Here is a 72,089-nt window from a genome sequence, read left to right as displayed (position 1 = left end):
TGGTCCAGAGTACACCTGGGAACGCGAAGACAGGATGACAGAAAAGTACCCCCAGTTATTCGGAACCAATGCAACCACTACTGAGGCTGAAGCTACTACTTCGGAATTTCGGGACGAAATTCCAGATCAACGGGGGGAGGATGTGACACCCCAGGAAAATCAGTGAACGATACAACTTACCTAGCTTCCTCAGTGAGTGCGTACCAAATTTCGGGACGAAATTTCTTTTAAGTTGGGGATAATGTGACAACCCGTACTTTAGACTTATCTTGTGTAGCGTTATATGCTCACGTGAACTATATTACTTGATTGAATACATGATATGCTATATGAATGCTATGTGTAATTTGTGTGCATGATACGTGAACCGAACCGCACAACACGAATTGATCGCACAAGCCCATTTGGGCCACACCTTGTAATCGGACACCATAGGGCAACCGAGTGGGCTCGGCCCACTCCCCCTATACGCAAACAAACACTCCTTAGGGACTTGTTTTTCTCATTTGTTGCAAATCATAACACACACACAAGTCACAAAACCCTAGCTCTCCTCTCTCTCTTTTGCGAACCGAAGGCAGCCAAGCATTCCTCCTCACCGAAGCTTTCTTGTATCGGATCACCCTCTATCTTTTGGTTAGTGTCTTGCTTTATGATTTCGTGTTGATTGATGTTATGATTTCCATGTTAGAATGTAATTGAGATGATAAACTAGAACCGATTGATGATGCTTGTTAAACTATTGTTATCGTTCATGTGTATGAAAACCAAATGGATACATGTAATCGGTTCATATGTGTGCCTTGTAATATGCTCTTTGGATGTTATTTTATAGATCCGAATGGTAGTATCGATCGGTTAGGAAGACATTATGTTTAATCCGAATGAATATTATCAAGTTGTGTTCTTGAACTAAGATTAGAGTTTGTATGTTATTGTTCATGTTGATCGGATTAGGGTTCATACGAATTAGTAATATAATTGCTTGTTTGATCGATATTAGGTTAACCGTATGTTTGGATATTGTGTTGATTGATCTGTTTTAGAAACTGCCAAACTTGTTAACTGATATCACGGTAATCATGAGCATGAAATCAGGAAATCTGTTACAAATTGATAGACTCGACACGGTTGCGAGTCGAGACCATGTGATCTCGACCTGAGCATGATAACCCGAGACCGGCATTTCGAGTCCCGTTGCGACTCGAGACCTCACACCGACGCACAAACCGCACAAGCCGAGACCGAGGTTGCGAGTCCCGTTGCGACTCGAGACCGGACCATGACAACTCGAGATCATCATTGTTGCGACTCGAGACTTCGGAACCAACCCAACTCGAGACCGCTTGGTCTCGACTCGAGACTGTGAGCACGGGCACCTTATTGGACTGTTTAATCTTATTGGGTCGAGATTTGTATTATTGATTTGTTATAATATTTGGGTCGGAGGTTATTGGACCGACTTCTAGTTTTACAAGTTGGATATGTTATGACAGTTAACTTATGTTACGTGTTTGCCATGATTATTACGTGCACGTTATCTGCTAGCTTACGTGATACATACGTGCAATACTTGAGTCAAAACCTGACTTGTGTGGTAACCCTGTTAGGACGAGATTGACCACTTTAGCCCAAGAAACCTTTTTGTGTATCTGCCGAGCAAATCACTAGACTATAGACCATCGTCCTCAGGATAGTCAGGACACTTACGTAAAACCTACCTAAACTAGTATCTACCGTTGTCTCCCGGGTCGGGAGGACACTTACGTAAATCCTACGTAACCTAATACCCACTACTGTCTTCCGGGTCGGAAGGACACTTACGTAAATCCTACGTAAACCCCACGCGTACCACTGTCCTCGGGGAAGGGCACTCACGTAAATCCTGCGTGACCTTGTACGTATTCCTGTTCTCGGATTAAGAAGAACACATGGTTGCAAATAGTCTAGTAAGTACCATAATGGGAAACCCCCATTAGTAAAGATAAACGTGGGAATCCCCCACTAGTAATATATAATTACAAGGCATGGGAAACCCCCACCATTAGTACATACATGCGTGGGAAGCCCCCATTAGATGAACTTACGCATTACTGTTATGAACTTACTTTCTGTGAACTCGCTCAACTAGTTGTTGATTATCTGCTGCATGCCTTGCAGGACCTTAGGTACATTATGGAGCTTGCACAGGGAGGAGCAGGTCGTTGTGGGATACGGATCGTGAACGATATTTGAACTTATAACTTATTTTGGGTTTTCATTATTATGCTTCCGCTACTTAAACAGTGTTTGGTTTTGAACATCAGTCATGTCACGGTGAAATACATTTTCTACTTTTACACTTAAATGCTATGTTTGATATGATTGATGGCTTGATCCTGGTCATGTCACGCCTCCAAGCGGTGGTACTCCGCGTGTGGGATTTTAGGGGTGTGACACAAACGCCCAAGTCACCACCCCGGGTGGGCTTAATGAACAGTGAATTTAGGGTATATTAGAATGTGGGGTATGGGGCGGGGGTTGTGGCGTGGGTTGGGTACAAACGCCCAAGTCACCACCCCGGGTGGGCTTAGGTTTCGGCGTGGCCCCTTGGGCGGGGGTTTCAGCCCGGGGGCGGGGGTTGGGTACAAACGCCCAAGTCACCACCCCGCCCCATACCCCATATTCTAATATACCCTAAATTCACTGTTCATTAAGCCCACCCGGGGTGGTGATTTGGGCGTTTGTACCCAACCCACGCCACAACCCCTGCCCCCGGGCTGAAACCCCCGCCCAAAGGGCCACGCTGAAACCCAAGCCCACCCGGAGTGGTGACTTAGGCGTTTGTACCCAACCCACGCCACCCCTTGGGCGGGGGTTTCAGCCCGGGTGTTGGACGGGGCTATCAAGATGACATGCCGGGATCTCATTGGTCAAGACAAGTAGCCGTTTGGGCTAGCCGTTGGCCAACGGCTATGTGTTTAAAAAAAAATATTCACTATAAATACTCACACTTCTATTCATTTTTTTACCACAACTACTCCACCTCTTCTATAATCATCTCTATCTTATTTTTAAAAAAAAATTCTCATCCAACCACAATACGAAAAATGAATCCTCATAATCGTGGTTTTGACCCGAACAATCTGTGGGCATTCCAAGAAACACCTAGCGCAGCATCCAATTGTCCAATTGCTCCCTTTTTAATACACTCCACGATGCCGGATATGGCTGGTTACGTATCGTTTATCTTGAATCGTTTGAAGAATGATGTCGGTAAAAAACACCAATGCCTTTCGCGCAACGCACGTCATTGAAAAACACTAGTTTACATACAAAGGAAAACAACAATCAAATATATTGCCGAAATTGAAAAGCTAGAAAATTATAATTTGGAAATGCACTCTGTAAATACAAAGGAAAACAACATTCAAATATCTTGTGGAAATTGAAAAGCTAAGATTCAATAGTGAAACATACAAAGATGTCCTATTTACTTGTTTGGGGGCAACAGAAAAACCGAAAATAAATGAGAGGGAAAGTGTCTGTTTTTTTTTTTTTTTTTTTTGAAGTTCCACTTGTATATATTATTGATAAACGTATTATTAAGCTTACTATTCAAATTAATTCCCCTTATTACCTAATTAAAAAATCGTACCATAAAATCATTTTATAAATGCATGTAGCACAAGGTAATATTTAGATGTTTGGGATGTACCAACTACCTAATAATCTAATATGTTTTATAATATATAGATCATCTTGCTTGATCAAATGGATAAAATATTTTATTGCCGAATACACAAAATTATAAAAATGATAAAAGAGAGTGTGACCACAACATAATTACATATGCTCCACATGAACTGGCTCTAATTAAATTACAAATGTGTATAATTTATTAAGTTGACCATAAAAGCATATCATCCATCAGGTAATCTTGCGAAGAAGTCTGGGAGATGAGATCATTTGCTAAGCCAAATGGTGAGAAAATGTTATCACTAGATGACATGAAGCTACCGTCATCTGGTAAATAAGGCTCAATCCACATATTTCGGGCAGTATCCGAAATTTGTGGTGTAACGTCACTAGTAACCGCCGAATCTGAGGCACCCAAAGAACAACCTGACGATTCACTAGTCGAAGAAGATGATAACACTGCCAATAAAATTTCAACTTCTTGTTGAGTTGTTGAATTAGGGTTCATTTGGTAGTAAACTTCGCCCTTTTCTAGAAGTGTACCATGACAGGGTTCAACACTTCCAGTTTGTTCATTCTTTGGTTCATTCTTGTGCACAGTTTGACTATTTGGAGTCCGATTTTTTAAATGTGTGTGCCAATGATTCTTTATTTCATTGTCACTTCTTCCCGGCAATAGTTTAGCAATCTTTGACCATCTATATGAATACATCAAGAGCACTTTATTTAGACGACAGTAATTAAACTATATGCTATAGGGACAAAATTAGATAGTACGTTTTGGACTTACTTAGTGCCAAGCTTGTTATGTAAACTAATAATCACATCTTCTTCTTCTTTTGTAAAATTACCACGTTTCACATTCGGGTGCAAATAATTCATCCACCGAAGCCTGCAACTCTTTCCACATCTCGACAAACCTAAATAAGAAAAACCAACAATAAGCAATAAATTTTCCTGTGATGGCTAATGCCTACGTACAATTTTCAAGAACTTGAAAAGTAAATGATACCAGCGAACTTGGGGAGTTCTCGCCAGTTCGGGTGGCCGTATTTCTCGATATAGGCTCGTAGCTTGTTGTCTTCATCTTGACTCCATGCACCTTTCTTGATTCCGTTTTTGTCAAAACATGGTGCCCTCACCATCTTTTCCCTAATGAAGACCTTTTGGTTTTTGGATCTTGCTAAATAAATATATAACCTTGTATATACATACAAGCTTATACGTGTCTAAAGATATAATTTAAAAAAGACGACCATAAGCACAAAGTCTTCTCTCTGCTTTGGACATAACTTAAATAGCATTTATTTAGGGTGGATATATATATTATGATACAATGTAACATGTTTTTTAGAATATCATTCAGGTTCGAAAAAATGAAAATTTGATTCAATTCGAATTTGATTGTCAAGGGTCACCTCTTATGGCTTCCTACATTTTGCAAATTAAACACGACTTGTACAATAATTCTCATATTTACTATTCACATATGTATATATGTATCTATATATATAATAACCAGATTCTTTTTTTTCCTTCAACTATACAGCAGTTAGATTATAGACAAAAATATTTACTTTATACACAGACACTATTGTACCCGGATATAATTTATTATAACACTGATGCATATGAAAATTGATATGAAACTATTTAAGGAGATCCACTAGATGGTTAAGAGCCTTTTGGTATGTATTCTCCATCAGCTAAGTTAGTTGCTATTGGATGAGATTGGTATGCCAAAGTCTTATTTTGAAGCCTTGAGCTTGAAAGAATCTTATTGAGAGAGGAGACTATGAAAGTAGAAAGATAAACTCACATGTAAATAATTGGATACCACTTGTAAATAGCCAAATAGTATTTATGAGTTAGATAGAGTTTAGGGTAGTAATAGATCTGGGTTTCAATCTCCATGATATGCAAGTTTAGTTATAATAACAATAACAATAACAATAATAATTGGATATGGTCCTTGGTCAAATTCCTAGCAATAGTGAAAGCACTACTTAACAAATGTGTATTCGGGTTAAATAAAATCATCTTGAAAGCAAAAAGTACAAGGCAGTATTCGTAGTAAAACGTTTCCAACTAGAAAACAAGAGCTTGTTACAAATAGTTGTTGTAGTAATAGATCTGGGATTCAATCCCTGCATGTTTATTCCCTCATTGTTGAACAATTGGGAGTAAATTAAATATTTTCAGGTGTTAGAGATTAATTTCAGGGAGTACCTCGCCCCACTCATTTATACATCATCAAATACTTTTAGGGGTTGGCTAAATGCATCCCTTTTTTTACTAGTCATACCCTCTTTCTAAAAATATAGTTTAAAAATTGTTAAATTTCACCCCTCTATACAATTCAAATATTGTTTTTGAAGACTTTTTCTCTAACTCGTATTTTATTATGTTTCTATTAAATATTATTAAAAACTAATATAAAAGATATTTTTTAAACAATAAAAAAGTTTCAGAACTTTTTTAGAAAAAAAAACATTTGATTTTATATTTTTAATTTATTTCATATTCTAGTTTTTTCAACTTTCTATTTCTATTTTATTAGTATTATTATTAAATTAAAATATTTTTTTATAATATAATTAACAACGTTTATTTATTAAAAGTAATAAGATAAAAAAAAGAAAATAAAACGTTAACTAGCACATTATGTAGTAAAATGATTTGATCAAAGCATGTAATATCAATTAATAATCGATATAAGTTGAAATTTAATTATTGTGAGGGTATATTGACGTGGTGATTCTCAAATATATTTATCTTCTTTTAACTCCAAAAACTATAATAAGGTGGCTAGTTTCAAAGCTTCATTGATCTTTTTGGGTATTATTATTGATACAAACTAAGTTCGAATACCCACTTCAAGCCGTTATGAACAAAAAAAAATTTGCTTCAAAACTAAAATGACTTGTTTCAGTTTAAAACGTAAGAACCTTTTTTTTCAAACAACCAAAAAAAGTTTCTTTTTAAATAAAATAACATTTTAAAGACAAATACTAGTAATAAGAATAATAATAATTAAAGATAAAAATAACAAAAGGGTTTGATTTGTATTAGTGTGAAAGTTGAAGGAGGGGTACGTCCAGTAGAAAAGGGGGTACATTTAGCACCACCCATACTTTTAATTGATAGTTTTATCCATAAAAAAGTAGTAACGAATATAAAAATAGAGGACTTTTGCAATATATGTAATGAGAAAATCACAAAGTAGCTATTTTACTTAGATCACCCACAACAACAGGTCTAAAAACACAATTATGCAGGCACTTGTTCAAAAACCATAAAATTGAAAAAACACCCTCATGCACTCTTACAGCCGTCAAAACCAACCAATCTCTCTCTTTCTCTCGCACATAGACATAAGCCCGTTTAAGGGCGTGATCTATAAAACTGACTTTTCTCCCTCTTATCATTCAGGTAAAGAAAACAAAAACACCTTGTTGGAGAAGCTTTTTCTGGCGTTGACACTCTTCTTGATATATTCACTCTATAATTCGAAGTACGCTCCAAATCCTAAGCAAGTAATCATAACACAGGGACCTATCTGTAATACCCTAATAGTGTAGGGCAAAAAAGAAGTCAACACAATGTTAACCAACAAGACGTATCCTTGTCGATGTCATGCAACGTTATAGTTGCAACGTCATATTTAGAAGGTACAAGAAGGTGGTATGATTCTTCATCAATGCTTAATGGCAATTTATGGATAACCGTTTTTTTCACATATTTTAATAGAATGAAGCATCAAAGTCTTTAAGTCAATTTGTCTTATTGTCATTTCTTCACTCATATTTTAGTCCGTGTGAACTATTTCTTTTGTGTTCATACAATAATTTTTTTTCATTTGCCATTGCGTATTAGATGACGTTATCTGATCGTATGTTGTTTTCTGTTTAAAAAAACGGTTCATATACATATATCAAAAGCCATTATTGCACATGACTCATATAAAAATATTCTAGGGTTGCGTGTTTTAAAATCGACTACATCCAGTACTGAATAAACTAATTTTATGCCACGACTATGTTGCGGAGCGTTAGGCTGAATGTTTCTAAGTTTCATAACATGTATGACTGTGTTTCGGTGGTTTATACATATTACTCATAACACGATCTCAATAAAATTTGCATCGAGTCAACCAATTAAAACAAAACACCACAACAATTTTGCTAAAAAAAAAACTAAAATGACGTCAAACCGTAATTTTGAATTGGTGCCAAAATTGTAGTTTGGCATGAACAATGAGCGAGTACCAACCAGCTGTCTGCCATGAATAAAAATTAAATCGACAAAACCAATTGGAACAAAAAACTACTATAGTTTTGCTAAAAAAACTAAATCAATGGCAATACAGTAATTTTAAACTATAGGTAAAAGTGTAATTTGTCAAGGCAAATAGGAAGTGCAAGACAATCGCCTAGCACTAACGATTGTAAGCCTATAATTTTTAGCGGGGGACAAAATTGTATTTTTTCTGAGCCAATGGAGAAGTGTCAGGTAGTTGCTTGGTACTATTCCCCCCACATCCCTTTTGTATATATGCTAGTTCTATTACTTGTGTTTAATAACATGTACGTTTGTATTTCGATTACTTGTACATACTACTACTCATAACACCACCTTAATAGTCTAGGATTGTAACTTTATTAAAATAACCTAAGAGCATTCACATTCAAAGAACTAAATTGTGAGTGTGGGGTTTTAAAATTTAAAGAGTATAAAAAATGGTTGTGAGTGGAGGAGAGAGAAAATGTTACTGTTCATCTGTATATTTGGGGGGACACTGTTCACCCACTATAATTTTTTAATATATACTGAAAGTGGTTGTGAGTGAAGGAGAGAGAAAAATGTAATGATAAAGGTATAAAAATATTATTTAACTGAAAAGGAGAGAGAAAAAGTATTTGTTTTTAGTGGAAATATATTGATATAGGAGTTGTTTTTTTATGGAATGTATGTATAATTTTAGGGGGCTAGATATGAATGCTCTAAGAAAGAGACAGAAATTAACTGTTAAACGCAATATCTTTAATAGGGGGAAAAAGTTGCGCTGCCTAGGTTTCAAACCTGGGTACTATCATTCTGCTTGGTCATATAGCCAACATCAGACCACTACACACGCCCTTTTGATAGTGAACTTTGCTTTCGACTATATATATCCTAAGTGGAAATGTGAAACAACCAAAAAAAACAATAAACTAACTGAATGAGTATGGTCTCAGATCTCGCGTCAGCATGACCGCGAGTGACCATTACTTATCAAAAATCCCCATCAGCAAGAACTTATCTGTGTCCGTGCGAGCACGCGCGAGCACAGTCGTCGAATCCAATCGGTCAAGCGATAGGAAAATAAGAGGCATAAGCGATGCGGCCTGGCACCGCATCCTATGTGTATCTCCTTACCTGGTGTATGAAAATGGGTGCACAACGATGCGGCCTCGCACCGCATCCTGTGAACGTTTTTTCATCAATACAAGGGATCTGGACAACAGAAACAGTCACCACAAGTGGCGATGCGGCCTGACACTGCATCCCGCAAACTTAGCAAGAGTGAGAACGCGGAAACAACGGAAGTTACCGCAGGCAGCGATGCGGCGCAGCACCGCATCCTGCCCACGAGGCAAGTGAGACTGACACCACAGAGCAAGTGGCACCAATGACAGTCGCCTGTCAGGCCATACGTAAGCGACAGACTGACACTGCAGTAGAACGTGGCTTCACCTCCACAACCGACAAGCCTGACACACCTGCAGCGCGTCGTCAGTCCGTCCATTCAACTCCTCCTTCACTCCTCGGCTATAAATACCAACCCTAAACCAGGTTTGAGGGATCTCTTCACAACTCTCTCACTACTACTACTATCACACTTTGCTTCCCAAGCAAACTACTGATTCTCACGCCGGAGAGTGGTAACAAGGAGCACCCCCCACCCCATCCTCTTTGTTACGAGTCACGGCTTGTTTCCTTGTGCAGGAGATCAACCAACGGACGATCTAGCCAGTGATCCTTGGGAGGAAGGGATTAACCCTTCTTGACGAGACTAGTGAGTTAACCCTGCCCGGTTAACCATTGTTTCATCATTGGCGCCCACCGCTACTCTTAGTACTTTTTTAACCATCTCTCTCTTTCCAAAGATCATGCCTGATCGTCTAAACAACACTAACGGGGATAACCTAAACCCCGCAAACCCAGGGCCCACGGGGACCCCTCCCCCAACCCCAAATCCTGGGCACATTGGCACATCAACGCAAGGGGCGCATCCCTTACATTTGTACACGATCTTTCACAGTACGCATCTGTGATCCCTCCAGACATGAACCTTCATGCCTTGTACGACCAGCAATAAACCCTGCTAGCCGCAGCATACAACAGAGACTGCGCAGAAGCACATGTACTTGTCGGGCCTACCCCAGCACCACATACACCTACGGGTCGTATTTTACAATACGACGGCAAGGCACCCACACACCCAGCCTCCAGAAGCAGGCGTGAAGACCGCGGCTCCTCTTACTGTGAGGTGCGCACAATTGATGAGTATGATTCCTCATACGGGTCTCGCAGCAGGGGCCCAGTACATAGCCGCCTGGGCCCTCATGGCGAAAACAGGCGGCAATCCACAGCCCACCGTAGCTCCGGCATCCATAGTCGGCTGGGACCACAATCCCACCATGAAGGACATGGTCGTACCGATCCGGACGACCATACGTATGGCGGGGAGTCACACGCTACTAGCAGCAGACCGGGAGGACGCAACTATGTTCCTCCCACTCAACCCCGCAACACATACCTCCGCGCTGCAAAGCCCCACCAGAGCCAACCTTACAGGCCAAAATCTGCGGCCGAAAACTCTAAGTTTGTCCCGGAGATTGCCCACACCGATGTCACCACCACTAAATTCCCATTAAACATTGGGAAATACAGTTGCTCTTCCGACCCGGACGACCACATGAACATCTTCACCGGTGGAGGGTGCAACGGCAGGTGGGACGAGCCCACCTGGTGTCATTTTTTCCCCCAGACCCTTACGGGTCTGGCGAGGGCTTCGTTCGATTCTTTGCCAACGAGATCACTGGCCTCATTCGAGGACTTGTAAGCCAAGTTCCTCGCACATTTTAGCAAGCAGCGACGTCACGAGCGTGACTCGATGGACGTCATGAACATCTGGCGCGGAGACAACGAATCTCTTAAGTCGTTTGTCGTCCGCTACAACAAAGAATGCCTGTAGATAGGTGGCGTGGCAGACCAAATGGCACGTAACCATTTCATTGTAGCCGTTAGGGACGAACAAATGGTTATGACTATCTCCGTCAAGGAAGGCTTGCCAAAGAAATGGGAAGATGTCATGGTTGCGGTCAAGACGTACGCCCAGACTCAACGGTCCCTCAAACCGCACGTCGCAAAGGAACAGCTCCAAGCGGAAGGCTAGTCCTCCCGCCAAGAGTCTAAGCGCAACAACAAGCGCAACTGGGACAAATGGAATCGCGGCAGCGATCCCAGACCATATGTCCCGCATAACAACCAGCCCGACGCAAGGGTAACAATCAACGCCCAGCTTGAAAACCGGGCGTCGAAGAAAGAATCTCGGGACCGCAACTGGACCGAGATCACCCAGTCGCTAAGCGACGTCCTCTTTACGGACGCGCAATACCTGCGACCGGCCCAACCAATGAAGTTCAAGAAAAATCAGGATCTCACACTCTATTGTGAGTATCACAACGACTCGGGCCACACAACAAACAACTGCATCAGTCTCCGACTGGAGATTGAGCGAGCCCTAAAGGAGGGGAAGCTGGAACATCTGTTGCCGAGCGCGCAAAAGCCAACCAAGGGCATCACCCCCCACAACGAGGGCACCTCCGCGTGTAAGAGTACCATGTACGTGGCCACAACCCATATGATCAATAGAGGCAAAGGAAGGCCGCGCAAGGCGGAAAGAAGACCTGACAATGACTGGAAAGACGAGCAAGTTGTCTTTCCAAAATTCCGAGCCGGACCGCGCGACAGGCGCGCCGTCATTATCACAGGCTACCTGGCTTACTACTGCACCGAGCGACTATTCATCGACCCGGGCAGTACTTCCGACATCATATACGAGCAATGCTTCAACCAGTTCGATCAAGAAGACAAGGATCGGTAGCAAGCGGTAGACTACCCCTTGGCCGGGTTCGCAGGGGAAACCGTCTTTCCCCTGAGCCAAATCACTGTTCCTGTGCGCCTCACCAACGGAAGGCACACACGAACGGAGGAGGTGAACTTCATGGTTTTACCACTCACCTCCAAGTATGACGTGCTTCTCGGGAGGGAGTCCCAAGGCGACTTCAACATGATTACGTCCGTACCCCACTCTGCTGTCGGTTTCCAAACCGAAACGGGGGTCGCGATAATCTACGCACGTAGAGAAGTAATGTCGTCGGACGAGTTGCGCCCGACCAAGATAGCAAGGCCTACACCCAACACCCAACCAGAAAAATGGGTTCTTAACGCAAGACACCCAGAGCAAATGGTCACGTTGGGCCACGCCTTGTCCCACACCATCAAATCGCGCCTGAAACAACTCCTCTTCAGGAACCAGGATATTTTTGCGTGGGCACCGCGGATATGACAGGGGTGCCATGAGAAATTGCGCAACATTTCTTAAATAACTTGCCAGGTATCAAGCCGGTGATCCAAGGCCAACGCCACGTTGGATCCGCAAAGAACGAGGCGATTCATGAGCAGGTCCAAGAACTGCTCTCCACAGGCATCCTGCGGGAAGTCAAGTACCAGACTTGGTTGTCCAACCCAGTCATGGTAGAAAAACCATCCGGGGGCTGGCGTATGTGCGTCGATTATAAAGATCTCAACAAAGCTTGCCCCAAGGATTGCTACGCACTTCCGGAGATTGACGAAAAGGTCGATAACTGACGTGATGTCGTGGTCACAATCAAATTTAATCCCAATAACAACTAAATAGATAGCGGTAAGTGGGTATCAAACACAGGGAGTTTGTGGAAAATGTGTTATTTAGAAGTGTATCTAAGTTAACTAAAATTAAACTAATTGCAAGAAAAAATAAAATTCAAGAGTTGGTTGGATTTGATTGGTTTGAAAAACTAAGATTAATTAACTAATTTGCAAAATGAAGATTTGGATTGTAAACAATTGACAGACAAATGACTATCTTGAGTTTCCGGTTTGGTTTGACGTTTGTGTTAACATTTCACTAGAAAGAACTACATAGACATAGTTCATGTATAATCAATTGCAGTGATGAAAGGGGACTAAGTACTCAGATTCCTAGAACGTGAGGTTGTCACCCCCGATGATCAATCAACCTTTACCCAAACATAACTATACCCATGATATCTCGATTGCCAACGGCACCAAGAACGTATGGTTTCTAATTAGTTCAATTTAAGAATTAACAAGTTACTAACAATCAATCATACACCATAACAATCAATTCAAATAAAAAGCAATTGTTATTCTAGAAATATGAAATGTAAACACATAGTCTTACTCAAACCTTCAACACAAGATAATCACCAAGTATTTAGCCACTCATGGCTTTAACTAACATCATACCAAAATAGAAAGGAAATATTGTTCACAAACTTCACCAACAAGAACTAGATCAAGATTTAGTGAAAGGATAGTTCCAAGATGATTAGATATCCAAAAGATGCTGTTTTAGAGCTCCCAAGTTCCCCTTTTATGCTCCTCCCACGTTTTTCCAGCTTTTGTAACCGAAAATCCCATGATAAGCACCATCAAAATCCATCAAAATGGCATTAAATGCCATAGGTTACAATTTTAGATCAGTCGGAGCCGTAAGCTACGGCTCCCAGCCGTAGCTTACGGCAGTCAGCGGAAAGCAAAAGTCAACAAGGAGCCGTAAGCTACGGCCCCCAGCCGTAGCTTACGGCTAGCAGTGGATCTTTACGCCTAGCTCCTCCTGTCTTACGGCCGCTTTTTTATCAATCATGTGGGTGCCGTAAGCTACGGCTGGGAGCCGTAGCTTACGGTGATCAGCTTGCTTCTCTCTTTTTCATCCACCAAACTTTACTTCTTCCATTTTTGACTCCAATAACTTTTATCATTCCTTCATGCCTCCTAAAATTTACATCTTGGTGGCTTTAACACCTGCATAATCCAATCATGAAGTGGTTATCTAATTCAAGCAATTAACCAAATAAAATGTAGAATGTGCGTTGTATTAAGCCTTTTAAGGGTTGTCCTACGGACCACCCGTCACATCCCCACACTTACCCGTTGCTTGTCCCATGCAACCACTTCAAAAACTATTTTTAACCATAAGCAACCAATCGTGCGAACCAAACTAAAGTGCCGTCCTTTTACTAACTTTTTATCATACCACAAAACACACCCCTCACAAAAACTCTCGGTGACAAGAAAAAATTAGCAAATTATGCTAAACCACTCAATGCGTATATGTGTGTGTGTGCGACAATAAGCTTGTATGAGAATCAAGTTTCCTCCTAACAAATATTTAACATGCTTATGAATCAAGGGAACTTACGGTTATAATGGGGCTAGGTGCAAGGGTAGGAAAGGGAATATATATGTAGTAGCGAAGGACTTAACCCAAGACAATGAACATGACATAACTTCTATATACAAGACAACTCAACATCACTTTTTTTTTTCTTTTTCATTGCCTCTTTTTTTTTCTCTCCTTTTTTTTTTCAAATATTCAACATAACACCATAACATATCTACACACTACTAAAACAACTACTAACACTATAAGACCTGGTTAAGTCGGGTAAATTTTTGGGAAACTAGCTAAGGGGTAACAAATGATCGGCTTTTAGGCACAAAATGGGCAACTAAATGTCCAAACCCCCGCCCCTCTCGCAACCATGCTCATATATATAATTAATGAGGTCCAACCCCCCAAATCCCACACTCGCACTCACCTAGACGAGGCATCCTAAAAGTCCCCTATCATCTTCAAAAGCATGCCAACTCTAGGATTTGACAAGCATTCACACACAAGTTCTATTAACACACAACACACACCGCCACTCAAACAATGAAATATCAATAACAATCATGTGTGGCTCAATTCTCACCAAGAAAAGACTAGGAATGGGTGTCGGTGTGTCAAATGGAACAATATCAAGTTTTCAAATTTGGACACTTTTACTTTGATTTGCAAAAATTTTGAATTTCTCAAAAATTTCCCCCATCCCCACACTTGGGATACATTGTCCCAATGTATGGTTTTGAGGGAAAGATCGCTTTATCCAAAAACACCAACATTTGCTTATACTCTCAAACCCCAAGTTTTTTTTTTTTTTAAGATTATAAAAGATGCCACCAACTCTCACAACCCAAGACATATTAACACAAACACCACCCAACCTCCCAACCGCAACATAAACATAATCACATAGACATATATACAAAAATGTACAAAGGAGCAAAATACAACCTGGCTAGTAGTACTTCGGCTGTGGAGGCCCAAAAATGGATGTCATCATATCCGTCCACTCACCAAAGCCAAATGCTCCACCGCTACTACTGCTTCCTTGATCACTGCTTGGATTTGCTTGTTGATAACTCATAGCATGCGGGTCCACCCACTGAGAATGGTGCAATGGCGGGGTGGGGTATGACACACTACCATCGTATGGTGGCAATGTGGTGTAGTCCACAATGGGCGGATCTCCTACCACTGGCTGCCCCGCATGCCATTGGTCATGCATGCGTCTCTGACGATCATCCAAGTAACGATTGTCTGTTTCTTCTTCACGGGCATATCTATGAGCACGGTTCCATTGCTCATTTCTATCGTAACTTCTTTTGATAGCCCTTTCCACACTAGCACCCATGAATGTTTGTTGATCAAAGAGCATCTGGTTTGGTTCACTCCAATTACCAAAAGTGGGTGGCCGCCTTTGTTGAATGATTTGACCCATATCCCCCGAATGGGCCCAGTACGGGTCATAAGCCTGTTGTGCATAATCAAATGCACTACCCACATAACCAGATTGTACGCCAGCTCCTTGAACCCCCGCTTGACCGGTAACCCTCACCTGAGCATCTACCATGAATGTGTCTTCACGATAATCATCATCTCCACTTATTTCATCATCCGCTGATTCGGGTTCCTCTTCCTCTCCCGGTCGTAACGGTCTCGCATCCACTTTCAATGCTCTCCACCTTCTACCATCCGTTTTCAACTTATGAAACCTTTCCGATTCTGTGTAAGTCCAATCCGACCCAAGATTCTTAAGGTCGAATGGTCTAAACCTCTTGTAAGAACCTTTTTCATCTCCCTTAATTGCCCCGTACTTTTTAAGCAATGCCGTAATCAACCGGAAGTGAGGTATAATCTTTCTTTCCCCACTATTCTTGCTTAACCAAATGTTGTTTAGCACCAAAAATCGGAAAGGAACCTTGGGTGACCCATGCATCATCATATATAAGATTGGCACTTCTTGATGTCGCACTTCCATCTTGTCACCCCGCCTCGGCATGACATTGTACATGCACAACGTCAATAACAACTTTGCTTCCATTCTTAAATTTCTTCTATATAGCTTCCCATGTGTCGTGCCCGGAAGGAAGAGGTAATCAAGCATATTTTGCCATTGTGGATGTTTAGCGGGCTCATGGTAAATATCCTTGAGACTCGGGTAAATGTATTCATTGGCCGCCCCATCATCAAACTTTGCTACCCGGCGCAAAGAGTCATATGACATTTCTACTTTCACTCCATTACACCACCCAACTAACCGCATCTTGTTCGGAGCCTTGAACGGGGGACATTCAAGTGATGCCACCCACTCTTGAATCTGCGTATCATACATTTTTTTTCTTCTCACCATCATAACATTTTGTAGCCGCCCCCCAACCCAACGCGTTAAACTTGGCTATAATCCCGAATGGTCTGAAATCAACCTCCCGAATCTCCTTTTCACAAATAAATGCTTCTCCCCTTTGTTTTAGCTTGTTCATTTGTTCATGAAATAAATCCTCTCTCCATTCCGCGGGTTGGTCTAACAATGAACCGGATGTCCAATCCGGCTTTGGCCCCCTTGGTGTTGCATCCTCCACCGGGTCCGGGTCACCAACCCGAACCAATCTCCTCCTTTTTTGTTGTGCCGCATCCCCTTGAGAAGAACTTGCAACTCCTTTCCCTTTCCTAGACGCCATGCCTACACACATTCAAAAATCATGCAAACAAATCAAGTTAGTTTTCTTATCCAATCTTCCCCACACTTGCTTCATGCTATGGGTATAGATGTGCAAAAACCAAAAATTTTATTCTTTCAAACAAAATTTTGGCATCATGTCCCCTAAAATCAGAATTTTTCCAAAAAATTTTCATTAGGCATCAACACATTTATACCTATAGCACTCAATGGTTCACAATGTTCTATCATCTATCTCATACAAGCAAGTGTGTAAGCAAAAACATAATGAAAACTTACAAACCTTAATGTACTTCAAAGAATGAAAAAAACTTGCATACCTTGGTGTTGTAGAAGATGAGAATCACAAAAGCTTGAAGTTCACACAAAAACCCACAAAAAGCCCCAAAATTTCGGCACCCCCTAGGCCCAAATCCGACCCAAAACAAAGGAATCTTCAAGATTCAAGACTAAATCTGAATTCCTTGTGAAATTTCACCCAAAATGGACCCAAAAATCACTAAAATCGGGTTAGATTTGAAGGAGATATGAAGTAATGGGGGTTTTGGTGACTTAGGGTTCTAAAGAAAGAAGAAGAAGAGTGGAGAAGAAGAAGATGATATGTGGTTGGGGATTGATGATGGAATTCTGTGGGTGGGGTTGTTTTAAAAAAATAATTATTATTATTATTAATATTTTGGATTTTATTATTTCTATATATTTTTTTTCGAAACTTCACGTAGAGGACCCCATCTTTTCAGTGCGAGCCGTAAGCTACGGTCCTCAGCCGTAGCTTACGGCTGGATCTGGGAATTTTTGTGTAGCCGTAAGACAGGGACCGAGAGCCGTAAGGCTCCTTGTTTTCTCCATGGAGTCGTAAGCTACGCCTCTGGGCCGTAGCTTACGGCTATAACTGGGCAATTTCAATTTTTTTTTTTAAATTTTTAATTTTTATCATTTTTTATAATTTACTTGAAAACATAAAAATATTACCCTACCCCCCGTTAAAAACCCGTGTTGTCCTCAACACTATGTTCGAGAAATCCGTAAAAATTTCCCCACACTTGTTTCGAACACCGGTTTAAACGGAACTTATTCAAAACGCATCAAACTACACTAAATATTTACAAATACCAAACCTGGGCCTCTTTCACATTTCCTTGTCATCCACTGGGCGTAAAATGTAACCCACTTTGTCTAGCTCGAGATTGTTGATATCATTACCTTCCAAGTACGGTTTGAGCCGATGCCCATTCACCGTTTGTTGCTTATTTGTGCGTTCGTCTTGAATATCAATATCACCGAACCTTCCCACTCTTCGGACAACGTAAGGACCCATCCACTTGCTTTTGAGTTTCCCCGCAAACATTTTTAACCTTGAATTATACAACCACACCTTTTGACCCACTTCAAAGTTCTTTTTCTTTATTTTCGCATCATGAACTTTTTTTAGTTTGTCTTTGTATGCGGATGCACATTCATAGGCTTGATCCCTTATTTCCTCAATTTCATTCAATTGAAGCTTTCTCGCCCGACCCGCTTCATCATAGTTTGCGTTCACCGTTTTAATTGCCCAATATGCCCGATGTGCCAACTCCATGGCAAATGACATCCTTTCCCATAAACCATCCGATAAGGAGTGGTATCAAGTGGAGTTTTGTAAGCCGTTCGATAAGCCCACAATGCATCGTCAAGCTTGCTTGACCAATCTTTTCGATCCATTCTCACCGTCTTCATTAAGATTTCTTTAATTTGCCGGTTAGATACTTCCACTTGACCACTCGTTTGCGGGTGGTAGGGTGTGGCAATGCGGTGGTTCACATTATATCTTTTTAGTAATTTTCCAAAATTGAAGTTTTTAAAATGTGAACCACCATCACTTATTATCACCCTAGGCACACCAAAACGAGCAAAAATATTAGATTGCACAAACTTACATACGACGGAATGATCGTTGGTCCTTGTGGCAATAGCTTCAATCCATTTCGACACGTAATCAACCGCAACCAATATATATAAAAACCCATTTGAGTTTGGGAAGGGACCCATGAAGTCTATTCCCCAAACATCAAATACTTCTACTACCAAAATCGGTTGTAACGGCATTTCATCACGTTTCGAAATACTTCCCATTCTTTGACAATTGATGCAATTCCGGGCATACTCACAAGAATCCTTGAAAATCGTGGGCCAATAAAACCCACTAGATAACACCCGATAACCCGTCTTGTTCCCACTAAAATGCCCTCCACATGCCGATGAATGAGCATGGATCAAGATCTCTAAAACTTCCGTTTCGGGAACACATCTTCGTATCACTTGATCGGCCCCGATTTTGAACAAGTCGGGTTCATCCCATATGTATTGCTTCACTTGACTAAGAAATTGTTGTCGTCTCTTCTTAGTCCAATGATTTGGAATTGCACCCTTAGCCAAATAATTAACGTAATGGGCATACCAAGGTGCAACATAAGTAGAGACAACCAACAAGTGTTCATCGGGGAACCGTTCATTGATTTCACTTGGGTTATCAACACCTTCCAACGGGATTCGGGACAAATGATCCGCAACAACATTTTCACACCCCTTTTTGTCCCGAATCTCAAGGTCGAATTCTTGTAGTAGAAGCACCCAACGAATCAACCGGGGCTTCGCATCCTTCTTTTCCATCAAATATCGGACCGCACTATGATCCGAATATACTATCACCTTGCTCCCCCAAATATAAGATCGAAACTTGTCCAAGGCATACACCACCGCTAATAATTCTTTCTCGGTTGTGGTGTAGTTGAGTTGTGCCTCGGACAACGTTTTGCTTGCATAGTATATCACCACCGGCTTCTTATCGACCCTTTGACCCAAAACCGCTCCAATGGTCGTGTCACTAGCATCACACATAATCTCGAACGGCTTTGACCAATCCGGTGGTTGCAAGATGGGAGCCTTCACCAACTGTTCCTTCAAAACATGAAACGCTTGCAAACATTCGTCAGTAAAATCAAAGGGAACATCTTTTAATAACAAGTTACATAAAGGTTTTGTAATTACACTAAAACCTTTAATAAACCTTCGATAAAACCCCGCGTGTCCCATAAAAGATCTCACCCCCTTAACATTCTTTGGTGGGGGTAAAGATGAAATTACCCGAATCTTTGCTTTATCTACCTCCATCCCCCGGTCCGAAATGACATGCCCCAAGACAATACCCTCTTGAACCATAAAATGGCTCTTTTCCCAACTTAGTACAAAGTTTGTCTCAACACACCTTTTTAAAACTTTTTCTAATTCATTAAGACAAGAGTCAAAACTTGGACCAAAAATGGAAAAATCATCCATAAACACTTCAAGAGATTCCCCGACCATGTCCGAAAATATACTCATCATACATCTTTGGAACGTGGCGGGGGCGTTACATAGTCCAAATGGCATTCGCCGAAAAGCAAATGTACCATATGGACATGTAAACGTGGTTTTGTGTTGGTCGTCCGGGTGAATAGCAATTTGGTTATATCCCGAGTACCCATCCAAAAAACAATAATATTTTTGACCGGAAAGTTTCTCAATTATTTGGTCAATGAAGGGTAACGGGAAATGGTCTTTTGAGGTAGCCGCGTTTAATTTTCTATAATCAATACACACTCGCCACCCGGTTACCGGGCGGGTGGCGATTTGCTCACCTTGTTCATCTTTCACTACTTGGATGCCGGATTTTTTAGGCACTACCTGAGTTGGACTTACCCACGCACTATCCGAAATGGGATAAATGATCCCCGCATCCAACCACTTGATGACTTCTTTCTTCACCACTTCTCTCAAGTTCGGATTTAACCTTCTTTGTGTTTCACGGGTCGGCTTTGCGTCCTCACTTGTAATAATCTTGTGCATCACAATGGATGGACTAATGCCTTTTAAATCGGCTATCGTCCACCCAATCGCCGCCTTATGAGCCTTCAACACCCGCATCAACTCTTCCTCTTGAGCTACCTCCAAGTTGGAAGCAATGATCACCGGTAAAGTGTCATTCTCCCCCAAAAATGCATACTTTAGGTGCTTTGGTAGCTCCTTCAACTCCACACTTGGTGGACTTTCCAAAGAAGGCTTGGTGCCCGAATCAATTTCCACCGGTAATGTATCCGTTTGGTAGGTCCATGGTGGACTTCCTTCCTTTACCGCGAGAGCTTCTTGCTCTTTCTCTTCTACCTCCAACTCACATGCGTGAACCTGCAAGGATATGTCACAAATACAAGAGCCCAAAATTTCTTCTTCGAACTCCTTCGGGTCGTAACCGTCTATGAAATCTGCTAAGAAACACTCCTCACCATACACATTAGTACCGTTAGTAAAAACATTTAACCTCATTTTTCTATTACCGAATGTCATGTCGACCGTGCCATAACGACAATCAATAATAGCGTGTGCGGTGTTCAAAAATGGCCGACCCAAAATAACATTTTGTTGTTGAATTGGGTCCGCGGATGAGTAATCTAGCACAAGGAAATCAACGGGATAATAAAATTCATCAACTTTAACTATAACATCCCGTACGATACCCCGGGGAAGTTTATGAGACAAGTCGGCTAATACAACCGTTGTCTCAACTCGCTTCAATGGACCAAAATCGTATTGGTCATATAACCCCCCCGGTAGGATACTTACTCCGGCTCCAAGATCCAATAACGCCCTTGTGGTTTGAAAATTCCCAACTTGAATGTTTATTAAGGGCGTTCCCGGATCTTGTAACTTAGGAGGAAGGTCCCCTTTCAATACCGCACTTACCCGCTCCGTCAACTCTACCAATTTAGGCACTTTTTGTTGCCTCTTTTGAGTACACAATTCTTTTAGAAACTTGGCATAAGCGGGCACCTGTTTAATAGCTTCAAGTAAAGGAAGATTAATTTTAACCTGTTTGAAAACCTCCCACATTTCCTCTTTTTGAGGACCCCGTTTTGAAATAAAATTTTTTCTACCCGGATCTAATAAAGCCGAAGGAAACGGTACTTCACTAGACCCCTCACCCTCATTTACTTTTTCTTTTTCTTTAATAATTTCGGGTTTTTCAAAATTGGGTTTTTTAGAAGAAACAATGGGTGGTTCATTTTCTTCCTCACTATCTTGACCCGTTATATCCTCAACCACCCTATCAACCAAATCCGGTGGAGGATTGGTTTTGTACTCTTTCCCACTTCTCAAAACACTTACATGATGGATATTAACATTGTTACCTCTTGAAGTACCATGGGATGGATTTACCTTAGTGTCGCTTGGTAATTGACCTTTACTCTTCTTCAATTCGGACACTTCGGTGGCAAGTTGACCCATTTGAGTGGTCAAAGTTTGGATTGCTTTGTCTCGAGCCTCATCCTTTTGTATGCGAGCGTCATCCATTTGGTTCCTCTTTTGCATTTCCGCTTGCATGCTCTTCAACATTTCCATCATTTCATTACCACCCGAAGACCCCCCTTTGTAACACCTCGAATTTTTGCGTCCAATAATGTGTTAACACGTGTTATTTGATTACACGTGGCATTTATATTAAATAAAGGACAAATTTTGACAAACCTTGAAAGTATATAAATTCGAGGGTTATAAATGTCAACAAGGGTAAATATACTGTATAGTAACCCTAAATAATGCTTGAACCTTCAAACGAATAAATCATAGATCGTACAGAAGCGAAACGCGAAAGAAAGTGAGAGATTACAAGCTACAGGGGTTAACCGTGTCAACATGTTTAATTATACCTCTGAGTGACCCTTTAACGTTCCCAAGGCTTTGTAACGGTATTATACACTCACTAGAATGTAATATATAAATTTCGCGAAGTTTCGTTATAAAACGAGTAAGTTATACTCGAATTCATATGAGAAGGGTTAAAAGCGTCAATAATGAAAGTTAAGACTTTCAGAATAATTAAATAAACTAACCGGGGACTTTATAACGCGGGTAAATAACACGAGGTCCTTAGTTGTAATTAACCGAGGGCCAAACCGCAAAGTTACCCCTTCAAACCCGAAAGGTCAGGTTAATAATTACGAAAGATTTCGTTATTAATTACCAGGATTTCGTAATGATTATAAAAGATTTTAAAAATCTGAAAAAAGGCCCCTCGCGACCCGCGTGATGTTTTGGCCTAAGTTGAGGCGGGCCGCGAGCCACCTCTTTTACTCGCCTGATATTTGAATCTCAGGCGACCCGCATTAAACATGCATGGAACTCCCATGCGGGCCGCGTGGGACGCCCAGATGCAGAATGTTTGGACAGACTTGCCTTTTGAGCTTGTGAACGATCAAAACATCAATTAATGAAGCGTGGGCGCCCCCTACTCGATCCATAACACTTAGGGACACCTGCCCATCATCCATACTCAGTTGTAGAATGAGTTGTGATGATCTAAAGGCCTTTTGAACACTATAAATAGCCACATTGTGAGCATATGTTCACCACACCTCAATCACACCCATCTGATCATTCCAAGAGCTCTAAAGTGTTCCTCTGTGTTCTTAAGTCTTGCCTTAAACTTCTGTAAGTGTTCTAACCCTTTGTGGTTTCATATTTCCATAGTTATAGCTTGAAAGTCAATCCGTCGTAACTATCGGTTGACTTTGCGATAACTCACAGATGGTTCAGTATTATGACGAATCAAAGATAGTTTTGAGTTGGTATTTATGTGGGTAATAAACCCCTAAAAGGGTTCCCTCTGATCACCACTCTAACTATGTCAAATATCGAGTCAAACGCGCACTTAAAAAGTCAACAGAAAATCGTTTTGCCATTTTATACATAATCTGTAATGTATATGCTATGAAACCTGTTTAGACACTCATAAAACATGATATTTAGTATATAAACTTGTTCGCGCTTGTTTGAATCGACCATTTGCTATATTGACCCGGTTCGGAGCCGAATGTCGCAAAAGTTTGACTTTTGCTTTGACTTCAGTTCTGACCTGTTTTAGTGAGGTATAGATATACCTTAGGACTCTCTTAGGACCAGGTTACATGATGGTATAAACCTCTGTGATCGGTTCATGAGTTATCCGAGTCTTTTGCACATTTCCGTTAATCGCCTAAAAGTTGACCGTAACGGCCTTTTAAAAATAAAACGAGTATTTCGGAGACGTGAACGGACCAGAACCTTGCTTATTAAATTATAAGCATGTCCTTAAAGTTTCACGTCAATCCGAGGTCTAGAATGAGAGTTATGCTAAATAGCGCAATTAAAGTAAACTTTTGTAATAAACGGCGCAATTAGCATAACACCTATCTAAACCAAGATTTCGTCACCAAAACCTTTACCCACTGTTATAAAATAATATTTTGGGAATTTTAGAGATTTTTAATAATTTTTACCTTGCTCATAACTTACGGTTATGGCTACGGTTCGGTAAATACCGAATATGCCCTTTTCGGCCAAAACTTGAGTTCTACAAGGTCTTTTGACCCGATTCCAGTTGCTACTGATTTTAAATAATAAATAAAGTATTTTAGACTTTATAAACTGTTCGGGAAACTCAGATTTCCTGTAGAACTCGAAAAGCCCTTTTAAAGTCTTTAAAATGACCGAAAAGCCCCTACGGGGCATAATATTAACTTAAACTCGTTACGGGCATTACGGAAGGTATCCTACTGATACCACAACCTCTTTAAGGCATATTGACTTAGGAAATAAGCGTAAGACTCTCATGGTTAACCGTTTTGCCTATTGCGCGCACGGTTCGGCTTATGAAACTAGTTTTCATAATTTAGCCGATACGGGTCAAACTATATTATTTGAACCCCAAAATCCAGAGTGTGAACCTTGAACCCATATAAAACAGGTCTCTGAACTTGTTTGGGGCAGAATCACATTCCATTCTCGGTTTTCGCCTTTTCGCGCGATTAAACCATATTTATATTCCGGAACCAACCGGTCTAGGCTACGGCCAATATAAAGACCCGTTAGGATTCTAAGAGGTTAATTAAAACCTTCGTTCCAGATTAGGAGCCCAGTAAAAGCTATCGGTGATTTAATCGAACTAAGGAATAATACTTGCAAAGGTAAATACTTTAACTTATTTCCCCTATATGGGCTTGGGTTACGGTATGTTAATACCGCTTGATTGAGCATTATATTTTTCCATCGCTTAGGTGGTTAATTAAATAATATGATCGGCTCATTTAAACAGTTTTGTTTCTTAAAAGCCTTTGGGGGGTTTAATGACCGTTGTCCCGGATATCCTTGGCATCATTTTACGAAATGGCCACGACCATCGACATCCCGGTGTAGGCGTACACCCGGTATATATTGTCGACATTAAATTAAAAGACGTAGCCGTTGGTTTTTATACTACGGTTTTACGCAATGTGGTGTGTCTATAAATCTTTAACCCGGCACGACCCGGGCTACTGAACGCATAAAAGAACATGTAAAACGTTCACAAGATTTTAATAATTTTCCCAAGTTATAAAAGAGTTTGTGCCTTGTGCATTCAAATCAATTTTAATAAACATTTTCAAATGTGTCAGTTGAATGTATTTACCAGTGTAAACTGACGTATTTTCCCCAAAAAGATTAAGTGCAGGTACTATACGAAATGGGCTGGTATTAGCTTCCTAAGCATCACGAATAGTCTCGCAAACTCGATGCCGTATCTGAATGAACAATATTTTATTATTATTTTGATCCGCTGTGGATACATTCGACTTCTGTAATACATTTGATATTACAACCAGAGGTTGAAGTATATATTTATCTTTAAGCTTCCGCTGTGCATTTATATAATTGTGTGGTTTGACTATATTGTTGCCAACATCGTCACGGTAATCCCCCACCGGGCCCACCGGTGAGACACGTGGAAATCGGGGTGTGACACCCTTGTTCTTGACCCGCTTGGTATTGCCTTTGGTATCCTTGGTTGTTCCCACCTCGATATCCACCTTGATTATTGTAAGGTTGGCGCGAACCATAGTTCCCTTGGCTACCTTGAAAGTTCGGGTTTGATTGATTCGAGGGGTTCCCATAACGAAAATTCGGGTGGTTTCTCAACCCGGGGTGATAAGTGTTAGAATTCATATTGAAATTTCTACCACCCCCTCCTTGACCTTGAACGGCATGAACTTCTTCAAATTGCCCTTCCACCATTCCTTGGCAATTTTCCGCCGCATGACCTATTTCATTACACAATGCACAAACATCATAAATTTGATTAGAAGTTTGTATATTACCGTCATCAACCGCATGCACTTGTGTTCGAGTAACGGCCGGGCGTGCTCTCCTTGACGCTTGAGCCTTCCTTTTCGAGGTAATTGCCATTTGCTCCAAAAATTCCCAATCCTCGTGCTCATAGTTTGTGCCAAATGTCCCATTTGTAATGGACATCAAATCTCGTGCATCTTCGGCACACAACCCTTCATGAAAGGCGTTCATTAATTCCCAAAGCTCAATCCCATGGTGTGGACAATTTTTAATCATCATGTTTAAGCGCTCGAAGGCTTCATGGAACATTTCGCCTTGTTGTTGTTGAAAGCTCCTCAACCCTTTTCTCGCATCATTGGTCTTTTGGGCGGTATAAAATTCATCTAAAAATGTTTGTTGCATTTCCCCCCAAGTATAAATAGATGCTGAAGGCAAAGTGTAGAACCACTTCTTTGCCTTATCTTCCAAGGAAAATTGAAATAAGACCAACTTCACATCATCGGCTGAAAACCCTTGACTCCCAAGAGTGTTGCAAATTGAGTCATAAGCCTCTAAATGGAAGTAAGGCTCCTCCGTTGCCAACCCTTTGTATTTTGGTAAACTTTGCAAAGAGTTGGTCCTCACTTCAAATGTTCTTCCTTGGTTATTATGAGGGATGACCACCGGTGAAGGATTGTGAGTGATAACCGGTCTAAAATGTGCTTCAATACCCCTCGCATTTTCCCTAAGATGCCTCCTTGGCACACCAAATCGACCCCTTGGACGAACTTGACCCATTGGTCTTTGTATAGGCCCTTGTGGTGCATTTGGTTGTTGAAATTGTTGTTGTGGCACCGGTGGGTGTTGAATTGGCCTTTGGAATGGCGGTTGCACATGTTGTGGTCGAACTTGTTGCAAAGGAACCGGACGTTGCAATTGCGGTCCTTGTGGCCTTGGCCTAATATGTTGAGGTATGAGTTGTTGTTGTTGCACCCCACCAACATTTGGAATTACTTGCACTTGGCCTTGCATATAACCGTACTCCCCTTGCTCTCCATCACCCCCATAAGCGTATCCGTCTTCATCAAAACCTTCAAACTCCTCATAACCTTCATCATACCCATCTCCTTGAATTCCCGACGATTGCCCAAATGGAAGAGTCGAGTATTGGAAACCCGACTGATTTGATGGTCGATACGGTGTAGCATGGACAATAGACGAAATTGGTGCTATGGTATGGCTTGAATATGATGGACCCGCACCCGGGAAAAAATGTGATAATGGTGGTATAGTAGTGGAAGGGTTAAATGTGACGGTTGGTTCTTCTTGTGTAGTAATGGGCTGTGTGGTGTTGGTTGGTGTGACATTTTGAAGTATGGTGGGTTCGGTAGTATTTGGTGGAATGGTGGTATTTGGTGAAGGTTGAGTGGATGTTGGTATAAATGATGAAGTGGATTCACCCGTAGTGGGTGGTGGTGGTGGATCCATGTATCGAAGTGGTGTGATCGGTGTAATTGGTGTTGTTGATGAACTGCTGATTGTATTTTCCCTTAACAAAATTCGGTTTGCTCGCAAAGTTCGCTCGATTTCTGGATCAAACACTAGTGGTGAAAGCTTGTGAGAGCTTCTAGTACGCATGCACCTGTAAATACCTGCACACTAAACACACCTCGCGTAAACCAGAAAAATAACAAACACAAAGCAAGAACAAAAATAACACACGTTGCGCACTACTCCCCGGAAACGGTGCCAAAATTTGACGTGATGTCGTGGTCACAATCAAATTTAATCCCAATAACAACTAAATAGATAGCGGTAAGTGGGTATCGAACACAGGGAGTTTGTGGAAAATGTGTTATTTAGAAGTGTATCTAAGTTAACTAAAATTAAACTAATTGCAAGAAAAAATAAAATTCAAGAGTTGGTTTGATTTGATTGGTTTGAAAAACTAAGATTAATTAACTAATTTGCAAAATGAAGATTTGGATTGTAAACAATTGAGAGACAAATGACTATCTTGAGTTTCCGGTTTGGTTTGACGTTTGTGTTAACATTTCACTAGAAAGAACTACATAGACATAGTTCATGTATAATCAATTGCAGTGATGAAAGGGGACTAAGTACTCAGATTCCTAGAACGTGAGGTTGTCACTCGATGATCAATCAACCTTTACCCAAACATAACTATACCCATGATATCTCGATTGCCAACGGCACCAAGAACGTATGGTTTCTAATTAGTTCAATTTAAGAATTAACAAGTTACTAACAATCAATCATACACCATAACAATCAATTCAAATAAAAAGCAATTGTTATTCTAGAAATATGAAATGTAAACACATAGTCTTACTCAAACCTTCAACACAAGATAATCACCAAGTATTTAGCCACTCATGGCTTTAACTAACATCATACCAAAATAGAAAGGAAATATTGTTCACAAACTTCACCAACAAGAACTAGATCAAGATTTAGTGAAAGGATAGTTCCAAGATGATTAGATATCCAAAAGATGATGTTTTAGAGCTCCCAAGTTCCCCTTTTATGCTCCTCCCACGTTTTTCCAGCTTTGTAACCGAAAATCCCATGATAAGCACCATCAAAATCCATCAAAATGGCATTAAATGCCATAGGTTACAATTTTAGATCAGTCGGAGCCGTAAGCTACGGCTCCCAGCCGTAGCTTACGGCAGTCAGCGGAAAGCAAAAGTCAACAAGGAGCCGTAAGCTACGGCCCCCAGCCGTAGCTTACGGCTAGCAGTGGATCTTTACGCCTAGCTCCTCCTGTCTTACGGCCGCTTTTTTATCAATCATGTGGGTGCCGTAAGCTACGGCTGGGAGCCGTAGCTTACGGTGATCAGCTTGCTTCTCTCTTTTTCATCCACCAAACTTTACTTCTTCCATTTTTTACTCCAATAACTTTTATCATTCCTTCATGCCTCCTAAAATTTACATCTTGGTGGCTTTAACACCTGCATAATCCAATCATGAAGTGGTTATCTAATTCAAGCAATTAACCAAATAAAATGTAGAATGTGCGTTGTATTAAGCCTTTTAAGGGTTGTCCTACGGACCACCCGTCAATAACCTCGCACTATTTCGATGGAAGTGCTTCCTCGATTGTTATAAAAGCTATCACCAGGTACAGATGGCAATCGAGGACGAAGATAAAACGGCATTCCGCACACCTAAAGGGAATTACTGCTATATAAAAATGCCGTTCGGGTTACGCAACGCGGGCGCAACCTATCAAAAGTTGATGAACGACACCTTCCGCGATTAAATCAGCAAGAGTGTCGAAATCTATATGGACGACCTGGTCGTCATGAGCATGGAAGAAGATACCATGCTCACCGATATTGAAAGAACATTCCAAACTCTGCGAAGCGTCAATATGAAGCTCAATCCAGAGAAATGCTCGTTTGGAATGGAAGAAGGCAAGTTCCTTGGATTCATTGTAACCAAAGATAGATTCAAGGTAAACCCGGAAAAAGTTTAGGCGATCGAGCGTATGCCATCGCCTTCCACGATGAAAGAAATGCAACGGTTAGCTGGAAGGTTAGCCGCACTAAATAGATTCTTAGCAAACCATGCAGCTAAGTCTTATCCTTTCATCAAAACCCTGCAGAACTGCTTAAAGAAGGAGCAATTTCAATGGATCGCAGAGGCCGAAAACGCTTTCCGGGAGATGAAAGAGTGTTTGATACAACTCCCAACTCTAACCGCACCACGCAAGAAAGAACCACTTATTTTGTACCTATCTGCCGTAGACAACGTGGTAGGCGCGGTACACATAGTGGAGCGAGATGGAATTCAAACACTCATCTACTATATCAGCAAAATGCTCAACGACCCAGAGACAAGATACTCCATCATGGAGAAGTTGGTACTGGCACTAGTGCACGCATCGAGACGGTTACGACGTTACTTTGCAAACCACGTCATCACGGTGCTAACCAACTACAGGATCGGCCCGATCCTATCAAAACCCGAGATCTCTGGGAGATTAGCAAAATGGGCAATTGATCTGGGCGCACACACGCTGAACTATAAGCCGCGCCCCGCGATCAAAGGCCAAGTCCTGGCTGATTTCGTTGTCGAGGTACCGGCAAATCGTATCCAGGAATGCGAAGAAGAACAAAACCCTGCACCACCACCATCCTCCTCAGAAACCTGGGCACTGTGTACCGATGGTGCATCCAACGAGGATGGTGAAGGTGCGGGTCTGCGAATCGTAAGCCCCGATGGCCAAGAGCTCACCTACGCAATCCGCCTCGATTTCAAGAGTACAAATAACGAGGCAGAATACGAGGCTCTACTGGCAGAGCTGCGTCTGGCAGTCAAACTCGGCGTCCAACATTTGGAAGCACACATCGACTCACTATTAGTTGCAGGGCAAGTGCCCGGAGACTATGCCGCAAAAGGGGATATCATGATCCTCTATCTCGAACAAGCCTTGCAACTAAAATCCAAGTTCACTTCCTTCAATATCCGCCATATCAACAGAAGTGAAAACAAACCTGCGGATGCACTCTCAAAACTCGCATCCACCAGATTGCAACACCTGCCAAAGGAGATATGCATCGAGATTCTGCAAAATCCCTCAGTGCCCCTACGCCAGGTCAATGTCATCCAGTACGGTACAACATCATGGATGACACCAATTATTGCATACTTGCAATCAGGTGTTACTCCCGAAAGCAAGTCAGAGGCACGTAAGTTGCAATACAAAGCGTGTCATAATCAAATGGGAGACGGTATCTTATACCGTAAATCATACCTGGGACCACTCCTACGTTGCGTTGACCCCCAAGATGTCACATACCTTATTAAAGAGATACACGAGGGAATCTGTGGCATACACGCGGGCCCACGCATGGTGGTGGCCAAGATCATGAACACCGGCATGCACCTGGACGCGGTCAAAATCTTGCGCAAGTGTTTCAATTGTCAGCGGCACGCTCCCAAAACCTTGCGCCCCAAGAACAACCTGATCCCCGTCACTACCGCATGGCCATTACAAAAATGGGCAATCAATGAGGTGGGACCATTTCCAGACGCACCAGGTGCGGTGAAATTTGTCATAGTGGCTGTTGATTACTTCACAAAATGGGTAGAGGCAAAACCACTCGCCTCAACCACCACTATGATGACAAGGAAATTCGTCTGGGAACATATCATCTGCCGTTTCGGTCTACCGATGTGCATCGTTACCAACAACGGCACCAACTTCGCTGCTGACGACTTTCAAAAATGGCTAAAAGAACTACACATTCAACACATATTCTCCTCAGTAGCGCATCCGCAAGGGAATGGCCAAGTCGAGAGTATCAATAAAAGTTTAGTCAAAGGGATCAAAGCACGGTTGGGAACAGCCAGATGCGGTTGGGTCGATGAACTCCCAAGTATCTTATGGGCTCACAGGACAAGCCCAAACACAAGTCACGGTGAAACACTCTTCAGCCTTGTCTACGGCTCAGAAGCGGTGACTCCCGCGGAAATAGGTCTCCCCTCACCCTGAATGTTGGCTATCGAAAAGATAGACAACAATGAGGAACGTAGACTTGACTTGGACCTTCTGGAAGAAAGGCGTGAAAACGCTGCCATCAACGAGGCCAAGTACAAGACCAAGCTTGAAAAGTAATACAATTCACGCGTCCGAGTTTGTACTTTTAACCCAGGAGACTACGTCATTCGCGATAACGAAGCATCTAACACTGAACGCCCAGGGAAACTTGCCCCCAAGTGGGAAGGATCCTACCTCATCCAAGAGGTCCTGGGCAAAGGCGCGTATAAACTACAAACGTTAGAGGGCGAACCTATTGCACGCACATGGAATGCACAACAGCTTCGACGCTGTTACATGTAAGCCATGTTTTTACATTTTCCATGTAACCTTTCGGGCCACAGCCATTTACAAATAAATAAATAAACGATTCAATGCAATATTGTTTATTACTACTATTACAAATGCGTGTTCCACTTTGCGGTATCCGCAAAAACAGATTGACAAAATCTTCATTCGCGATACCCACACAAAGTGGTGACCACACACAAATATTGTAATAGGCCAACAATGGCAAAACATCAAAATGTCTATCTGGCTGGATACGCACATATGGGTTTCGCAAAGCCTACACAATTCCTAAACCCTAATGGGATAGAAACAGGAATTGACTAATGCTCATACGACAAAGGTATAGAGTATACTCAACCATGCTTTACAGCCGGTAGAGTTCTTCATACTTGCATATCACCTAGATATGCAAAAGGCAAGTTCAGACTTAGTGCTATTCACAATAACATTAACTCATACAAGTTCAAACATGCAAGTAATAAAGACACTTGTACAAATTGAACTAAACGATTAAACTTTATATTCAAAAAATTTCCACATCTATGCGGTGCATAAGAAATTTACATAAAGTTTTTAAACATTTACATCGAGGAAACAAAAATGGGCATGCAGGCCAACCTAGTCCTTCTTTGTACCGTTGGTACCCGCACCACCCTGCCCATCATCAGCGGTCTCTTCCTCTTCGTCATCATCATACAACAACCACAAGCGGTCCACATAGTCTTCCGCGTCCAAGCATTTGTCAAGTTCCTCAAGGGCGGAAATGGACATGTCATTGTATGCTGCAAGAGCGGTAGCAAGACGCGCTTTGGTATCCACGCCATGGAACCCGTACCTTTCATCGGTGTATTTGCCTTGGAATAAAACGTTGATATGACTGGTGCATCGGTTGTAGCAAGCTTTAAAACCAGAGTCCTGCGCACGCAGCCTAATCAGATCTACACCAGCTGCGTTCTCAGGTGCGTCGAGGATAGCCTTAACAATCTGCAAAGCACAAGCAATAAGGTTATCATAGACAAACCTAAACAAAAGCAAAGGCACCGGATACTTACATGCCCAATACCGTAATCACGCATCCAATCGCGATTATCCTTGAGCTGATCGAATGAAGAAATAAGCCTACCCCTAGCCTCGGTAGCCTCCCTTGCCCGCATTTCAGCTTCACTTGCGCGCGCAGTGACCTCCGCAAGCATGGTCACCCGGCTCTGTACTTCAGCCTTTCAACAACAAACAAAACACAAGTATACAAAATCAAACATACTTGTGAAAGAGAGAAACAAATGCAAGAGCAAAACCAATTTATACCTGGAGGCCCTCAACAGTCTTGTTCAAGCTGGTGCGATCAACATTTGCCACTTCAAGAGCCTTGGCAGCACGGGCCCCCGCCTCCTTAGCCTCTTCAAGAGCCTTGGCAGCACGGACCTCCGCTTCCTTGGCCTCTTTGGCAACCACCTCAGCTGCCGACTTTTCCTTCATCAAAGCAGCGTTCGCTGCTTTGAGATTGGTAACCTCCTGGTGAACATAAAACAGCTTTTCATTTTGCCCAAGATTCTTTCCAGCTCTTGCGCTCATCAGAAAGCAACTTGGCAATAGTACGAACCTGTTTAAGGCCAGCAGTTGTAGACCACTCTTTCAAACTCTTGCGCTCATCAAACTCTTGCCTCCTCCCTTTTGAGCTGCTCCGCACCCTCACGAGCAGCCTTCACCAACTCTTCAGCCTCAGCCCGCAAGCGAGCAGTTTCCTCCTCCTTGCGTCCCAACACATTGTAGTCTTCCATAATAGCATTCGCCATTATGGAACTCCCAACAAGCATGGAGGAGAGTTGGTTGATCCGTTGCTCACGAGACAGGCCGCGGGCACGAAAGACTTCAAAAGGAGTGCCCAAACCATTCAAAATATCCCTGCACGCGGAGGGATCAGCGGAAATATCATCCCCTTGCATAACATTCCAAGGGGGTCGGTGATAGGTCCGACTCCGGTCTTCCGTGTAGGTGCGGAAGTAAAACTCCAATTCAGACTCTTCAGGCTGAATAGGAGGCCCGTCAAAACCCGCACCCCTAGAAGCGGAACCGGAAGCCTTTTCGGCAGCAGGAGATTTTTTCTTCTCAGCATCACCAAACTTCAGGTTTAGATCATCAGTATCCCGCGGGGTGATCAGGTTATTATGGGAATCCACCGTATCAAAGATCCGAGCCGCAGGGTTCTTCCCAGTATCCCCTGCCTGCACAGAAGGCTCAGACACCACCTTCACAAAAGTACTTCTTGAAAATTCCTTATCAACCCCCACATCTGCAGCCGCGTCATGCGTGGGGGAATGAGGAGCATCAAATAAAAAGGAGAAGTCTCCATCTTGCGGTTCTGTAATAACTCTCATTAAAATCAATAATTAGAATGATAATTAGTCAATAAGAAAACCCCAATTGAGACACCCAAGTAATTCTACACTAACCCTAAAATTTTCAGAACAATCGGAATTAGGATCAGGGCCCCTAAAACACAAGGGGGGGGGGTAAACCCTAGTGATGATTATCACCAAATTTTCGTTGTACAGATTATAATTCGTTTTATAAATGAGTCAGCAAGGCTAGTCCCGAACCCAGCTAGCCTATATAATTAGACTGCATCCCTTACGGACCGTAAGGGGAAATGCCATACGGTCCGTAAGCCTGTCCAAAAATCAGTATAAATAGCAGACATTGGGACTTACTTTCTGTTGTTAATTCGACGAAGAAATTCGTTGTGTAGAGTACGTTATAAGCAGAAACAGTCCCAAAACACACACTAATATCGAATTGCTGCCACAAAACAGGGTAATCACTCGATCGCTATTACGATTCATTTTCCGACTGATCAATATATCCAATGGATGTTTAAGTGCCGCCCACATAGGGTTATACTTTGTCGTTCGTCGTTAAATCGATGGATGTTTAAGTATCGCACTTTGTCGTTCGTTGTGAGAATTTGATCTCGTGAGTTATCGCAAATGCTGTATTGATCACTAACCCGGTTTTGTGTGCATTATTATTTAAATTAGGTTAACAAGGATAAATCATATTCTGTTCGTGATAAATCTGCAAGGTGAGTCATTCTCTTTTTATCAACTGTTTTACAATACTCCAAATTATTTTCAGAATTATAATTACAGTGATTAAGTTTATGTAATCACCAAATTACAGCCAGTATGTGGGGTATTGTGCACATTACTACTGTTTTAATCACGTTAGGTGGGCGAACCTAAAATTAAGTGATATACGTCATTCATTGGGGCAGCCAATGGTGATATGACCACAGTCACAGATCCGGTCGAGTGACAAATACTGTGGGTAGTTGGTAGATATCAGAAACATATGTAAAAACTCTTAATACTGTAAATTATAACAAACGAGTCATTTTAGTAAACTGAATGATTCACTCAGTATTTCCCCGCTGACAAAATCTTTTTCAAACATGTTTCAGGTGATCTATTGTAATTCAGGAAAAGTGTCGAGGAGCATTTCAAGCTTAAGATAGTGGCTCATTATAAATTAAAGAAATATGTTTTGTAAAAATAAAGATTTCTCAGTAAAATCTTGTTATTGTAAATTATCGGGGTTTTATCCCGAATTGTGAAATAAAATAATCGGGAAAAGTTTTTAGCTTTAAAATGATCCTGATGATAAAATTTCCGCTGCTAAAATCACATAAAATAAATCTCACGGGATTTCTGTCCCGCGGCTCCTGAAACGGGTCAAACCGGGTCGGGGGCCGTGACAGAAATAAGGTGGTTTCAGAGCCACTGAGTTAAGCTAATTAAGTATTTAGAGATACTTAATTTTTCCTGATTACTATTATGTGATTATGTGTTTTATTAAACTGATTACTTGTTAGTTACAGTATGGGTAAGCAAAAGCTGCAAGATATCTATCTTAAATTAGATAGGTCAGTCTATGAAGAGGGAAGTTCATCCCAAAACAAAACTTCAAAACTCCCTACAATTCCTGAAGAAGGAATATTTGTGCGAAAAACACAATATGAGAAACCGCTTTCTCCTAGAAAAAGGAGTATGATTATTAAGAAAAGTAAAGAGCAAATCCGAGAAAAGAGGATTAAAAAGGAAACACAGGAATTAATCAATAAATCACCTTGGGAAGACAAGCTAGATGAGAAATGGGCAAATTTGTATATGCTAGCCACAGTAGCAGAACATGCAAATCTTTAAATACCCTAAGTCTAGTAATAGCACTTCCCAGTAAATAAATAAATAAATCCGAGTGTGTTCTTTCCTGTTATTTTGTACAAATAGTGTGCAATAAAACTTCGATGTTTATTTGTTAAACTTTGTTTCAAAGTTTTAACTTAGCATTTTTGTGCATTTTGCATATATGCTACACAGCATGAGTGAGATATCTGAAGCTTTTCAGAACCTCAATCCTTACCCGGTGAATGTAGAAGTTTCCCAAGATTTTACTGGATACTTTGCTGATGTGGACCAACCTGTAGAATTCAATGCTCCACCATTGACAAAGCCAAAATGAAAGAAAAGAAAGAATTATGTATGGGGGAGTCGTATACGTAGGAAAAAGCCAGCTACGAAACTTCCTAAAATAAACAACCCTTTAGAAAAAGGAAAAGAGATTGGAATCAAAGAAAGTTCCAAACAGCAAGAGATGGAAACTGAAGTTAGGAAAGATTCTAGGTAAATGGAAATACAGTTTGAGGAATATTCTAAAGAAATAGAAATGGAAGTTGGACAAGGTTCTAGACCAACTCAGATAGAAATTGAAGAGAGCTCCAACCAAAACCAAAACCAGGGAATAACTTTTCAGGAGGAAATAGATTTTCTATTGGCAAGCTGTGAGACTATTCAGCCTGTCAATACTAATTTTTTTACCTATCCTATTGAAAATCCACTCCCTATGAATTTTGAACCAGCAACCCCAGAACCAATAGTCCACTCCCAACCTGTAGGAATGGACGAATGGTGGACGAATGATTGGCAATTTCAAAATATTGTCAACGATCCTTATTCCTTTCTTCCACAATTCGATCCAGAACCCCTACCTAATCCACCAATGAGTAACGAAAATATGGCTGAACTTCGCCATTACGATGAAGAATTGATGGATGCAGGAAATAGAATCAGGGAGATAGGGGGACAAATTGCCTGGAAGTATGATGAAAGGGAACTTCGTTTTTAGGACGACAAGTGACGAGAGATAGGAGGATGGTAAAACTATAGTTGTGTAATAGTAATAGTGAAATCAGTCTGTAACATAACTACGAATAAAACTTTGAAAAATATTGGTGTGTATTGATGCATACTATAACCAATATAAAATGAAATCGAGAAATCGATAGTTTTGACTATACGTATTGTAAATTGTCTGATTGTTTGTGTATAATTGCTATTTATCAGATACTAATAAAAATTATATATATATTATCAGATGGCAAATATTGGTAATGAACCGGTAAATGAGGTTAATCAGTCGGAGCAACATCCAGGGGATCAATATATGACTAGACAAGATATTGAAAATATTGTTGCTCAAGGGATAGCCAATGCTATTCCAGCATTCGTTGCTGCTGTAAAAAGTCCAATCGAACCGCAACATATTGTTCCTAGTAAACGTACTTCTGAAGATAACTTCAGTAATAGTATAAACGGGGGCAATAATCATGTTAATCATGATAATGAATCCCAGCACACGCCGCTCCCTAAGAAACTGAAAGCTGCAACACCTGGTTGCACTTTCAAAGAATTCCTGGCTTGTAAACCCACTGAATTTGCAGGCAATGAAGGGGCAACTGCATCACTGCGTTGGTTAGAGAAAACCGAAGCAGTAATTGCAATAAGTAAGTGTGCCAAAGATGATCAGGTCATGTACGCATCAAATCTGTTTAAAGAAGGAGCACTTGAATGGTGGAACACTGTGTTACAAGCTAAAGGAAGAAATAGGGCTTATGCTATGACTTGGGAAGAATTTAAGAATCTTGTAGAAAGAAAATTATGTCCTGAGTATGAAAAGGAACAAATGGCAAATAAGTTCCTAAATCATCGGATGATAGGTGTGGATTGTCGTGGTTATACTTCGACATTCTTTGAATATGCTAGAGTGGTACCAACACTGGCTTCGCCAGAACCGGTACTCATTTCTCGCTATATTTGGGGATTAATTAGCGAAATTCAAAATATCGTTAAGGCTGCGAGACCTCGCACTATTGACGATGCAGTAGAATTAGCTAACACCCTAACTGATGAACTGATACGCACAAGAGATGAAGACAGGAAGAAGGAACTAGCTCAAAAAATTACCCAAGGATTTAGGGTGGGTAATAGTAGTAATTTCAAGAAGAGAGGAGCAGGGCAATCTTCAACTTTGCCATTCTTCAAAATTTGCAAAAAGAAACATTTTCGAAATTGTAATAAAATTTGCAATTTTTGCAACACGATAGGACATCGTGAAGAAAACTGCAGAAAGAAATCCATAATTTGTTACAATTGTGGAGAAGTTGGACATTTCAAAACAGAATGTCCTAAATTAGTCAAACCAATAGACAACAAACCCAAGGCAACCGAAGGAGCTACTAAGAAGAATGCCAGAGCCTTTCAACTAACTACTCAGGAAGCTGAACTGATTCCGGACGTGATAGCCGGTACGTTTTTAGTTCACAACGTTTATGCAAAAGTATTGTTTGACTCTGGCGCAAACCAAAGTTTCATAAATACTTCATTCAGCCAAGCTCTTAAGTTACCCTTAACTACCATTAGGCAGATTTTTACATTCGAAACCGCAGATGAGAATTCAGTAAAAATCAATCAGGTTTTGTGATGCGTGTTAGTGTATATATGTTTTTAGATGTTTATTTAAGCCCTTTTTACACTTTTAGCCAAGTTTTAAATTTATAAAACACGATATTTACTAACACTAAGCACACATATGGGCAAGTGCACCCATCGTGGACGTAGTATAGTGTTGGTAAGATACCGAGGTCGTCCAAGGACACAAGAGCTTTTAATACCGGTTTATCCTCAACGTCTAATCAAATCAAAAAGTTAGAAAAATGTTTTAAACTAAGAAAAATAAAAACTAACTAAATGCTGAAAAATAAAATAAATAAAAACAGATAGACAAGATGAATCACTTGGATCCGACACGTGTATTAGTATAACCTTTGATTATTTTCGCACTTTTGCACTTGTTTAAGAGATTATCTTAGTTATTGTAGTAGGCCCCTCTTTTGAAGGCGACGTTACCCTCAACCCAGTAGTTTGAGTCAGCAAGGATACAATCCTAAAGGGTCGGATTATTGAAAGATAATGAATTAAGTTATTAATGCAAATTATGGTAGGCCCCGCTTTTGGCGGTGACGTTACCCTCGGCTAAGTAGTCTGAGTCAGCAGGGGTACAGTCCTAAATAGCCGGGTTATAGTATTAATAGTAGTTAGCTTATGAGGGGGTCAAAGAGTTTGGATCCCCGCCATCCAATACCAATGGGCATTGAAGGAGATCCTACTAAATTTGACCCAGGTCCCAAGCAGGACCTCTAAACGCTGAACAAGGGCAAGACCTTTACCAAACCGTTCCCTTAACCCCCGACCAGGTAGCCAACATACCTCCATATAGACCGTGGAGATATGAATGGTGAAAATCTTTTATTTTATATAGACAGTAAAATAATGCCAAGACACCACGGACAAACGATAAGGAAAGATCACCTTCAACATAAGTAACTAGTTATTAAAGTCATTAATACAAAACCAAATAAAAAGTGCAAAAGATTAAAAATAAAAAGTATTATACTAAACACTTGTCTTCACCAAGTGATGTAAGAGACTTAGGCAAACATGGCCTTGATTGTCAAGAACTCTTACGATCAATCTTGGATCCCGAGACGACTCACACACTCTACGATGGACAATGGATGATGGTGGTGGATGATGGTGTTATGGTGGTGATGGGTGGTGGATGAAGTGTGAGAGAGGTGGTGTGCCAAGGGATGAGAGAGAATGAAACCAAGCTCCTCTATTTATAGGCTGAACAGAACGCTGGACAGGGCCCCGTGTCCGCTGGACACGGCCCCGTGCCCGTCTGACATTCTCTCTCTTCATTAATTGTAATTGCGAATTACAATTAATGCGCCTGCTGTACTTTCAACACGCCCCCGTGTCCGCTGGGCACGGCCCCGTGGTGAGCAATGGAAGCTTCTACTGGTTTGTCTTTTCTGCTGCTTCCTGGGCACGCCCCCGTGTTCACTGGACACGGGGCGTGTTCAGACTTCTGTTCTCTTCTCTTTGTCTTGGGAGGTGCCGTTGAGGGTCCGGGCAGTTTACTTTTGTTCCTTTTCTTGTATTTATGGTAGAATTAATGGTCTTTTTGCTTCTTTTGTGATTTTGAGCTCATTTCATCCTGAAAATACAAAAGGAAGACAAAAATACTCTTTTTCCAACATTAGTACTTAAAAAGGGTTAGTTTTATGCCTTAATTGATGTGTTTTATATGTTGCATTTTACACACATCAAATACCCCCACACTTGAACTTTTGCTTGTCCTCAAGCAAAACTCTTTTAATGTGGCTTACACTCCCAAATGGAATAGGTAGAAGAGAAGTTTTTTAACTTGTCCTAGAGTGTCGGGAATCCAAGGTTTGTATAGGTTCTATTTTTATTTTATTTACAATCTTATTCGTCATGGCTTATTTTGAACTTTTCATAAGATAAACTACTTATTTGGGCATAGCATGCCTTATTTAAAATTCCATTTATATACAAGTTCACATACCTCACGGGAGATCACTCAATCACTCGGCCGAAGGTGTATATTTAAGTGAATCGCTCGAGAGCGGCACGGATTTACATTCTCCATATGCTTGCCAAGCGATCAATCCTCCTCCTTTTTAACTTTTTACCTTTGTAAATATCAAGAGGTCTTTTGGGGTGAAGGCTTGGGTTTAAAGGTGGGTGGTTGGTTAGTGGTTAGTAAAAAGGGCGAAAATCGTAACAAGTGTCGGTTTTCGTGAAATACCTTATTTTTGGTGACATTTATTTTTGAAGTATTTCTCCAAACAAGCTTTTTGTAGCTTATGTTTGTTTTTGACTTCATTCATTTTTTTTTTTTTTTTCGTCACGTAAAGGGTATGTTTATGAAAAACCGAGTTTGTTACTAAAATAAAGGTGAAAAAATGAAAAAGGTTTTTGGTGGGTAAAAAAAAATTGTTTTGGGGGTAATGAAATGAAAAGTTTAGGCTCAAAGGGGTTTTCTAGGGGGGTTTTGGGTAGGTAAAAAAAATTGAAAAATAATGGTTTTGAAAGAAAATAGTTAGTCCTAATGCCTCCATCATTTACTTACTTGGGTTTAAGTTGGTAAGGACCGGGAATGTATCGTCGTGGCAAGTTCTAGATTTGTAAAGACCGAGCGGCTATTCACAAAAGAAACGAAAAATGAGCATTTAATCTAAATATGTGTATTTTTATGCTCAATAAAGGCTCAAAACTCACTTTTTGTGGGAATGGGTTTTTAATGTGACCAAGCATATATAATCGAATTTTAGCTAGACTTGTTATACCGGTTCATAATTTTCTTATGTTAGTTCTTTTTATCACGACGCTATCGTTTGTAAGTTTGTAAAAATATAACCCTTTTATAACTTGTTATTCCCAACTTAAACTAAGACAAGTAAATGAAAAAGTTTTTGAAAAAATTTGGGGTGTTTAGCGGTTCCAATAGAGTTTTGTGTAAGGCTTGTTTTAGGATTTTGCAAAATTCCAAGGTTTTAGCATCCCCCCACACTCAAATTACACATTGTCCTCAATGTGTCCAAAAATAAAGTTTTTGGTTGATTAGAATATGTAAAAGTGTGTTTAAAAACAAAGATTTGTGTTACTGGCGCTCTGGACACGGCCCCGTGTTGACCGGGCACGGCCCCGTGGTCAAGTGCCAGTAACAAAAATTATAGAAGTGAAACAGAAGCCTGGACACGGGGGCGTGTTCGCTGAACACGGCCCGTGTCCAGTTACCTGAACTGGGTGATTTCCTGCAGGGGGCTCAGCACGGGGCCGTGTTGGTTGGGCACGGCCCGTGTGGAGCCTTCTGTTATGGAGATTTTTGTCGGTTTGTTCTGTTCTTCTGCATGGTTCCATTTTTTCTCGTTCCCTTTTTCATCCATTACCACCACGAGTCCATAAATCATAAAAACCATCATAACATTGCTAATAGAGAGATTACATAAATATAGTTAATTAACTAAGGGGTACATAAGGTTATCATAAAGGTTCTACTTATTTATGAAAATTTCGGGAATAGCTTCCCGATGTAGAAACATTCTTCAGCCCATGGCTCCTAGGTTTTCACTCAAAGCCATTCTTCTATCTCCCTTGGGAGGTAGAAGGTAGCCTCATTCTCGTCGGTATCTTGAGGAGGAGCGCTTACCGGGATTCCTTGCACTACCCTTGGTTGCGGTACTTGGTGCAAGGCGTGCCATTCTGCTGGGATGATAACTTCGGGTACCACATTCCACGCCCTGTGTGTAATCACCGGAACCAAAGGCGGGGAAGCAAGAAGGTTTAACCTTTGGTGCAGAAGGTTTACTTCTTGCAGGCAGCCCTCCAAACCTATCGTCAGATGATTAACGCGGTCCACTAAAGCTTCTTCTACACTTGTCAATTCGTCCACGGCTTCCCTTAAAGCGTAAACGTAGTTTACTAGGGAATCCTCTGCGGTGGACGATCTCCTTCCATTTTGGTTATTCCTTGAAGATGCTCCGCTGTTTCGGCTGGCCATTTTCTGCGAAATAAGCCGAGGATAACTAAATTTTTGCAAAACAGTACCTCGAACACGGCCCCGTGCTCAGTGAGCACGGCCCCGTGTTCAACTGTCTGCAGGAATTTTTTGTCTAATGGTTCTAGGTTTTTAAATTATTTCTATACACTTTCGTCGTGTTATGAGCTTAGATAATTTAAAAACAAAGTTATAGAACTAACTTTAGACAAGAATCCATAGCGAAAATTCCTACAAACTTTGCATAGAGGGTTGGAATCATGGGTTTCCAAGCTTCCATGGAGGTAGGGTTTGAAAAAAATTTTTTGGAAGAAGAGGAAATGAACAAAAGTGGAAAAGACAAGATGGTCTTTAGGAACCTTCTTTTGGTACTTACCTAGGATGGTATATGTGAAGATTCCAGGGATCTCTGCTTTGTGGAGTGGTCAAAAATGAGCAGGATTCAGGCTGCATTTAAAGAAAACGACAGCACACTGAACACGGCCCCGTGTCCGCCGGACACGGCCCCGTGTGCAGAAAAAATCCTGACACATTTTGTCCGTATTCTGACAGAATCAGCAGAAAATCTTCTGAGCGAACACGGGGTCGTGGTGACCGAACACGGCCCCGTGTCGGAGGGCTGTCTTATGGAGTTTTGTCTTTTCTAAGGAGCTAACTTGTATCGGGTGGCTCCTGACTTGTTGGAACAACCCCAAAGTGCCTAAGATACCTTAATTGTCCTATACTAAGGCGAGAACGCAAGAGGTTGTCGGTGAGGGTAATTCCTATTTTCATTCTAGGTGGACAAGTCCAACCCTTTCCCGGGCTCTCGTTAAAGAAGGTGTATGCCGAATCGCTCAGGTCTATGTATGCACCGAACGAGGTCGATGGGGAGTCCTTCACGGCACAATCGGCACAGGGACGACTATCGTCCACGTCTTGTCTAGGAAGAAAGGTATTTTTGGGAGCAACGAGGTTGTCAGAATGCGGTTCCAACATTTCCTCATGGTCATCATCCTGGGATGGATCTAAGAAATCCTTCCTAAGTTCTTTTGACCAATTTAGAAGTAGTTCTTCTAGTTGAAATAGCTCGTCAAGGAGCATATCTCCTAGAATATCCGGTTGGGCGCATTCGAGGGAGAAATAATGTTTATTTTTACTTTCGCCCCTCTTAAGGCTACAAGGAATTGGTGGGTCTATATAGTGTGGCCTATAAGTGAGGAAGAAACATTTTAATTCCTCGTGTTCGCCTCCACATATTTGACACCACAAACCATAAGAGTGCCGAAAGTAAAAAGAATCACTATTACTCATGTTTGTATCAGAAGTTACCAACCGCCGGGATCAAACGGTTCTGTTTTCAGTAACTGAATCTTGGGCACGGGGGCGTGTTGAGTGGACACGGCCCCGTGTTCAGCCTACTGTCTGATATAAAACAGGATTGCCAGTTCCAATGATTGGGCACGGGGGCGTGTTCAGCGGGCACGGCCCCGTGCTGAGCTCTGCAGAAGCTGAAAAATCTAAAAAAAAATCCTAAAAATTAAAGAAAAATAAAAAGATGATTAGGCCGTTGATTCCTAACTTTCTTAAAATCCTTGTGTCCCCGGCAGCGGCGCCAAAAACTTGATGCGTGTTAGTGTATATATGTTTTTAGATGTTTATTTAAGCCCTTTTTACACTTTTAGCCAAGTTTTAAATTTATAAAACACGATATTTACTAACACTAAGCACACATATGGGCAAGTGCACCCATCGTGGACGTAGTATAGTGTTGGTAAGATACCGAGGTCGTCCAAGGACACAAGAGCTTTTAATACCGGTTTATCCTCAACGTCTAATCAAATCAAAAAGTTAGAAAAATGTTTTAAACTAAGAAAAATAAAAACTAACTAAATGCTGAAAAATAAAATAAATAAAAACAGATAGACAAGATGAATCACTTGGATCCGACACGTGTATTAGTATAACCTTTGATTATTTTCGCACTTTTGCACTTGTTTAAGAGATTATCTTAGTTATTGTAGTAGGCCCCTCTTTTGAAGGCGACGTTACCCTCAACCCAGTAGTTTGAGTCAGCAAGGATACAATCCTAAAGGGTCGGATTATTGAAAGATAATGAATTAAGTTATTAATGCAAATTATGGTAGGCCCCGCTTTTGGCGGTGACGTTACCCTCGGCTAAGTAGTCTGAGTCAGCAGGGATACAGTCCTAAATAGCCGGGTTATAGTATTAATAGTAGTTAGCTTATGAGGGGGTCAAAGAGTTTGGATCCCCGCCATCCAATACCAATGGGCATTGAAGGAGATCCTACTAAATTTGACCCAGGTCCCAAGCAGGACCTCTAAACGCTGAACAAGGGCAAGACCTTTACCAAACCGTTCCCTTAACCCCCGACCAGGTAGCCAACATACCTCCATATAGACCGTGGAGATATGAATGGTGAAAATCTTTTATTTTATATAGACAGTAAAATAATGCCAAGACACCACGGACAAACGATAAGGAAAGATCACCTTCAACATAAGTAACTAGTTATTAAAGTCATTAATACAAAACCAAATAAAAAGTGCAAAAGATTAAAAATAAAAAGTATTATACTAAACACTTGTCTTCACCAAGTGATGTAAGAGACTTAGGCAAACATGGCCTTGATTGTCAAGAACTCTTACGATCAATCTTGGATCCCGAGACGACTCACACACTCTACGATGGACAATGGATGATGGTGGTGGATGATGGTGTTATGGTGGTGATGGGTGGTGGATGAAGTGTGAGAGAGGTGGTGTGCCAAGGGATGAGAGAGAATGAAACCAAGCTCCTCTATTTATAGGCTGAACAGAACGCTGGACAGGGCCCCGTGTCCGCTGGACACGGCCCCGTGCCCGTCTGACATTCTCTCTCTTCATTAATTGTAATTGCGAATTACAATTAATGCGCCTGCTGTACTTTCAACACGCCCCCGTGTCCGCTGGGCACGGCCCCGTGGTGAGCAATGGAAGCTTCTACTGGTTTGTCTTTTCTGCTGCTTCCTGGGCACGCCCCCGTGTTCACTGGACACGGGGCGTGTTCAGACTTCTGTTCTCTTCTCTTTGTCTTGGGAGGTGCCGTTGAGGGTCCGGGCAGTTTACTTTTGTTCCTTTTCTTGTATTTATGGTAGAATTAATGGTCTTTTTGCTTCTTTCGTGATTTTGAGCTCATTTCATCCTGAAAATACAAAAGGAAGACAAAAACACTCTTTTTCCAACATTAGTACTTAAAAAGGGTTAGTTTTATGCCTTAATTGATGTGTTTTATATGTTGCATTTTACACACATCATTTTGCAAGAAGTAGAAATAGAACTTTCAGGTCATAAATTTGTTGCAAACCTATTACCTATGAAATTAGCTGAATTTGATGTTGTGTTAGGAATGGATTGGTTAATAGCCAACCATGCTCAAATCATTTGTGATAAAAACTCCATAGAAATTCAAGCACCTACTAGAGAAGTAGTCATGATTACAGGAGATAAACCTCGAAAACCACTGAAGTTCATATCAGTAATGAAAGTTGCTAATTATGAACGAAAACAAGGAATAGTATATATGATTTCAGTAATCATTAGTACTAAAGGTAAAGAACTTAAGAAAATTCATGTAGTCTCAGAATACCCAGATATATTCCCAGAAGATTTACCTGGGTTACCACCAGATAGGGAGGTAGAATTTAGGATTCATCTAATTCCAGGAACTACACCGATAGCCAAGGCACCTTATCGATTAGCTCCTACCGAAATGCTAGAATTGAAGAAGCAATTAGATGAATTACTAAGCAAAGGATTTATACAACCTAGTTCATCCCCTTGGGGAGCTCCAGTGTTGTTTGTGAAAAAGAAAGATGGATCGATGAGAATGTGTATCGATTATAGAGAGTTGAATAAGGTTACAATTAAGAATCGATACCCATTACCTAGGATTGATGATCTTTTTGATCAATTACAAGACGCTAAATACTTTTCTAAGATAGACTTGCGCTCAGGATATCATCAATTAAAGGTTCAAGAAGAAGACATACCTAAAACTGCTTTCAGAACTAGGTATGGACATTATGAGTTTACAGTCATGCCCTTCGGGTTAACCAATGCACCGGCAGCATTTATGGACATTATGAACAGGATCTGTAAACCATATTTGGATAAATTTGTAATTGTTTTCATAGACGATATACTTATTTATTCAAAAAGTCAGGACGAACGTTGTCAGCACTTGCATGCACTCTTAACTTTGTTAAGAAAAGAAAAGTTGTACGCCAAATTTTCGAAGTGTGAATTTTGGCTACAAGAAGTACAATTCTTAGGACACATGGTGAATCATGAAGGTATTCACGTAGATCCTGCTAAGATAGAAGCAATTACCAATTGGAAGGTTCCGCAAACCGCAATGGAAATTAGAAGTTTTATAGGTTTAGCCGGATATTATAGACGGTTTATTAAGGATTTTTCCAAGATAGCCATACCATTAACTAAGCTAACCTGTAAAGCCATTAAGTTTGAATGGGGACCTAAACAAGAAGAAGCCTTTAGAATCTTGAAGCAGAAATTAACCAATGCTCCAATCTTAGCCTTACCAGAAGGAACAGAAGATTTTGAAGTATATTGTGATGCTTCAAAATTAGGATTCGGATGTGTGTTAATGCAACGCAAGAAGGTAATTGCGTATGCTTCCAGACAATTGAAAAAGCACGAGGAAAACTATACGACTCATGACTTGGAATTAGGAGCTATAGTTTTTGCCCTTAAGATATGGAGACATTATCTGTATGGAAGCAAGTTTACTGTTTATACAGATCATAAAAGTTTAAGGTATATATTTGGGCAAAAAGAGTTAAATATGAGGCAAAGAAGATGGATGGAAATCCTGAGTGATTACGACTGTGATATTCAATATCACGAAGGAAAGGCAAACGTAGTCGCAGATGCCTTAAGTCGTAAGGATCATGAGAAGCAAAGGCGAGTCCGTGCTCTTAGAATAAATCTACAAGTAGATTTAATGGAACAATTGAAGGAAATTCAGGAAACGGAAATCAAGGACGATGCCGAAGGAATGAAAGGTTACCTAAAAGAATTGGAACAAGGAAATGATGGAATTTGGAAATTCCACAAAAGCAGAATTTAGGTAACTAAACAGGGAAATTTAAGATCAAAGATTTTAGAGGAAGCTCATAAATCTAGGTATACTGTACACCCAGGAAACAATAAGATGTACCAAGATTTAAGAAAGAATTTCTGGTGGATAGGAATGAAAAAGGATATAGCCGAATACGTATCTAAGTGTCTAACCTGTTCACAAGTTAAAGCCGAACATCAGAAACCTTCAGGTCTACTACAACAGTTAGAAATGCCTGTATGGAAATGGGAACTCATAACAATGGACTTTGTTACTAAGTTACCCAAAACTAGAAAAGGTAATGATGCTATTTGGGTAATTGTGGATCGATTAACCAACTCCGCTCATTTTCTACCAATTAAGGAAACCTTTAGAAAGGTTAGCCAAGTTGTACGTAGATGAAATAGTATCCTTACATGGAGTTCCACTCTCCATTGTATCGGATAGAGATAGTCGTTTCACTTCCCGTTTCTGGACAAGTTTCCAAGAAGCAATGGGAACCCGACTCAATCTAAGTACTGCATATCATCCACAAACAGACGGACAAAGTGAAAGGACGATCCAAACTCTAGAAGACATGCTCCGAGCATGGGTAATTGACTTTGGTGGTAATTGGGATAACCATTTACCATTAATCGAATTCTCCTATAATAATAGTTATCACTCAAGCATCGAAGCCGCTCCATTCGAAGCACTGTATGGACGCAAGTGCAGAACTCCCGAATGTTGGGCAGAAATAGGAGAAAGTCAATTATCAGGTCCAGAAATCGTACAAGAAACCACAGACAAGATACCTCAAATCAAGGAAAGATTGAAAACAGCCAAAGACCGTCAGAGAAGCTATGTAGACAATCGCCGCAAGCCACTAGAATTCCATATAGGAGACAAAGTACTTTTGAAAGTATCTCCTTGGAAAGGAGTAGTACGATTCGGTAAGAAAGGAAAACTGAGTCCAAGATATGTTGGACCATTCCCAGTGATCCAACGAATAGGACCAGTAGCTTATCGCTTACAACTACCAGAAGAATTAGCTGGAGTACATGATGTATTTCATGTATCCAATCTCAAGAAATGTCTATCAGACGAATCCCTGATAGTACCTCTTCAAGATGTGGAGGTAAATGAAAAGTTAAAATTCATAGAGAAACCCTTACAAATAGAAGACCGGAAGGTCAAGTTTCTCAAACACAAGCGACTAGTACTGGTAAAAGTCAAATGGAATTCAAAGAGGGGACCAGAATATACTTGGGAACTGGAGACAGAAATGAAGCGGAAATACCCTCATCTATTTCAGTGAATCTCGAGGACGAGATTTTCTTAAGGTGGGGAGGATGTAATAACTCTCATTAAAATCAATAATTAGAATGATAATTAGTCAATAAGAAAACCCCAATTGAGACAGCCAAGTAATTCTGCACTAACCCTAAAATTTTCAGAACAATCGGAATTAGGATCAGGGCCCCTAAAACACAAGGGGGGGTAAACCCTAGTGATGATTATCACCAAATTTTCGTTGTACAAATTATAATTCGTTTTATAAATGAGTCAGCAAGGCTAGTCCCGAACCCAGCTAGCCTATATAATTAGACTGCATCCCTTACGGACCGTAAGGGGAAATGCCATACGGTCCGCAAGCCTGTCCAAAAATCAGTATAAATAGCAGACATTGGGACTTGCTTTCTGTTGTTAATTCGATGAAGAAATTCGTTGTGTAGAGTACGTTATAAGCAGAAACAATCCCAAAACACACACTAATATCGAATTGCTGCCACAAAACAGGGTAATCACTCGATCGCTATTACGATTCATTTTCCGACTGATCAATATATCCAATGGATGTTTAAGTGCCACCCACATAGGATTATACTTTGTCGTTCGTCGTTAAATCGATGGATGTTTAAGTATCGCACTTTGTCGTTCGTTGTGAGAATTTGATCTCGTGAGTTATCGTAAATGCTGTATTGATCACTAACCCGGTTTTGTGTGCATTATTATTTAAATTAGGTTAACAAGGCTAAATCATATTCTGTTCGTGTTAAATCTGCAAGGTGAGTCATTCTCTTTTTATCAACTGTTTTACAATACTCCAAATTATTTTCAGAATTATAATTACAGTGATTAAGTTTATGTAATCACCAAATTACAGCCAGTATGTGGGGTATTGTGCACATTACTACTGTTTTAATCACGTTAGGTGGGCGAACCTAAAATTAAGTGATATACGTCATTCATTGGGGCAACCAATGGTGATATGACCACAGTCACAGATCCGGTCGAGTGACAAATACTGTGGGTAGTTGGTAGATATCAGAAACATATGTAAAAACTCTTAATACTGTAAATTATAACAAACGAGTCATTTTAGTAAACTGAATGATTCACTCAGTATTTCCCCGCTGACAAAATCTTTTTCAAACATGTTTCAGGTGATCTATTGTAATTCAGAAAAAGTGTCGAGGAGCATTTCAAGCTTAAGATAGTCGCTCATTATAAATTAAAGAAATATGTTTTGTAAAAATAAAGATTTCTCAGTAAAATCTTGTTATTGTAAATTATCGGGGTTTTATCCCGAATTGTGAAATAAAATAATCGGGAAAAGTTTTTAGCTTTAAAACGATCCTGATGATAAAATTTCCGCTGCTAAAATCACATAAAATAAATATCACGAGATTTCTGTCCCGCGGCTCCTGAAACGGGTCAAACCGGGTCGGGGGCCGTGACAGGTTCTGCAAGCAAAGCAACAATAACAATCAAATATAAGTTACAATGGCAACAACTAACAAGGTTATAAGACACTTACCAGCCGCAACCGCAGGCTTCGCCTGAGAAACAGCAGTTGTCCGTTTGGTCAGTATCCTCGGACGCTTCTTCTCACCGGCATCAGCAGCTTTCTCTTCCGGTTTTCTCTTCCTCTTCTCATCCGCAGGTTTGGAACTCGCAGAGGTCCCACCTGCAGCCGCACCACCACCTGGAACACCCAAACCCTCAAGGGTGTCAGACACTACCACGTAATCGGTGTATCTGCGGAAACAAAAACGAGAGATACCTGCCGCCTGCGGCACCAAAGGAGGAACAACAGAAGCCTCAGGTTTTTTCTTGCCGCAACCCCGCACAGCTTTCTCCACATGCTTTTTCTCCGCATGCTTCTTGGGAGCGGCCTTCGCCTCAAACTCTCCCAAAGCCCCAAGATTACCTGCGTTTAAATCATCAAACAAGCAAATAAGAAAGGTGAACTTCTTTACAAGTCAAGCAAGAAGATTATGGATTATACCTTTGCCTTGCGGCAGGGGTGCATTCAGCCCCTCGCGATTAGGAACGCGAAAGTTGTCGACAATGGTTAAGTTAAAACCTTCACCTTCTGCACACGGAAGTAACTCAACCTTGCCCAGGAAAGTCAGATCAAATATCCTCCACAGGGTAGCGTCCTATGATAGTACACTTACAAAATCAGTAACAAACAAGGAAGTAAGGAAACCGCACAAGAGTAAAAATGCTTACCACCACTCTTCTCCCGCACAACGGGCCTTGACTTCCTATCAGGCCTGGTCAACATCATCCGCAGCAACAACAACTGCGAGTTGTCCAGCTTCTTGAACTCAATGGTTTTCAACCTGGGGAACCACTCTACCGTCTTCGCACTAGGAAGAGCAATATCCTCCGTAGGGATTGTCTCATTCACATTCCGCAAGGTCATGTTAGCAACAACCGTGGCAGCCTTAATGTAGAAGAACTTGGTCTTCCACTTCGCAATACCCTTCGGAGGGGTCATCAGCTTGGGGCTCCCATACCGTTGGCCAAAAGAAAAGAACCCGGTGTTCACCGTTAACTGGTAGAACCGCCAAAAATTTTCAACGGTAATCCCCAAACCAAGAGCAGGGAAAGTGTACTCAAAATGCCTGATTCGAATCATCCCGAACGGGCTCAGTTGGGAGATACGAATCTTGTAATACTCCAACACTTCGGCAACAAACACCGTCAACGGCAGTCGGAGGTTACCATCGTAAAAGAAATCGGCCGACATGGTGACGTAACCGGCCGGAGCATCGGCACCAGTGTCACCTTCCTGTGGGAATATAAACCCATACTCCTTGGGCATCTGAATGCTGGTCATCAGGACATCAAACTGAGCTTTTGCCCACTTCAACACTGGTAAACCCCCGCTGGGGGCACCACCACCTTCTTCATCCTCTTCCGCCGCCGCCGGCGACGAGTGATCAGGGTTTTCACCCTCAGCATAGTGTGGATTTGATGGCTCAGCCATTGAAAGAACAAAGTCAGAAACAAGTGAGGGGAAGACGAAAGAAGCACTCTTTCTCTAAACCAGAAATTTTGAACAAATGAGGGGAAACCACAAACGGTTTCCCCTTATATACTCATCGCAATTAATGCGGAGCAGTTACCGAAACGTCGTGGGTAAAAGGAATGAACTATGCGGTGACACGTGTCCAGCGACAGTTCCGCTGACGGTTACCACGCGTGCGTGGCTGCTCACGCGTCTGACAAAGGAGACGTTTACACTCCTTCTACAGTGCATTTATGACCTTGGGCAGTGCAAACGTCCTTTCGTTTCAGCACATGTCAGAAACTTTCACCAACTTCCACCAACTCACACGTGCGTCCAGCCACGAACGCAACAAAAAAGCGACCACATTATCCAAATATAAGCGGCATGCGGTTTCTCTGGTATACCGCGCCATAACCCATACCGCATGTCGTGTTTTTTTACATACCCCTCAAAAAAGGAAAAAAATATATATCTCTACATTATGTAAAGGGGTATAAACATATCTCATATACCCACAAGCACACGTGGAATATGCGGAGATTACACACACGAGCCCGCACAGGTGTGTCAGATACTCAGAACCAGCGTTGTTCTTTGGACTGCGAAAACCGCTTCTTAGGATGAAGCCAAAAGCACTCCATCAAAAGCCTTCAAGCTTCAAATTACTCGTGTCCGGTTCACAACCACAGAGGGTCCGCAAACAGCTTCTCGTTAAGGAAAATGATAAGTATGATGCGCGACCGCACATCAGCAACCCTGACTCCTGATCCTTCAAGAGCCGCATCCAAGCAAAACACGCTTTTGAAGCGAGTCTTTTGTTAGACAACCGCAGACACTCATGAGTCACTGCGGTTACACCTCCAGCTCCGCGAATGGTAGCTACGGAAGAGCCACGACTAAGTTATCACACAGGTGAACGAAACTACTTCAAGGAAAACTGCTTCCCATTGAAGCGTGAAGGAAAGTGGCTACAAAACAGGTGCGGACAAGAGTCCCAATCATCTAAGGGGCTCTCCTTGAACAACAAGCTAAGGAACAGTGGTAACAAGTCTGCTTACGACCTTGTTTGCCCACTTAAGAGCTGGATAGAATAAACAATGGTGGGCACAGCCATGCCTATGACCATGTTTATTTGACCATTATCCAGATTCACATTGTTCGACCAAACACGGCCAACAATGACGCAAGTACCCCACGTTGTTCGACCAAACATAGCCAACAATGCAAAGGAACGAGGTAACCATAAAGGACGTGCGGTTACTTGAGAGCTAATTGGAAGAACATGAACACCCCACAAAGTAGGGATCATCATTACATGTCCAATTGCTGAACATAGAGCTTGAGCAAAGGCACTCACAGCATTGCATCAACTGCTACAGAGGTTACAACTAGATTTGCGACCGCGGACGTCTTCCGTCACCGTCACAAAGGTTGGTTCGAAGCCTACCGACGTCTTGAGCCACGATCTCAAAGGTTGGTTCGAAGCCCTCTCTTCTTCGTTCACCATCTCAGAGGTTGGTGTGACACACCAACAGGTGGCACCCAACCCTGATGACATCAAAAAATGGTAGACCATACTACCGGATCAAAACCCTAGGCTGAGAATTTCGCATCAGACGAAACTTGCTCACCGGTACGGAAGAGATGTCACATGACTATACCGGATCCCTGGCTTGATTTTCTAGAAGCAGGAGCCATCTACATGGCCTAGAATCTTCTCCAAACTACGAACTACCTTCTAGACACTATAGTGCAGTGCTCCTCCCATATGCAACTTGCACGAGGCAGCAACACTAGACTGGGGGGACTTAAATGGGTATGGTCCCAGATCTCGCGTCAGCATTACCGCGAGTGACCATTACTTATCAAAAACCCCCACCAGCAAGAACTTATCTGTGTCCGTGCGAGCACGCGCGAACACAGCGGTCGAATCCAATCGGTCAAGCGATAGGAAAATAAGAGGCATAAGCGATGCGGCCTGGCACCACATCCTATGTGTATCTCCTTACCTGGTGTATGAAAATGGGTGCACAGCGATGCGGCCTCGCACCGCATCCTATGAACGTTTTCATCAATACAAGGGATCTGGATAACAGCAACAGTCACCACAAGTGGCGATGCGGCCTGGCACCGCATCCCGCAAACTTAGCCAGAGTGAGAACGCGGAAACAACGGTAGTTACCGCAGGCAGCGATGTGGCGCAGCACCGTATCCTGCCCACGAGGCGAGTGGAACTGACACCAAAGAGCAAGTGGCACCAATGACAGTCGCCTGTCAGGCCATACGTAAGCGACAGACTGACACTGCAGTAGGACGTGGCTTCACCTCCACAACCGACAAGCCTGACACACCTGCATAAGGGCAGCACATCGTCAGTCCATCCATTCAACTCCTCCTTCACTCCTCGGCTATAAATACCAACCCTAAACCAGGTTTGAGGGATCTCTTCACAACTCTCTCACTACTACTATCACACCTTGCTTCCCAAGCAAACTACTGATTCTCACGCCGGAGAGTGGTAACAAGGAGCACCCCCACCCCATCCTCCTTGTTACGAGTCACGACTTGTTTCCTTGTGCAGGAGATCAACCAACGGACGATCTAGCCAGTGATCCTCGGGAGGAAGGGATTAACCCTTCTTGACGAGAACAGTGAGTTAACCCTGTCCGGTTAACCATTGTTTCATCACCAACCTAGGTTGGCTTGCCGTTACTATACACCAATGAAAAGCGAGAACTATTCCCTGTCATGTTAAATGTCAATATAGGGTGTGTGTGGATATGGAAATTTTTTTTATGAAATTCTAATGATTTAATATAGAGAGGTTTAAATTTCAATTATTTAAAAAATAGAAAAAGATAACAAGATTGTACTTTTAAAAGTTGTTTTGAGTGGTAAGTTTTATATTTATTTAACGAAATGAAGCTTTTATTAAAAACAAGGGATACTGGATTTAAATAACCCCAACATTCACTAATTGATCAATAGCATTCCCAATTTTTGATTTGTACCACACCATTCTCAACTTTCAACCTAGTTAAGTTTTTGCTGATGTGGCATCTGTGTGGTGACATGGCATCTGACGTGGAATTTTTCGATGGCGTGGCGTCTGACTTGGCTTATTTGATGACATGGCAGCTGGCTTGGCTTTTTTGATGGCGTGACAGCTGACGTAGCACTGATTTTGTGACGTGGCAACTGATGTCAACAAACTATGTTAGTGTTGGGTTAGTTTGGGAGTGCTATTGGCCAATAAGTTGAAAGTCGGGAGTGATGTGGTACAACTCAAAAGATAGAAATATTATCAGCCAATTAATAAAAGTTGAAGTTAAATCTAATATCACTAAAAACAATAAAAACCAAAAAAGAGCAAAAGAATACATTTTTTACCCTCTTGAGAACATTCTTAAGGTGGCGTTGAAACAAGCAAAGGTGGCCCAAACACAATATATAATTTCATCTTACCTACATCCGTATCTATTTCATGTTAAACACTCGCGCAAGTATCTATGTAGTTTTTTCTTTGAATGCCAGCCAAAATTCTAAAGTAAGTGTTGGCCCAGTTAAGTCAATATAACTGGCTAGAGTAGGGTGGTGAGTCTCCTCATGCGAGGGATGCGATCAAAAGTTTCATAAATTAAATTTAAAGTCGCCGTTAAAAATCTATGTATACTATATAATAAATAAAAAAAATTTACGCACGTGTGTCACGTCTTCTCACCTTTATTTTCCTGCATCACTCATATATTAAATAATTATATCTATACTATATAATAAAAAAAACTACTTTAGGGACACTTGTCATCATATTAGACTATCTCTTATAGATAATTATTATTTTAATTTAATCTCTTATAATTAATTACAGATAACTCTTCTACTAAATATTATTTAATTTAATATCTTATTTTATAGATAACTCTCCTACTAAATATTATTAGTTTAATATCTTATGGATAATTATTATTTAGTTTAATCTCCATCTCATTTATAATATTATTTATTTGAATTAATTATATTTGAACGTTTTTTTTAGTTTGGTATCAAAAAGATTTTACGAAACTTAAAATAAAATTAACTAATATTATTTATCATTTATACATTTACAGAGTTTTAATTAAAGGGTTAAATTTGTTGAGACTTCGTTAATAAATTTTGCAACAACAGAATAATCTATTTTTATCACGAAAAACAAACTTTGTATTAATATATTAAATATTTTTATTTTCACTATACAAAATTACATTTACTCGACCCATGTAATACATGAGGTTTTTTAAAATATAACTTTTTATTATTTGATATATAAAATTAGATTTATTCAATTTGTACAATACACGGGGTTTTTTTAAGGGTATGTATTTTTTATTATTTTTGTACAGAAAATTACATTTATTCAAACCGTGTAATGCGCATATTTTTAAAGATGTAATTTTTTAATTATTTGGTATTATTTTATTATTTGGTAAACAATATTACATTTATTCAACTCGTGTAATATACGTGGTTTTAAAGATATAACTTTTTTATTTGGTATATAAAATTACATTTATTCAACCCGTACAATATGGTTCTTATAGATCTAATTTTTTATTATTTAATATATAAAATTATATTTATTCAACCCGTACAATAAATGAGGTTTTTAAAGATATATACCATTTAGACCACTCAAACATGTAACATGTGTCATGTATTTTATATATAACAGAGTCAACTGTCATTTTGGTCTCTGAGGTTTGATCACTTTTGTCATTTTAGTTCAAAACTCAAAGCTTTTAAATCTGGGTCCCTGGTTTCACTTTTATTATTATTTTGGTCCAAAAATGAAATCACTTGATATTTATCTAATAAAATCCTGTTATTCTGCCATTTTCCTCATGGGCAAAATAAGGGCAAAATGTTAATATGATTTTATTATAACACATTACTTAATTAAACTAATTAAAGTAAATATCCCTTTGACCCTTGACCTCATAAAGCTCAGATATTATTATCTTCCCCAAAAATCTTCTCCAAACCCTCCTAAACCCTTCGTTCTACGATCATCTTCGCTAACGATCATCTTCTCTAGACGATTACGAGGATTTTAGTTGCTCTGTTCGAAAAGAATGCTCCACTTTTGATCCTGATGTAAAATACGGTGAACAGTAACTTGACCACAAAAATCATAACCGCAACACATATATTTATGGTCCATTTACAAGACCACAAAATCCATGTCAAAAACGGTGGTCCAGACTCAAGCTTTAAAGTTTTACAAGATTTATACTCCTAAATTGATCAATCATGAACATGTAAGAATAATAAATTAGCCACATTGGAAGTGTGACAAAACCAAAAAAACAAATTTAACTGAAACCCCATCATTTTGATCACTAATCCAGCTAATAAAAAAAGAAAACTCGATCCAGAAACTGATGAATTTGTTGCATTGATTCTGTTAGAGGACACATGTCGTATTTCTATACATCCTTAGAATTATTTTCCCACTCATTTTTTCTCTAAATTAGTTGATAACTTGATATCTTTTAATTACTCATGAACTAAGATATTATTATTTATAGATAATCTTTTACAAAACCACAAGGACTATTCGTGCATTTTACTCCAGGGACTATCCGAGTAACAAACTATAGAGTGGAGAAGATGAGGGGGGGGGGGGGAGAGAGAAAGGTGGAGGTGGGTGGTTAATGGTGGGGGAAACAGAGAGAAAGGTGGGGGTGGGTAGGGTTGGGGTGGGGTTGTTTTGTTTTTATAGAGTGGAGAAGATGAAGGGTAATTTTGTCATTTCACATCCACTTAACGCAGAAAACTAACGAACATCCACTCCAGGGACTATCCGAGTAACAAACTATCAAACCATAGGGAGCACCGGTGTAATTTTCAAAAGTTAGGGACTATAGGTGTTATTTTGCAAAACCACAAGGACTATTCGTGCATTTTACTCAAAAATTTATAAGGTTTTCTTTCTCCAGATATTTTTCCCATATATTTACAGATAAACAATAATATTTTCATATATCTTCTCTCTTCTCCACTCACAATCACTCAAAAATGCTCAGAATCACTTAAAAACACCGACAACCATTCCTTATAATATAACTAAACTCACTCACATATTTTTTGGGTCATCATTGCGAATGCTCTAATCTCCTCCGACCACCCCTATTTACCGACTCCTCCTTCGATCCGTAAAAGATTAGCCTCCAACAGGGTCATTATAGAACTTTTCACATCTTAAAAATACACACATCAAAAAAGAAAACAATTATATATTATCTCAATGTTCTACATTTTCAACACATTATATTGCATTCCTTCATTTTAATGTTGTCACAACATCTTAAATTTTTTAATAAAGCAAACCTAATAAGCAGAGGCGGCTCTAGGGTGGGTGGGAAGGAACATCGGCCAGGGCACATTATTCCGGAGGCACATTTAAAAAAAATCCTAGATATATATGTTATAATGAAAAAAAATCCTTTAGATTGCTGCTCGAGAGTGGTAGAAGCAAAGAATAGTTTGAAGTAAAAGGATAAAAATGAAAAGAATCTACTCATGCTAACTCCAACTGTTGCTTGCAGGAAAGATTGTACTGGGATTGAGAGTCAACCAATCAAGTCATATTCAGGGCGGACCTATGTTTAGACAAGGGCAACGCCCGCTATCGTTTGGCGCTCTGGCGATAGTGTAAAATTAGTGTAAATTTTGGAAAAATTTAACGTTTTTTCGATTTCGTTACCGCTTATTTATAAAACGTTACCGCTAAGAACGAATCCTAGATCCGCCACAAAGTCTCATATGCATTCAGAACTTTTCATGTTAAAAACTTATTTTTCTTACAACATGTTAAATACATAATATAATTAAAAAAACGTAAATTACAAAAACCATCCTTTATGTTGACACCAGATTGCAAACTATGTCTTTTATCTTCAAAACCTAAAAAATATGTACTCGATGTTTGCAAACTCTTACACGTTACATCCTTTAGCCCTGACCTAGTTAAGTTTCAATGTTAAGTCAGGTCATGTACAGGGTATGTGAGGGCATTTTTATAATTTTACTTATTTAGTTAATTAATCAATTAATTAATTATTCAATAAAATTGGTGCAAATTGTTTGGAATAAAGAACAAATCAAAAACCAAATTAATTGCAAATTGTTTTAGATTTTAAGATCAGAAGCACTATGTGTTCTCAAAACCAAATTATTGGCAAATTGCTAGTTCTTGTTCATCATCTTCTCATATGCCCTTTATAAACACATAGTGTGTGTGACAGAAGTAGAGTGAGAGACAAATTTTAGAGAGAAAAAGAAGTGTCACTGCCAATCACCACCACCTATTCCCACCGCCCATCACCACGAACCGACTCTTAGCCGATAACTAAGAAGATAATTATGTGCATTATTTATTAGATAAATATTGTATAGAATTGTGTTTATCTTTTCCAAAAATACAGCTAGGGTTGTTTTGTATCTGCTCTATATAAGGAGCCTTTGTTGATCAATAATATTCATTCACAATTCATAACATAAACACTTTTATAGTATTAGAGCTTCGGTTAACGAGATTCTTTTCTCCTTCCCTTCGTTTTTTTTTTCAAACCCTAGCCGACCCTTAACAGACTTTCAGTTCTGTTCCAGCCACTGCGATGACCATACCAGCCGATTCCCCTGAATCTTCCCAAAAAGCCGTCACCCCCCTTCACCCTGCCTACTCAGTTACGAATATCCAATAGAAAATTCGTACACTTGATGGCACGAAGGTTCCCTATTCGTCCTGGACAAAGCTATTCAAACTTCATGCAGTCGCTAACAAGTTGCTTGATCATATAGACGACACAAAACCACCGCCTGATACGACTCCTGAGTACCCTGCATGGAAAGAAATAGATGCCCTCGTTCTGCAATGGATATACGACACGATATCAGACGATCTTCTTAGCAAAATTATTGACACGGAAACTACCGCACGAGCAGCATGGTTGAAGATGGAAAAGTTCTATCTCAGTAATAAACGGGTACGTGCAGTAGCCTTAGAAACCAGGTTCTGCAACCTTACTCTTGCCGCCTGTTCGTCTCTAGATGATTATTGCCAGCGTCTTAAGGAACTGGCGAATCAATTGGGAGACGTGGACCAGCCAATCACCGATTCTCGACTTGTTCTCCAGTTGGTCCGTGGGTTACCCTCTGAGTTTGACACCACGGCTGCCCTCATTAACAGCCAAGACGCTGATTGGGACTTGGCTCGGAGCATGTTGCATGACGAACAGATTCGCCTTGAGGCGCGTCAGCAGTCCGCCTCCTCAGTTCTGGTTACAACTCAGCAGCCCAACCACTCTTCTCAGCAGCCCGAATACAATCAGTCTTCTCAGCAGCAAACCAGGTACCGAGGACGTGGTCGTGGGGGTCGTGGAGAGAATTATCGTGGCGGTGGTCGAGGCCGTGGTAGTTCTCGGTAGTCGCAGCAACAGTAGTCGACGTCTTCAAATCAGTCTCCACAGCCTCAAACTCCCTGGCCCTTTACCAATACCGGTTACCCACAATGCGCCTGGTGGAACACTCCACCTTGTCCCTACCCAACCCAATCTCCTTGGCCCATAAACCGGCCCAACAGTGCAGCTTCGGCCTAGCAACAGCAGCCCACTGATCAGTCCTCTCAGACCCACTTCACAGGTTACCAGCCTATGGCTCCCTCTGCTGGACCACCGCAGCAACCGGGCTATAATGCCTTGTGCCCCTTTGATCTTCAGGCAGCTTTCACCTCGATGTAACTTCAGCAACCAGACCCAACTCTTAATATGGACACCGGGGCAGAGAGACATGTCTCCTTTGAACAAGGTATGATTTCCATCCCATCATCTTCTCCTGTTTGTAGTAAATTACTGGTTGGCAATGGTGAATGTTTACCCATCCATGGATCTAGCATAGGTTTTAAAACCAGAAACAACCGAACCTATATCCTACCCAATATCCTTTATAGCCCAAAAGTTATCAAAAATTTAATTTTTGTATGCCGTTTTACTAGTGATAATAATTTATCTATTGAATTTGACCCATTTGGTTTTAATTTGAAGGATCTTCCAACCGGACAAATTCTTTCGCGCCACAATAGCACAGGAGACCTTTACCCGCTAATGTGTGTAAAATGCAACATATAAATTACATCAAATGAGGCATAAAACTAACCCTTTTTAAGTACTAATGTTGGAAAAAGTGTGTTTTTGTCTTCCTTTTGTATTTTCAGGATTAAATGAGCTCAAATTAATAAAAGAAGCAAAAAGACAGCTAAATCTAACATAAATACAAGAAAGGGAACAAAAGTGGACTGCCCGGCCCCTCGACAGCAACCTCCCAAGCAAAATAGAGAAGGCAGAAGACTGGACACGCCCCGTGCTCAGCGAGCACGGGGCCGTGCCCAAGAAGCAGCAGAAAAGACAAACCTATAGAAGCTTCTAATGCTCACCACGGGGTCGTGCCCAGTGAACACGGGGGCGTGCTCAAAGTACTGCAGGCGCATTAATTGTAATTGCGAATTACAATTAATGAAGAGATATAGTGTCAGACGGGCACGGGCCGTGCCCAGCGGACACGGGGCCGTGCCCAGGCCTCTGTTCAGCCTATAAATAGGAGTGCTTGGATTCATTGCAACACATCCCTTGGCACACCACCTCTCTCACACTTCATCCACCACCCCCCCACCATCACAACACCATCATCCACCACCATCATCCATTGTCCATCATAGAGTGTGTGAGTCGTCTCGGGATCCAAGATTGATCGTAAGAGTTCTTGACAATCAAGGCCATGTTTGCCTAAGTCTCTTACATCACTTGGTGAAGACAAGTGTTTAGTATAATACTTTTTATTTTTAATCTTTTGCACTTTTTAATTGGTTTTGTATTAATGACTTTAATAACTAGTTGCTTATGTTGAAGGTGATTCTTCCTTATCGTTTGTCCGTGGTGTCTTGGCATTATTTTACTGTCTATATAAAATAAAAGATTTTCACCATTCATATCTCCATGGTCTATATGGAGGTATGTTGGCTACCTGGTCGGGGGTTAAGGGAACAGTTTGGTAAGGGTCTTGCCCTTGTTCAGCGTTTCGAGGTCCTGCAAGGGACCTGGGTCAAATTTAGTAGGACCTCCTTCAATACCCAAAGGTATTTGATGGCGGGGATCCAAACTCTTTGATCCCCTCATAAGTTAACTACTATTAATACTATAACCCGGCTATTTAGGACTGTATCCCTGCTGACTCAGACTACTTAGTCGAGGGTAACGTCACCTCCAAAAGAGGGGCCTACCATAATTTGCATTAATAACTTAATTAATTATCTTTCAATAATCCGACCCTTTAGGATTGTATCCTTGCTGACTCAAACTACTGGGTTGAGGGTAACGTCGCCTTCAAAAGAGGGGCCTACTACAATAACTAAGATAATCTCTTAAACAAGTGCAAAAGTGCGAAAATAATCAAAGGTTATACTAACACACGAGTCGGATCCAAGTGATTCATCTTGTCTATCTGTTTTTACTTTTATTTTATTTTTCAGCATTTAGTTAGTTTTATTTTCTTAGTTTAAAAATCTTTTTCTAACATTTTGATTTGATTAGACGTTGAGGATAAACCGGTACTAAAAGCTCTTGTGTCCTTGGACGACCTCGGTATCTTACCAACACTATACTACGTCCACGATGGGTGCACTTGCCCATATGTGTGTTTAGTGTTAGTAAATATCGTGTTTTATAAATTTAAAACTTGGCTAAAAAGTTTAAAAAGGGCTTAAAATATATATCTAAAATATACACACTAGCACGCATCACCGCTCACAGCTCCTAAACTTCCTCCACAAGCCTGCTTTCTTGCTTCTGCCTCTCACCCTTGGCATGATCGTCTTGGACCTCCTGGTGTTCAAGTATTAGATATTCTTAGTCGTAATTTCAATTTTCAATGTAATAAGACAAAGTCTACTTTTTGTCATTCTTGTCAGTTATCTAATAGTAAACGATTGCCTTTTTACACTTCCAATTCTTTTACTTTTGCCCCATTTGATATTATTCACTGTGATTTGTGGACATCTCTTGTGCTTAGTAAAACTGGCTATAAATACTACATGGTACTCATTGATAACTTCTCATATTTCATATGGGTTTATCCCTTAAAATATAAATCTGAAACTTTCCCAACCTTTGTCAAATTTCACCGTTTAATAGCCACACAGTTTAATCGTCCTATTAAAATTTTTTAATGTGACTTAGGGGGTGAATTTGATAACACTTCTTTCAAAACCTTTGCTCACCACCAGATTCAAACAAACTCAAATCCAGATCTGAACCCCATCTCTTGGATGACCACCAAATCCAAAAAAGAAACAACAACCAACCTCCACCGTCGACCTCCTCCATCATAACTGCCGCCATCTCCGCCACCAACCACCCTTTTCCAAACCCCAACATCTTCCCTAAATCCACACCTCGTTTCAACTCTCATCAACATCTTCAACTAGGGCTGTAAACGAACCGAACGAACACGAACAAGGCCATGTTCGTGTTCCTTCGTTAAGAAAATTAACTTGTTTGTGAATTGTTCATGAACGCATACCGAACATAAGTTTATATCCGTGTTCGTTTGTTAAGGAAATTCAGTTGTTCACGAACAGTTCGTGAACACTGGTCTCGAACACAAACGAATGCAAGCAAATAAAAACAAACGTAAACGAACATTTAACTTGAAAATAAAAAAAATAAAAACATTGTTATCCTTAAAAATTGGATATAACTAGTTAAATACAACTATCAAATATAAATCAAAACACAACAAGTCTACTAAACCACCAAACGATGAATCAAGTTTAACTAATTTAGACATAATTATTCCCAAAAATGTCTTAGAATGTCCAAATTTATCTAACTTAGAAAAAATAGGGTTTCAAGTTTTCAATACGTTTAGACAAAATGTTTATTATTTATTATTTTTTGATATACTCAAACGGACACGAACGAACGTAAACGAACATATTACCGAACGTTCACGAACATTGTCGAATGAACGAGGCCTATGTTCGTGTTCGTTCGCTAAGCTAACCAAACGAAATTTTTTGTTCGTGTACGTTCGTTAAGCTAACCGAACAGACATAAACAAACTTCCTGTTGAACGGTTCACGAACTGTTCGCTGAACGTTCGGTTCGTTCACAGCCCTATTTTCAACTCTCCAAGAAAACCCACTTTCTCAACCAAATTTCTCTCATACCCAGATCTCCAAATGCTACGATTCCTCCAAAGATTCAAAATTTTCTACAAAAATGGATATGACAGCTGAGTTCTTGCTTAAATCTTTTTGCAGAACTTAAGTTGTTGCCAAATGCTTATGTCAAGCTAATGGATTTTCTGGTCAAATAATATTGAGTGGATAACTTTAATTGAGGGGTTTTTATGGTGGTTACGGTGGTGGATTTGAGGGGTCTTCATGGTGGTTGCAAGTTTTTCGATTTGAGGGGTTTTCATGGTGGTTGCAGTGGTGGTTATTGGTGGTTGAATGGTGACGGGTCGTATTGTGGTTAAATAAATGAATAATATTACCAAAATATCCCTATGTGTGGTCCATTTGGTCAAACTTAACCATGAAAACTAACTGAGTTAGGGCTAAAGAACATAACATGCAAAGGTTTGAAAACATCGAGTACGTTTTTTTTGTGCGTTTTGAAGGTAAAGGACATAGTTTGCAATATGGTGTCAACATAAAGGACGATTTTTGTAATTTACTCAAAAAAAATTAAGTGAGTTTTATATATTTTTACTTTGCTTTTTTTAACGGCAAATTTCTTTTAATCATCACCAAAATACTTTACAGGCGGATGTTACCAGTGAGGTGTTAGCAACAATATAGCCATCCCCTTTGATAATCACCCAAGTTTGAAACTACACAACACAAATATTTTAAAATACAGAGTAGAGACTAAAATTTGCCCAACTCTCCCAATCCATGAGCGCATCCTTTGATCTATGTTTGATCCATGTCAACGCCAAAGATTGTAGTTCCCCGAAAATTCCGTCAACCGCTATTCTCTTCCCAGCAAAAATGGTGTCATTCCGAGCTTTCCAGATCTCCCAACATGTTGTCAACACAATTGTTTGCACCAGCTTTTTCTTATGCTCCGACTTATTCGAACTTTTATGAAATTTAAGCAGGTCTCTGAAATCATAGGCGTAAATCGGAGGGATATTACACCAAGCACTAACCTTTTGCCAAACAATCGCAGTAGTGTAGCACGAGGCAAAAAGATGATTTGCGTCTTCATCGGTCTCCCCACATAAACGACATGTGGCCGGTCCATGTAGCATATTTATTTTTTTCAAACCTTTGAGTGTAGCCAAGCGGTCTTGTTCTTCTCTCCAAGCACGTTCACTTTTTTGGTACCCATTTAGTCCATTGGTACGAAAAGAAAGGAACCGCATGTTTCCCAATGTTACGCCCTAATTCGTATTTGTCAAAAGTCGCAGCGGAAATTCGTGCCATAAAATTTCTTTCATTACAAACGTCTTGACTTACTTGAAAGTTCGTTTTAAAATGTATCTTTTACAAAGATAAAATATAAGTCATGTTTACTAATAGTACATACTTAATTATTCCCGTACAATCTATCTCGTGACTCGGTCTTCGATCTCTAATTCTTGTGATAATCCGCCCGTTATCCGTATAACCTGCACTCACCACATACATTCATAACATTAGTACACATTATATAAACAAGATTCATTCGCGTACACTTCACATTTCGTCATCTTTCAAACTTTAAGCATTTCATATGCGTATCCATTTCCTGGTGAGGCTTCAATAATGTACCTGCATTACTTTTCATTCTCAAGGTGCACCATTAATAACGTTAGCCCTCAACGTGACTAAATTATGCATACATGCGTAATTACATACATACATACACATCTACATACGTACATATCTTCCCTACAATTTTACATACGTGTATACTCTCATACATGTCTTATTACATACATACATATACTTCTACATACATACGTACCTTTCCTACATCTTTACATACATACATACGCTCGTACATATCTTTATACATACATACATGCACATCTATATACGTACAAACCTTTCCTACATCATTACATACATGCATACACTCGTACATATCTTTATACATACATACATGCACATCTATATACGTACAAACCTTTCCTACATCATTACATACATGCATACACTCGTACATATCTTTATACATACATACATGCACATCTATATACGTACAAACCCTTCCTACGTCATTACATACATGCATACCTTTATGTACACGTGCTAGATCACGCGTACCTCTTACATAATCATACATTATTTACATGGGTCTTAGACTTAGCTTTATAGCTCATAAACATCTAAGGAACCAACAAAATCATGTTTGGAAGGTCCGCCGTAGACCACGGATGACAAACCGAAGCCTACGATACATTAAATAACTTAAATAACAAGATTTCAGCTTTTGGAACTTGGGGAGGCCGTCGCCGACGCCCCTAGGGCCGTCGGCGACGGGCCTTGCATTTACCCGTAGCCCAAAAACCCGTAGACAGGAGATTAACCCGTCAGCACAAAAATTCACTTTCTGGAGCCCGTCGGCGACGCCCTCTAGAAACTGCAGTTTTCTGCAGTTCCGTTTCGTCGTCCGTACGCACTAAAACACGCATAACTTTTGAACCGTTTACCCGTTTAACCTCCCGTTTCTTCCTACATGCTTGTAAATTCACATTCTATCATATCAACTTAAAATCCTACCTCCGGATTAAGGAATTTCTTAACTTACGTGCATTCGACATATTACCCTTTTCTAACTATTTGACCCGTTCGTGCATTTATCAACATAATCTGATTACTTAACCTCGACTCCTCATGAACCTTTTAATATCAACGTCATTTATCATAGAGGATTAAATTCTTGGATGTCTTACCTATTTTTAACATATTTTTGGTCAGAAGCTTACCTTGACCCGTTATGGGTATTTATGCATTAAGTAGTTTATGACATACAAAAACATACTCCACATTTTCATGCTTGACCAAAATATTATACTAATCGAATATCTTGATTCCAAACGACTTCTAAGGTCGTTTGCCCGATATACCTATCAAGGGCATTTTAGTCAATTATGCTATATCCTTAATAACAAAGGAATTTCTTGCATGAGTAACCAATCTCACTACTTAGCTACAATTTCTTAATCACACCTGCCTAGCTTGGATCAAACTAAGATCCGTTTAATACTTTATTGACATCATACAACTCATTCCTATTTGACCTCAATTATCACATATAATTAGATTGCATATAACATTACATAACAACTAAGAAGTGATTGCGGAGTCACTTACCTTAAGCGTTCGTGTTCAAGCTTGCTTCCTCACCTCCTCATGACCCGTTAGCGTTCCGTTCTTGAGTCCATGCTAATGTGATCCCTATCCTTTCATGTCATTACAATCACATTATGGTTAGCACAAATGCTCATTCATACTAACATTCATTTCCTTCCATTCATATATTACTTGCATTTTTATTAACCAAATACCACATACATAAGGCATAGACTAAAAGTTACCTTGTTCCACATTCACGCAACTCAATCATCATCGTACACGACGTGTAGATCATCTAGTACATAACACATTACTTCTCTACTATTATAATTGTGTCCGAAAGGCTAACCATGTTATTCATTCATTGTTGACTTTCAAAAAGTCAACTGTCTTACTTACACACTTTCAACTTATGAACATGTATCCATCTTAATATGGTAGAGCATAGTATTAACATTATACGCATTTCATGATCGTATTATATGACATATTAAACTACATGATCACCTAATTATATACACATGTACATACATAATCCATTTCTTCTACACCAACGTTTTCATATTTTCACAACTAACACCTTAACTCATACTTAGCTAACCCAACATCATTTCAACATAGCCTCCGCATGAACTATATCTAAAACGCACTTCTCATGTTAGTTTACTATCAAATACATTATTATCACGTTCTATATATAATTACCTATTACTTGCATACAATTTCACACATCATTTCCATTTAGACATTTCATCAAACACTTGGTGTGCGTACAACTTTCTAAGCCTAATGTACAAGTATTTTATGCATAATATTACAAGTTCATATCAAGATCATCAAGTTCCACTAGAATCATAAAATTCTCATAATATACCCAAATTAACTAACAATTACTCATTACATACAACATCATACATGAATTTTACACAACAATTAAACATGTATGATTATCCATATCATCATCTTTACTACTACAAGTGGGTTTCATCCAAAATCATCAAATTACTTAGAATCTTGCATAGTTCATGTTCTATATGGTGATTCTAACACATGTACATGATCAATTTCGTACAATTTCATGGATTGTTCATAACCCACTTCATAGCAAGATCATTAAATCGTAAATTACAACTTACCACATGTTTAATAGGGCTAGATCATCAAGAAAACGTGTTCATGCATTAGTTTAGGCTGAAATCCTTCTTCAATTTGATGGTTTCTTGAGGGTTAGGGTTTACACCCCTCACTCCCTTCTCCTGATCGTTCTCACGCACACACACACCATGTGTGTGTGAGATTTTTGTTTTAATTAAATTCACTTTCAACTTTGGCAATCCTAGTCCCTCAAGTTCATTACCCATCATAGTTACCACAAGTTTCAATCCTTTACTTAATTTGCTAGGCATTTAACTAGGTTTACTAACCTAGTTATTATACCCCCTTTTGTTAAACATGATAACAAACTAGCAAATTAATAATTCGGTTTTGGGGCGTTACAAGTCTACCCCCCTTAAATAAGGTTTCGTCCCCGAAACCTTTCTCACTTCCATTTATACATACACCTATCATGTTTGACTTCTTCTTAACAAATCTATACTTCCCATGCTATACTTCCGCGTAACCTTCTCATTTCCTTGACCGGTTAGTAATAGTTCATCGTCCCTATATATTCAAACCTATATTAATGCTTACTTATAAAGGCATTCATTACATCCTTTTATGTTTTAATTCCGTCCCACGGATTTAAACGTAACATCCATACCCTTCATTCCTTCTATGTTTGAATCCATCTAGCGGTTTCAAACATGTCATTCTTACCTTTTCTTTCTTACATGTGTTTAACAAAAACTTAAAGTTTTACCTACCTTTAGCAACAAGGTTTTAAGGTTAGTCATCTTAGTTGTCGAATCATAATTACTTCATTTTAGTTCTATTCATATAGGAGCTTTCTTCTTTCTTACACATTCAACTACCCAAGTAAATGGGGTTCGGCATAAACGCTCTCAATGAGAGTTAAGCATACACATTCGACTACCCAAATAATTGGGTTTCGGCATAAACACTCTCAACGAGAGTTAAGCATACACATTCCATTACCCAAATAACTGGGTTTGGCATAAACACTCTCAACGAGAGTTAAGCATACATATTCCACTACCCAAATAATTGGGTTTGGCATAAACACTCTCAACGAGAGTTAAGCATACATATTCCACTACCCAAATAATTGGGTTTGGCATAAACACTCTCAACGAGAGTTAAGCATACATATTCCACTACCCAAATAATTGGGTTTGGCATAAACACTCTCAATGAGAGTTAAGCATACATATTCCACTACCCAAATATTTGGGTTTTTCGCTTTTAATCATAACTTCTTCTTTCAATCCGTATAACGAATTAAGCTTCTAGCATTCATTAGAGCATTCAAAATCACCCGTTCAAAACGGGTGGTAGCTTATTCTTATTCGACTTGTTCGCTAGAACCGGTCGACTCGCATAACTTTTCATAACCTTCGTTAGCATAACCAAATCCGCAATGGATTTGCTATTTCGCATTTGCTACAACATAGCGCCCACCTGCTACCCAGTTCTACCGGACATACCTGCAACAATTGCCACGGTCTCACGAACGTCATATGCTTCTTGCGTACTGGCCAGGTGCGCAATTCACACACTAGTTTCGTGCCTACGTGTAATCATCGCCTTATGCCCGAGAAATGGGTTTCAGTTTCGTGCATATTTCTAAAACTCCCCCAAGATCACATCATTGTCTTTTGTTTAATAATTACTCTCCCAAGGAGACCCCTTTCCCTTTCTTTTGACATCGGTACTCAAACATATTAGTAGTGTGTACCTGGGGTTAATTGCCTATTTGCACCTTTGCCCGCCTTAGCGTTCATCCTATCCTGCATTCACGGATCATCCTCTCCCAATTCTTAAGCTTACCTTGCACATAACATACTATTAGTTCCCTTCAAATACATAACCTAACACATACTTACATTTGCTTTTGCCTTTAGGCCTCGATCGAGTCTTGGATTGTACGGGTTCTTGGTCACGAGAGCACACCGGTTTGAGTTCAAGCATTTGCCTCCTTTTACTTGATTCTCTCAAACCAGGGCTCTGATACCAACTTGTTACGCCCTAATTCGTATTTGTCAAAAGTCGCAGCGGAAATTCGTGCCATAAAATTTCTTTCATTACAAACGTCTTGACTTACTTGAAAGTTCGTTTTAAAATGTATCTTTTACAAAGATAAAATATAAGTCATGTTTACTAATAGTACATACTTAATTATTCCCGTACAATCTATCTCGTGACTCGGTCTTCGATCTCTAATTCTTGTGATAATCCGCCCGTTATCCGTATAACCTGCACTCACCACATACATTCATAACATTAGTACACATTATATAAACAAGATTCATTCGCGTACACTTCACATTTCGTCATCTTTCAAACTTTAAGCATTTCATATGCGTATCCATTTCCTGGTGAGGCTTCAATAATGTACCTGCATTACTTTTCATTCTCAAGGTGCACCATTAATAACGTTAGCCCTCAACGTGACTAAATTATGCATACATACGTAATTACATACATACATACACATCTACATACGTACATATCTTCCCTACAATTTTACATACGTGTATACTCTCATACATGTCTTATTACATACATACATATACTTCTACATACATACGTACCTTTCCTACATCTTTACATACATACATACGCTCGTACATATCTTTATACATACATACATGCACATCTATATACGTACAAACCTTTCCTACATCATTACATACATGCATACACTCGTACATATCTTTATACATACATACATGCACATCTATATACGTACAAACCTTTCCTACATCATTACATACATGCATACACTCGTACATATCTTTATACATACATACATGCACATCTATATACGTACAAACCCTTCCTACGTCATTACATACATGCATACCTTTATGTACACGTGCTAGATCACGCGTACCTCTTACATAATCATACATTATTTACATGGGTCTTAGACTTAGCTTTATAGCTCATAAACATCTAAGGAACCATCAAAATCATGTTTGGAAGGTCCGCCGTAGACCACGGATGACAAACCGAAGCCTACGATACATTAAATAACTTAAATAACAAGATTTCAGCTTTTGGAACTTGGGGAGGTCGTCGCCGACGCCCCTAGGGCCGTCGGCGACGGGCCTTGCATTTACCCGTAGCCCAAAAACCCGTAGACAGGAGATTAACCCGTCAGCACAAAAATTCACTTTCTGGAGCCCGTCGGCGACGCCCCCATACCCGTCGGCGACGCCCTCTAGAAACTGCAGTTTTCTGCAGTTCCGTTTCGTCGTCCGTACGCACTAAAACACGCATAACTTTTGAACCGTTTACCCGTTTAACCTCCCGTTTCTTCCTACATGCTTGTAAATTCACATTCTATCATATCAACTTAAAATCCTACCTCCGGATTAAGGAATTTCTTAACTTACGTGCATTCGACATATTACCCTTTTCTAACTATTTGACCCGTTCGTGCATTTATCAACATAATCTGATTACTTAACCTCGACTCCTCATGAACCTTTTAATATCAACGTCATTTATCATAGAGGATTAAATTCTTGGATGTCTTACCTATTTTTAACATATTTTTGGTCAGA

General features: G+C 40.3%; 4 protein-coding genes across 4 annotated transcripts; 1 reads left to right on the top strand and 3 right to left on the bottom strand.

Moving 5' to 3' along the window:
* Positions 1-3,855: 3,855 nt before the first annotated feature.
* Positions 3,856-4,881, bottom strand: LOC110939263 (transcription factor MYB13). Its single transcript, XM_022180996.2, has 3 exons — positions 4,691-4,881; positions 4,469-4,598; positions 3,856-4,376 (listed from the first exon to the last, which is right to left on the bottom strand). The coding sequence occupies exons 1-3, from the start codon at positions 4,821-4,823 to the stop codon at positions 3,881-3,883; spliced, it is 759 nt and encodes a 252-aa protein (XP_022036688.1). The 5' UTR covers positions 4,824-4,881; the 3' UTR covers positions 3,856-3,880.
* Positions 4,882-14,982: 10,101 nt separating this feature from the next.
* LOC110939251 lies at positions 14,983-17,447 on the bottom strand. The gene is made up of 2 exons (XM_022180990.2): positions 17,177-17,447; positions 14,983-16,859 (listed from the first exon to the last, which is right to left on the bottom strand). The coding sequence occupies exon 2, from the start codon at positions 16,530-16,532 to the stop codon at positions 15,135-15,137; it is 1,398 nt and encodes a 465-aa protein (XP_022036682.1). The 5' UTR covers positions 16,533-16,859; positions 17,177-17,447; the 3' UTR covers positions 14,983-15,134.
* Positions 17,448-53,191: 35,744 nt separating this feature from the next.
* Positions 53,192-60,481, top strand: LOC110930114. The gene is made up of 2 exons (XM_022173343.1): positions 53,192-53,249; positions 59,829-60,481. The coding sequence occupies exons 1-2, from the start codon at positions 53,192-53,194 to the stop codon at positions 60,479-60,481; spliced, it is 711 nt and encodes a 236-aa protein (XP_022029035.1).
* A 2,379-nt stretch (positions 60,482-62,860) lies between these two features.
* LOC110930104 lies at positions 62,861-65,480 on the bottom strand. The gene is made up of 3 exons (XM_022173332.1): positions 64,992-65,480; positions 64,887-64,943; positions 62,861-62,929 (listed from the first exon to the last, which is right to left on the bottom strand). Exons 1-3 carry the CDS (start codon positions 65,478-65,480, stop codon positions 62,861-62,863), a joined length of 615 nt encoding a protein of 204 aa, XP_022029024.1.
* Between the last annotated feature and the right edge of the window lie 6,609 nt (positions 65,481-72,089).

Source organism: Helianthus annuus, chromosome 15 (genome assembly GCF_002127325.2).
Source record: "Helianthus annuus cultivar XRQ/B chromosome 15, HanXRQr2.0-SUNRISE, whole genome shotgun sequence".
Classification (NCBI taxonomy): Eukaryota; Viridiplantae; Streptophyta; class Magnoliopsida; order Asterales; family Asteraceae; genus Helianthus; species Helianthus annuus.
This window is presented reverse-complemented; position numbering and strand designations above follow the sequence as displayed.

Bases quoted from the DNA above. Each gene is read 5' to 3' on its own strand.
- LOC110939263 (XM_022180996.2), bottom strand. From the start codon at position 4,823: ATGGTGAGGGCACCATGTTTTGACAAAAACGGAATCAAGAAAGGTGCA. The intron at 4,599-4,690 runs GTATCATTTACT...TTTCTTATTTAG, and splicing joins AGAACTCCCCAAGTTCGCTG to GTTTGTCGAGATGTGGAAAG. The intron at 4,377-4,468 runs GTAAGTCCAAAA...GTATTCATATAG, and splicing joins CATAACAAGCTTGGCACTAA to ATGGTCAAAGATTGCTAAAC.
- LOC110939251 (XM_022180990.2), bottom strand. From the start codon at position 16,532: ATGATGGTGAGAAGAAAAAAAATGTATGATACGCAGATTCAAGAGTGG.
- LOC110930114 (XM_022173343.1), top strand. From the start codon at position 53,192: ATGACGCAAGTACCCCACGTTGTTCGACCAAACATAGCCAACAATGCA. The intron at 53,250-59,828 runs GTAACCATAAAG...AACTTCATGCAG, and splicing joins CAACAATGCAAAGGAACGAG to TCGCTAACAAGTTGCTTGAT.
- LOC110930104 (XM_022173332.1), bottom strand. From the start codon at position 65,480: ATGCGGTTCCTTTCTTTTCGTACCAATGGACTAAATGGGTACCAAAAA. The intron at 64,944-64,991 runs GCAAATTTTAGT...TGTGTTGTGTAG, and splicing joins TCATGGATTGGGAGAGTTGG to TTTCAAACTTGGGTGATTAT. The intron at 62,930-64,886 runs GTAACATCCGCC...CTTGAACACCAG, and splicing joins TTGTTGCTAACACCTCACTG to GAGGTCCAAGACGATCATGC.